The sequence below is a fragment of the Carassius auratus genome, chromosome 23 (genome assembly GCF_003368295.1).
Source record: "Carassius auratus strain Wakin chromosome 23, ASM336829v1, whole genome shotgun sequence".
NCBI classification, from domain to species: Eukaryota; Metazoa; Chordata; class Actinopteri; order Cypriniformes; family Cyprinidae; genus Carassius; species Carassius auratus.
The window spans coordinates 18,830,626-18,902,714 of NC_039265.1; the positions used below are offsets into that span (position 1 = coordinate 18,830,626).

Genomic DNA, 72,089 nt, shown 5'->3' on the forward strand with positions numbered 1-72,089 from the left:
GGATGTGCATACCCAGGAACTTGGTGCTGCTCACTCTCTCCACAGTCGCACCATTGATGGTCAGAGGAACGTGCTGGGTGTGCGCTCTCCTGAAGTCAACAACAATCTCCTTCATCCTCTCCACATTCAGAGAGAGATTGTTGTCACTGCACCAACCGGCCAGGCGGCTCACCTCGGTCCTGTAGTTTGTCTCCTCTTAGTTGCTAATGAGACCCACCACTGTCATGCCATCCACAAACTTAATAAAGAGGTTGGAGTTGTGTGACGGTGTGCAGTCATGGGTCAGCAGAGTGAGGTGGAGGGGGCTCAGCACACATCCTTGGGGGGCACCAGTGTTCAGTGTGATGGTGCTGGATGTGTTGCTGCCGACCCGTACTGCCTGAGGTCTTCCAGTCAGAAAGTCCAACAGCCAGTTGCACAGCGAAGTGTTGAGCCCCAGCTGGATCAGTTTGTAAATGAGCTGTTGAGGGATGATTGTGTTGAATGCTGAACTGAAGTCAATGAACAGCATTCTGACATATGCGTCCTTTTTGTCCAGATATGTGAGTGCTGAGTGGAGGCTAGTGGCGATGGCATCATCGGTCGACTGGTTTGACCGAAATGCAAACTGGAAGGGGTCCGGGGGGGGGGGGCAGACTTGATGTGGTGCATAACTAGCCGTTCAAAGCATGGGGGTAAGTGCAACAGGACGGTAGTCATTGAAGCAGGATGGAGATGGCTTCTTCAGATCTGGAATGATGGTGGTAGTTTTGAAACATGTGGGAACAACAGCCTGAGAGAAGTTGAAAATGTCTGTGAAAACATCAGTGAGTTCTGCTGCACAGTCTCTCAGTACACGCCCAGGGATGTTGTCAGGACCCGGAGCTTTGTGTGCATTGATCCTGTTGAAATATCTCTTCAAGCTGTCTGGGATCAGCGTCATCACCTGGTCACCAGGAGGAGGTGGAGTCTTCTGTGCAGTGGTGCTGTTTTGTTGCTCAAAGCGAGCAAAGAAGGTGTTCAGCTCGTTCAGCAGAGAGATGTTGTTCTCACAGGTCCGTGGTGGGGGCTTGTAGTCTGTAATGGTCTGTATCCTCTGCCGCAGGTTCCTAGTGTCTCTGCTGTCGCTGAATTGATGAGCTATCCTCCTGGAGTGCTGTCTCTTAGCCTCTCTGATGCCACAGGACAGGTTGGCCCTGGCTGTTCTCAGGCCCACCTCATCTCCAGCTCTGAAGGCAGCGCATCTTCAGGAGTCTGTAGACCTCCCCTGTCATCCATGGCTTCTGGTTGGCCCGGACAGTGATGGTTTTTGTGACCATTACATCATCAATACACTTGTTGATGTAGGCAGTGACAGACTCTGAGTACTCCTGGAGGTCAGTGGTGTTATTGCATATGGCAGCCTGCTTAAACATGTCCCAGTCAGTTGTGTTGAAGCAGTCATGAAGAACCTCTGATTATCCTTCCGGCCACACTAGTCTGTTTATGAACTGGTTTGGTGACTTGTCCATCGAGCGTACATTAGCCAGTATGATGTTGGGGATAGATGGCTTGTGTGGGTTAGCCATTAGCCTAGCCTGGATACCTCCGCGCTTACTGTACCCCTCTTCTGCTTCCTCTCACGCCGCTTGTGGCGCCTCCACTGTGGGCGAGATGCAGTAGTGTGGGGCGGTGATGGTGAAGGCCTCCGTAGCAGACCGTGATCCCGCAGCTGTTCCGTTAGCCCGAAGTTTAACTGTAAAAATGCAGTTATGCCGACATTGAGCAGAAACTTGTGACTGTATGTGCCCTTACAGAAAAGTACACGCGATGACCACATACATAAGATTATTAGTGCTGGATTTAGAGATGGTTTCTTAAGCAGTGGGCTTACCCGAGCCTGGTTAAATGCTGAGGGAAATGTTCCAGAGTGAAGAGAGGACTTGATAATGTGAGTAAGTGAAGGTATGACTGAAGAAGTAATCGCTTGAAGGAGGTGAGTGGGGATCGGATTAAGTGGACAAGTAGTAGGATGATTGGACAGGATAAGTTTGGAAACGTCCGTCTCTGAGAGTGGGGAGAAGGAGGAGAGAGTGTGCATTAGTCATTGTGAAGTTATCCTCAGTCTGCGGTGTGGAGAATTGGTCACTGATGGTTCTTGTCTTGTTTGTGAAGAAAACTGCAAAGTCGTCAGTTGTAAGAGTCGATGGAGGAGGAAGTGGAGGCGGATTGAGAAGAGAAAGTTTTGAATGGTGTCCGAGCGTCACAACAGTTGTTAATTTTGTTGTGGTAGTATGTTGTTTTAGCTGTGAAGACATTTGCAGAGAAGGAAGAGAGGAGAGATTGATACACACTGAGGTTGGTAGAGATTCTTGATTTATGCCATTTCCTCTCTGCAGCCCTGAGTTTAGAGCGATGTTCACAGAGAACCTCGGACAGCCAGGGGGCAGATGGGGTGGTGCGTGCTGGTCTAGACGACAGTGGGCAAAAGTTGTCCAAGCAAGATGTTAGAGTGCAGCAAAGAGTGTCCGTAGCCACTCACTTGAGATCAAATGAGGCGAGCAGAGTGTTGAAGTCAGCAGCCTGGGGTTTATCTAGGTGATGTTGAAGTCACCAAGCAGTACCAGAGGAGTACCATCCTCAGGAAAGTTTGATAGCAGCACATCCAACTCCTCCAAGAAGATAACCTAGGGGAACGATAAAGGACCAAAAATAGGATTTTAACAGGGTGGCTTACAGTAATTGAATGTGATTCAATTGAACCGTTATCTGTTGGTGATGGTTGAAGATCATTTCCATTCTTTTGATATAAGGAGACCAGTACCTCCACCCCTCCCAGTCATATGAGGAGTGTGGAAACAAGTGAAATTAGTGGAGAGGGCTGCAGGAGTGACAGTGTTTTCAGGTTGATCAAAGTCTCAGTTAGGGCCATGAGGTTGAGACCGGAATGAGTAGCAATAGAAGAAATGAAGTCTGCTTTGTAAACAGCAGTTCCAGAAAGCAACTGGAATAGAGAGCGTAGTAGTAGAGGTCAGAGGGACAGGCTGTAGATTTGTCGGATAGACCTTCCTTCGATGTTCATTGCGTGCTGTCTAAGTGTTAATAGTGATAGAAGAGATATGAAAGCATATAATGAGTACAAGTGACCTAAATAAGTATTTGAGAACAAGCTATACAAAAAGTAAAGAAAGCGGAGAAAATACTCAAGTGCCCCGTCGGTGTCCTTGCTCGGTGGAGTCGCGCAGGTAGAGGCGATGGTCTTTACACATTTGTCAGTCTTCACACAAGGAGGCTTCACATGAGGGCTGCCACGGTGAAAACTACCACTTTTATATTTGCCTGGTGATCTGTTATTGATGTCAGCTGGTCGCGCCTCACTATTTAGCAGAATGAAACTAGGCAGTCCCATGATAAGCAAATGCAAAACCAAGCGCCACTTCAGCATGTATTTACATAGAAGGAAAAATTTAATTGTGACCCATCCATCCATCCATCCATCATCTTCCCCTTGATGCCCAGACTTCCCTCTCCCTAGCCACTTCTTCCAGCTCTTCCGGGGGGACCCCGAGGCGTTCCCAGGCCAGCCGGGAGACATAGTCCCTCCAGCGTGTCCTAGGTCTTCCCCAGGGCCTCTGAGCTCCTCCTGAGTGACCGAGTTTCTCACCCTATCTCTAAGGGAGCGCCCAGCCACCCGACGGAGAAAGCTCATATCGGCCGCCTGTATCCGGGATCTTGTCCTTTCGGTCATGACCCACAGCTCATGACCATAGGTGAGAGTAGGATCGTAGATTGACCGGTAAATCGAGAGCTTTGCCTTACAGCTCAGCTCCTGCTTCACCACGACAGACCGGTACAGCGACCGCATTACTGCAGAAGATGCACCGATCCATCTGTCAATCTCACGTTCCATCCTTCCCTCACTCGTGAACAAGACCCCAAGATACCTGAACTCCTCCACTTGAGGCAGGAACTCTCCACCAACCTGAAGTGGGCAATCCACCCTTTTCCGACTGAGAACCATGTCCTCGGACTTGGAGGTGCTGATTCTCATCCCAGCCAATTCACACTCGGCTGCGAACCATCTCAGTGCACGCTGAAGGTCCTGGTCTAAGGAGGCCAACACGATAACATCATTCGCAAAAAGCAGCGACGAAATCGTGTGGTCCCCAAACCGGACACTCTACGGCCCTTGGCTGCGCCTAGAAATTCTGTCCATAAAAATTATGAACAGAACCGGTGACAAAGGGCACCCTGCCGGAGTCCAACATGCACCGGGAACAGGTCTGACTTACTGCCTGCAATGCGAACCAAGCTCTTGCTCCGGTCGTACAGGGACCGAACAGCCCTAAGTAAGGGGTCGCCGACCCCATACTCCCAGAGCACCCTCCACAGGATGTAGCGAGGAACATGGTCGAATGCCTTCTCCAAATCCACAAAACACATGTGGACTGGTTGGGCAAACTCCCATGAACCCTCCAGCACCCTGGAAAGGGTATAGAGCTGGTCCAGTGTTCCAGTGTTCCTTGCCAGAGTCTCTTTGAGGCCAACCGATAGGAATTGTGACCCATTCAATGTATTGATGTCTTTTGCTACAAATATACCTGTGATACGCAAGGCTTTAGAGGTCCCTCTGAAGCCAGTGTTTCGGTGTTTTGTCTGGGCTGGTTTTGTGAGTGTCATCCTCCATCTGTGTTTCTGGTGCTCATCATCTGTGTTTCTCTCCTCCAGATCAGTCCATTCACTCCATCTTCTGCTGCTGTTGCTGTGCTCTACAGACCAGGTATGAAGCACATATTTCCACCACAGAACTGGAGCCAGAGGTCAAAGGTCAAAACACCATTAGAATGAAACGATCGCTGGGAACAGCTGATGCTGTTCAGCTGACATTCATCCTGCTGTTTCTTCATTTGTGCTCCTCACGCTTTATTTTCCTGCCTTCCTGAAAAAAAATTATGTCAGGTCACATGATTAGTATGAATGATAATAACTGTCATAACTGCTGCATTACAAGCTGCTGGTGGTGACATCATCTAAAGCATCATCATTCTCAAAGACAAACAGTAGGGCAGCTCAACTGACGAGTCGTTATGTCTTTGTCTCTCAGAAGCAGCACTCGTGTGGATGTGAACACCAGCAGATTTTCGGGATCCATCTATTTGAAGTATTTGAATGAGCTCCTTTTACATTATACTCCTCTACGTCCGCTACGTTCTCAAAACTCAGGCAATTTGATAATACCTAGAATATCAAAATCAACTGCAGGCGGCAGATCCTTTTCCTATTTGGCGCCTAAACTCTGGAATAACCTACCTAACATTGTTCGGGAGGCAGACACACTCTTGCAGTTTAAATCTAGATTAAAGACCCATCTCTTTAACCTGGCATACACATAACATACTAATATGCTTTTAATATCCAAATCCGTTAAAGGATTTTTAGGCTGTATTAATTAGGTAAACCGGAAACGGAAACACTTCCCATAACACCCGATGTACTTTCTACATCATTAGAAGAATGGCATCTACGCTAATATTTGTCTGTTTCTCTCTTGTTCCGAGGTCACCGTGGCCACCAGATCCAGTCTGTGTCCAGATCAGAGGGTCACTGCAGTCGCCTGGATCCAGTACGTATCCAGACCAGATGGTGGATCAGCACCTAGAAAGGACCTCTACTGCCCTGAAAGACAGCGGAGACCAGGACAACTAGAGCCCAGATACAGATCCCCTGTAAAGACCTTGTCTCAGAGGAGCACCAGGACAAGACCACAGGAAACAGATGATTCTTCTGCACAATCTGACTTTGCTGCAGTCTGGAATTGAACTACTGGTTTCGTCTGGTCAGAGGAGAACTGGCCCCCCAACTGAGCCTGGTTTCTCCCAAGGTTTTTTTCTCCATTCTGTCACCGATGGAGTTTCGGTTCCTTGCCGCTGTCGCCTCTGGCTTGCTTAGTTGGGGTCACTTCATCTACAGTGATATCATTGTAAATGCACAGACACTATTTAAACTGAACAGAGATGACATAACTGGATTCAATGATGAACTGCCTTTAACTATCATTTTGCATTATTGAGACACTGTTTTCCAAATGAATGTTGTTCAGTGCTTTGGCGCAATGTATTTTGTTTAAAGCACTATATAAATAAAGGTGATTGATTGATTGATTGATCTATATGGTATACAATCATAATTTCTTTGTTCTGTGAATCACTTGTTCATTCTGTGCTCCTGCAATGGTCCTCTCCTCGTGTCCCAGACAGCTGTCTCAGAAGAAGCTTCCCCCGTCTCCTCCTGAGGATGATGATTAGTGGTGTAAAGAAAGTGGTGGCCATATATGACTTGACGGCCAGAGAGAGTTCAGACCTGACACTTCATCATGGAGAGACATACCTTATCATCCACAAACAACTCAAGCGTTGTTGGAGAGCCAAAGACAAACACGGGTGAGTGTGTGTTTGTTTGTTTGTGAGTGTGTGTGTGTTTGTGTGTGTGTTTCTTGAGTTCAGAGTTGCTGATCTCTGCTGATTCTCTCTCTCAGGAACAAGGGCTTCATTCCCAGTAACTATGTTACAGAAATTGGAACTATAGAGGCCAATGAGTGAGTATCAACCAATCAGAGTACTTCCACATCTCTTTAACCTGCCAGAGACACTCCAGATCTCTTTAAAAGGGTCATATGATGTGATTTCAATTTTTCCTTTCTCACAGCTAACCTGCTCAGGGGGAGGTTATGTTCTGGGTTAGAGATCTCAAACTGAAGGTGAACCAATCAGATGTGAGAGAAGTGACACATGTCTGACACAAAGTCACTCCAGTTTATCTTGGTGCAATACATGGTGCAATACAATGTGTAATGCAAAAAAATACTTCATTATAATCAGTAATTATGTCCCCACTGGATGCAACAAATGCCTTGTTTGCTGTTTTGTATTGCTTTTAATACTTTCATCACAACAGGGGACACAGCATTACAGTATGGTGAGGGGTGTAACATTTCCGTTACATGCTTGAGGCATTCAGTTAATCAAAACGCTCTGGATAGCTGACCAATCAGAGCACACTTCACTCTTCAAAACAAAGAGCTTTTTAAAAATCAACACATTTCAGAAAGGCAGGGCATAGAGGAGCAACAATAATGTATATTATGTAGAAAATGTTTTTTATTTTTATTTTCTTTTTACCTTAAATCACATAAATACATTTAATTACACCAAATATACAAAATAATGTTCTTTTTCATATGATCACTCCAGATCTCTTTAACCAATCAGAGTCACTCCAATCAGAATCACTTCAGATCTCTTTAACCATTCAATCAATCAATCAATCACCTTTATTTATATAGTGCTTTAAACAAAATACATTGCGCCAAAGCACTGAACAACATTCATTTGGAAAACAGTGTCTCAATAATGCAAAATGATAGTTAAAGGCAGTTCATCATTGAATTCAGTGATGTCATCTCTGTTCAGTTAAATAGTGTCTGTGCATTTCTTTGCAATCAAGTCAATGATATCGCTGTAGATGAAGTGACCCCAACTAAGCAAGCCAGAGGCGACAGCGGCAAGGAACCGAAACTCCATCGGTGACAGAATGGAGAAAAAAAACCTTGGGAGAAACCAGGCTCAGTTGGGGTCAGTTCTCCTCTGACCAGACGAAACCAGTAGTTCAATTCCAGACTGCAGCAAAGTCAGATTGTGCAGAAGAATCATCTGTTTCCTGTGGTCTTGTCCTGGTGGTCCTCTGAGACAAGGTCTTTACAGGGGATCTGGATCTGGGATCTAGTTGTCCTGGTCTCCGCTGTCTTTCAGGGCAGTAGAGGTCCTTTCTAGGTGCTGATCCACCATCTGGTCTGGATACGTACTGGATCCGGGTGACTGCAGTGACCCTCTGATCTGGACACAGACTGGATCTGGTGGCCACGCCATTCAGTGGTATTCCACATATCTTTAACCAATCAAACAATCAGAGTCACTCCAGGGCTGCGTTCAGCCCCGACAAAACGTTGCACAACGTTTTTTAAACAGAAATGGTGATTCGTTGAACACACTGTTCTGATGACACAAGAGTTGCAACTATGGCAGCTGAGAAGGCCATTCTTTGTGTTCTTTGTGAAGAATTTTCGTAGCCATCTATTTAGCCTCACATACTGACTTTATTTGTAGTTCATACGGTTTTAATACCCTACATTTTATTTCTAATTTTTAGGAAAAGCACTTAATTACCATTTTTTATTTCTATACCGAATGTCATACACTTGCAATGAAGCTAAAAATATAAAACTACATCATTATGTTGATATCCCATATTTTTACAATAAAACTTACAACAAACATGTCTTCTAAATCCTCAGTTGTTGCATATACTGAGCTGCAACGAACACATTTGTACATTATTTTCCTTAAAGCCATTATGCGAGATCACTTTAATACTGCATGCTTTATATACATGTTGCTGCTGATTGGACTGCAGTTCTGACACACCCACCAAACAAGAGAAAACACATCTCAAACCCTGTTGCACACCGTTTCCAGGAAACATGACGTTCAACCCGGAAACCGTAGCAAAACGTTGCACATCGTTTTGAACTTGAACATGCCCCAGATCTCTTAAAAAAACTGAATCACTCCAGTCATAGTCACTGCAGATGTTTTTAACCGATCAGTGTAACTTCTAATCTCTTTAGGTGTTTTCCTAAAGAATGTTGTTCAGTTGCTTTGACGCAATGCATTTTGTTTAAAGTGCTATATAAATAAAGGTGACTTGACTGGACTTTAAACAGTCAGAAGCACTCCAGTACAGTTGCTGTGGCTCAGTGGTAAAGCATTGTGTTAGCAGGGCAGGGCTAAAGGTTGTGGGTTAAATTCCCAGAGAACACACATACTGGTAAAATATATATATACAGGTCCTTCTGAAAAAATTAGCATATTGTGATAAAGTTCATTATTTTCCATAATGTAATGATTAAAATTAAACTTTTATATATTTTAGAATTATTGCAGTCCAACTAAAATATTTCAGGTCTTTTATTGTTTTAATACTGATGATTTTGGCATACAGCTCATGAAAACCCAAAATTCCTATTTTAAAAAATTAGCATATTTCATCCGACCAGTAAAAGAAAAGTGTTTTTAATACAAAAAAAGTCAACCTTCAAATAATTATGTTCAGTTATGCACTCAATACTTGGTCGGGAATCCTTTTGCAGAAATGACTGCTTCAGTGCGGCGTGGCATGGAGGCAATCAGTCTGTGGCACTGCTGAGGTGTTATGGAGGATGCTTCGATAGCGGCCTTAAGCTCATCCAGAGTGTTGGGTCTTGCAGCTCTCAACTTTCTCTTCACAATATCCCACAGATTCTCTATGGGGTTCAGGTCAGGAGAGCACAGTAAGACCATGGTCAGTAAACAATATACCAGTGGTTTTGGCACTGTGAGCAGGTGCCAGGTCGTGCTGAAAAACAAAATCTTCATCTCCATAAAGCTTTTTCAGCAGATGGAAGCATGAAGTGCTCCAAAATCTCCTGATAACTAGCTGCATTGACCCTGCCCTTGATAAAACACAGTGGACCAACACCAGCAGCTGACATGGCACCCCAGACCATCACTGACTGTGGGTACTTGACACTGGACTTCAGGCACTTTGGCATTTCCTTCTCCCCAGTCTTCCTCCACACTCTGGCACCTTGATTTCCGAATGACATGCAAAATTAGCTTTCATCCGAAAAAAGTACTTTGGCCCACTGAGCAACAGTCCAGTGCTGCTTCTCTGTAGCCCATTTCCTGCACACGCCTGTGCACGGTGGCTCTGGATGTTTCTACTCCAGACTCAGTCCACTGCTTCCGCAGGTTCCCCAAGGTCTGGAATCGCTCCTTCTCCACAATCTTCCTCAGGGTCCGGTCACCTCTTGCTAATATGATATCTTGCTGATATGCTAATTTTTTGAGATAGGAATTTGGGGTTTTCATGAGCTGTTTGCTAATTTCAGGCCTGTTTCCAATTGAGAAGGTACTTTACCGCCATGCAATACGAAATACCTCATAGTGCATACTCTGATACATCCAGTTGGAGAAGATCAAACATGTTTAGTGTATAATGCCCAGTTTTTCTCTGCCACCATTTACAAAGTAAATTCATGATGCCTTATGTCCATCTCTTTTGTCATCACAGTATTCAATTATTATGTGCTTATGTAACTAAATAGCCACATGCCCTTTACATTTGTGAGTTAGGAAATTCATAAACCTTACAAATGAAAAACCTTTAACATAAAAAAAAACATTGAACACAATAAATCCCTTTTGCAGTTTTCAGATCTGTATATTCAAGGTTCAAAGTTCATCAAATCAGACCAAACATAAAGGCAGAAAAGGAGAGCAAGCAGTTCATCAAAAATTGTTGACAATACACGCAATGCAGCCAAATAATAATAATAATAATAATAATAATAATAATTCATTACATTTATATAGCGCTTTTCTAGGCACTCAAAGCGCTTACATAGTCAGGGGGTATCTCCTCATCCACCACCAGTGTGCAGCATCCACCTGGATGATGCGACGGCAGCCATATTGTGCCAGAACGCCCACCACACACACACACACACACACACACCAGCTTACTGGTGGAGAGGAGACAGAGTGATGAAGCCAATCAGTAGATATGGGGATTGTTAGGAGGCCATGATGGTCAGAGGCCAATGGGTGAATCTGGCCAGGATGCCGAGGTCACACCTCTTCTCTTTTCGAAAGACATTCTGGGATTTTTAATGACCACAGAGAGTCAGGACCTCGGTTTAACGTCTCATCCGATGGACGGTGCTTGTTGACAGTATAGTGTCCCCATCACTACACTGGGGCGCTAGGACCCACACAGACCACAGGGTGAGCGCCCCCTGCTGGCCTCACTAGCACCTCTTCCAGCAGATACCTAGTTTTCTCAGGAGGTCTCCCATCCAGGTACTGACCAGGCTCAGCCCTGCTTAGCTTCAGTGGGCAATCGGTCTTGGGCTCCAGGGTGATATGGCTGCCGGCAATATATAATCCCCATATAATCATCAGCAAAAATGACTTCCAAAAGTCAAAGTGGCAACAAAAAGGATGATACTAATATTTTGTGTGATGACGGCGTTCACACGAATGATGAGAATGAATGATGATTAATACTCACTGTTAACATATAACGTATAATGAATTATATTTTTAATGCTGAATGCTTTTAATGTAATGCATTTAAATAATTGAATAGATGCTAATTTATTTATTGTTGTGATGACATCATCACTGTCTGTTCTTGTTTTCAGAGACCTCATGGACGACTGTCTTTTTCTGAGCTACTGCAGAACACCAGACAGATCTCTGAAGAGGAGACAGACACATGAGCACACACACACACACACACACACACACACACACACACAAGCTCAGAGAACGGGAGGACTGTTGAGGATGTCTGTTGATCTGCAGCATGAGATGATGTGTGTGTGTGTGTGTGTTTGCTGAACTGACATCTTACAGTCATTATTGAGATAATTATAATAATTTAATGTTTTATATATGTACAAATATACATTTTTACACTTTGTATGAATAAAGATGCTCACCATAGGAGGCGCTGTAACTATGTGTCTGCGCGTTTGTGTGAGTATGTGTGATTCTGTCATGTTTGTTTTAGGTGACTCTTTATTATACATATGGCTACATTTGGGTCAGTCTATACCAGGTACAAGAGCAAATGGAAATTAATAAATGATTTCAATACACTGTGTTTGCATCATATTATTGATGTTTCTTCCTGCGGTTTCCTTTCACAGGGTTTCTCGGTTCTGACCCATTGTGTAAGTGATGTTGGGTGATCTAAAGCATAATATCATACCAGCAGGTCTCATCATTTCATGTTTTTGATTCTCATGCTATTCCATTTTGTTTCAGAACACCTGGACCCTGAGCGGCTGATGACTCCACGACCCCTTGTGACCTCTGTGGCCCTGACCGAAGCACCTACAACGACATCAACAACCAGATGAAGAGAGAACTGAGAGCGAGCGAGTGTGTGTGTGTGTGTGTGTGTGTGTGTGTTTCAAGGCAAGGCAAGCTTATTTATATAGCACATTTCGTACACAATGGTAATTCAAAGTGCTTTACATAAAAGAAAGTAAAATAATCATTCAGAAAAATAATTAAAAAAATAAAACAAGCAATTTTAAAACTTTTAAAATGATTAAATAATTAAAATGAATTTAAAAACAGTTAGAAAATGATTTTACATAAAAAAACCCAGAAAATATAGTGCAATCAGTTCGGACATCGCACAGTGCTCATTCAATAAATGCACAGCTAAACAGATGCGTTTTGAGTCTAGATTTAAATGTGACTAGTGTTTTAGTGATTCCAACTGCGAGCAGCATAGTAACTAAAGGCGGACTCCCCTTGTTTTGGGTCTTTTTGGGAAGGCCGGTGAGGAGCCCATTACAATAGTCCACCCTGCTGGTGATAAAGGCATGAACAAGTTTCTCCAAGTCTTGACTGGAAACAAAACATCTAATTCTTGCAATGTTTTTTAAATGATAGTATGCTGATTTAGTTACTGCTTTGACATGACTACTGAAACTAAGGTCTGTCTCCAGAATCATACCAAGATCCCTGACTTGATTTTTAGTTGTTTGACCCCTAGAGTCAAGGTATGCATTCACCTTGAACACTTCATCTTTGTTTCCAAATGCAATGACTTCAGTGTTTTCCTTGTTTAACTGAAGAAAGACATTGGCAGAGGGAGTCAATGGGGCTGTAGTAATTTGGAGATAGGGCTAGGTAAATCTGGGTTTCATCAGCAAAGCTGTGATGGGCAATTTGGTTCTTTCTCATTATTTGACTTAGTGGAAGCATATACAGGCTAAACATGAGCGGTGCAAGAATTGAGCCTTGTGGGACTCCGCATGTCATGGACGTCCACTTAGACTTATGCTCTCCTAGACTCACATAATAGCCTCTCCCTTCTAAGTATGACCTGAACCATTTGAGTACCATCACAGAAAGCCCGACCCAGTTTTCCAGTCTCTCTAGTAGTATGTTATGATCGACAGTGTCAAACGCAGCACTGAGATCTAGCAATACCAGCACAGATATTTTGCCAGAGTCACAGTTTAAGCGAATATCATTTATTATCTTAATGAGTGCTGTCTCTGTGCTGTGATGTGGTCGGAAACCAGATTGAAAATTGTCCAGGTATCCATTTGAGTTTAAGTATTTGTTCAGCTGATTAAAAACTACAGTTTCTATAATTTTGCCTATAAAAGGAAGATTAGATATTGGTCTAAAATTGCTCAAAATGGTGTTATCAAGATCGCTCTTTTTCAGGAGGGGCTAAACAACTGCAGTTTTTAAAGAGTTTGGAAATGTCCCAGAAAGAAGTGAGGCATTCATCACTTCTAAGAGATCTGCTTCTAAGCAGTCAAGCACACTTTTGAAAAAAGATGTGGGAAGTGTGTCAAGACAACAGGTTGATGATTTTAGCTGCTGCACTATGTCTTCCAGAATTTTGCTATCAATTGTTTCAAAAATAGACATAGTATCTTTTTGATATTTGTCTGACCTCTGCATTACTTGAGGATGTGTTAATCGCCTTCCTGATATTGATGATGTTCTCAGAAAAGAAGGAAGCAAACTCATTGCATTTGCTGTCTGAGAGCATTTCACTTGGAATCTGACTTGGGGGGTTTCTAAGTCTCTCAACAGTGGCAAAAAGAGTACGAGTGTTATTTAACTTACTGAATATAAGGTTTGAGAAGAAATTCTGTCTAGCTGTGGCTAGTTTCACATTAAAAGCATGACGGCTGTCTTTATAGATGCTATAGTGAATTTCAAGTTTCGTCTTCCTGCTTTTCTGCATTGTGTTTTCATAGTCTGAACTGCTGTTGATCTTCTCCAAACTGATTTCTGCCTGTTTTCTTACTGACTAATATTGGAGCAAAATCATCAATAACATTCTTAACTTTTGAGTTGAAAGAATCAAGGAGAATATCAAGCACATGCACATGCTGAATCAGGTGAAAAGTGTTTAGAACCGTTATCATTTCTTTTGTAGTTTTGTTTTCTGCATTATCTATGTGAATATTAAAATCCCCTGCAATAGCAAAACAGTCAACTCTGTGGAAATCATTGATAACATTTCTGTGACCTCTTCAACAAAGGCTGGAGAGTATTTTGGAGGCCTGTAAATAATAATAAACAGAATGCGTGGAGCACCTTTCAGCACAATCCCTAGATATTCAAAACACAAGTACTGACCAAATGACACTTGCTTGCCTTGATAGACATCTTTAAATAGAGCAGCTACACCTCCACCTCTCCTAACAGTCCTGCAGACACTCAGGAAAGTAAATTTCACTGGAATTTCCATTTGGAGAAAAAGCATCTTTTTTTTTTAAGATTCAAGACTTTTATTCATCACATACACAATTATATAGCATATATAACCAGCAGTGAAATGTGAGTCAGGTCCGCTCCATGGACAGTGCAATTGTTAAAGAAAAAAACACAGATGAAAATATGCATATTACATATACATATACATACAATAAGCTATGTAAGAATGAAATAAAAGTAAACAATTAAAATATAAGTATAAAATATATAAAAAATGTATATTGTAGAATTAAATATAGAATGAAAAATTATGTGCATGAAAGTAAACTGTAGTCTTAAATATTAAGATACACAGGGATGTACAATGTGCAAATGTATGTAATGCAAATGAGTTTGGGAGCCTGATGGCCTGGGGGAAGAAACTCTTCCTGAGTCTCTTGGTTTTTGGCATCAGGCTACGGAAGCACTTACCAGATGGCAGCAAAGTGAAAAGATGGTTACTGGGGTGGATGGAGTCTTTGATGATTTTTGCAGCTCTGCTTCTGCAGCGTTTGAGGTAGATGTCCTGCAGAGAGGGGACAGCAGACCCTGAGATGGGCTCAGCTAAGCGCACAACTCTCTGCAGGGCTTTGCAGTCTTGACTGGAGCTGTTCCCATACCACACTGAGAGACACTGAGTCAATACACTTTCTATAGCCCCAGAATAGAAAGTTTTCAGGATTGCTGGTGAGACCTTGAATTCCCTCAGCTGTCGCAGAAGGTTCAGTCTTTGCCTGGCTTTATTAACCTGTGTTTGGATGTGAGTAGTCCAAGTCAGGTCCTCCGAGATGTTTACACCAAGGTACTTGAAGCTGCTCACCCTCTCCACAGGGGTCCCGCTGATCATAAGAGGAGTATAGGGCTGCAGCTGTCTCTTCCTGAAGTCCACAATCAGCTCTTTAGTTTTGCTCACATTCAGAGAGAGACAGTTGTCCTGGCACCATGATGCTAGTTTCTCTACCTCATCCAAGTGTGCGGTCTCATTATTGTTGTGAATGAGGCCCAGAACCACAGTATCATCGGCAAATTTGATAATGGATGTGGAGCTGTGCGAAGACACGCAGTCATGTGTGTAGAGAGAGAAGAGCAGGGGACTCAGGACACAGCCCTGTGGGGCTCCTACGTTCAGGGTGATGGAGCTGGAGGTGTACTGGCCTAGTTTCACCACTTGAGGTCTGCCAGTGAGGAAATCAAGAATCCAGTCGCAGAGTGAAGAATTCAGGCCAAGGTCCATGAGTGTGGAAGCTAGCTTTATGGGGACTATAGTATTAAAAGCTGAGCTATAGTCGATAAATAGCAGCATTTTCTAACAAACCTTAATAACATTATTCCTCAAGTCTGTGGGTGTTTTTTTTGTCATTTGGTAATTTGGGGGGGGGGGGGGGGGGGGGCTGTGCAGAACTACATCAATCTGCCAAGAATCTGAAGATGGCTTGATTTGAGAAAGGGGTCTGGATTTATTAGGACTGTAAAAAAAGCAGTGGGTGGATTTTTATTGGTTGTGTACACACACTGCCAGCACACATTTATGTTCAAATAACATGTAAAAATGCATTTTGAATCTGATGACCTTTTTAACATTATAAAAAACCTCAAGGACCATATTAAAATAAAAAAATAAAAATGCCAGAGAGTAGTGTAAGAGATTAGAAAGAAGAAAATCATTAATCTTCAGTACTATTTGAGTTATTATTCAGTGCTATTAGTGATTAGAATAAACAAAACTTGAACTGAACTGATCTGAATGATGTCTTCTGAGGCTGCTTTACAGCTGAACTGAACTTGTTTCATAATCGATTAACTTTACACAGTTATTGAACTGAATCTAAACTCAATCTTTACAGATGCTTTACAGCCCTCTCATGTTTGATGACATTAACATCATTGTTTACTGTATTCTACAGAAAGTGCTGTAGGCTACAAATAAAAGTGACCTGACTTGATTATGTGAGCACATTCAAGTCAAACTAAATCAATTAAATGGCCATAAGAGTTTAAAGACAGCTCTTTGTCAAAATAATTTCTCAAGGGAACAATCTGATATTGTGTGAAATGTTATTTATTTTCAGATATAATCACTTTGGGATGTCGCTTTTACACACAGCAACAAATCTCACAATATACCTGGAATTTTATTTAATGTCTTAATCACGTATTAATGGAAATTTAAACAGAATGCGCTCAGTCCATGGTTCGTGCGCGTGCGCGTGTTTGCCGTGCACGCGACCGGAAGTCGCAGTCTTCTGCGTCACAGGCGCGCGCTCACGTCACGTCTGCGTCCGTGTATGTATATTTGGACTCGGTGCCGCGGCTCGTGTTTTACCGGGTAAAGAGGAGCGGACCGATTGCCGCTTGCTGCAGTGGAGTGTGTGTTTCAGTTTTCCTGTCACAGACGGTGAGTTAGCCGCTAGCATCAAGCTAAAGCACGCGCCGGCGCTATTATGTGCTTCTGCGGCGCGCATGTAACGTAACGCACATCTACTTACTTTGACCTCACGCCAACTATCTGTCTTGTCTGTCCATTCGCTCTTATTCTGTGTGTTTCTTTGGAAGTCATTCTGCTGTAAATATCTACCTTGTATGTTATTTACTTCTGTCTGTCTATTTCTCATCCATCCAGATTCTGTATTCAGTGTTTATCATCCTATTACCTTTCCTCCTTTTAATATCTGTCTGTCTATTTTTCGGTGTTCATTCATATTCTGTGTTTTTCAGTGTTTAGAAATAAATATGTGAGATTGACTGCAGGGCTCTAGACTAACTTCTTTTCTTAGGTTCACCCACATTTTCGACAGCCTCATATTTAACTCTCCATATTTGCAAGATCACTTTTTTTTTTATTAGTCACTGACAATATTGACTTGTAGCCTAAATGATTAATTATCAATCTGGTCAACATGAAGTTTTTTTTATTTGAAGCACAATTCTACAAGAAAAGTAACTTACTGAAAAAGTGCAGGTGCTTAAAGTGCTTCACTGAGCTGGAAATTAAACTTAAAACATCTCAAGATAGATTAAGTTTTAAGGGCTTCTTCTCTCATGTGTCAATGTCTTGTGGACGTTCCTCCTCTGGGGTCACATGATCCTCAGATGACCATCTCCTGTAGTCTGGTCTTGATCTCTGGCCTTGTCTAAACCAGCTGGACTCTCTCGAGCAGCACAATCTTCCAGACTTGACCCTTTACTCTGATTCTGATCAGATCTTCACTGTGTGTGAATGAAGGATGCTCTAGTGTCTGGTCTGAACAGAGAAACACTCTCTAAACCGCTTATAGACGGTTTCAACGGCAACAACATAAACAAACGTTACTGCGCATCAGCGCTTTTGTGGACCTAACTTAACTTCCGGTAGACTTCCAAATAGAATCAATAAGAGCCAAGTCCCTCTAGAGTAGATATTCTTTGATAACAAACAAAATGTTTGCTGCGTGGATCAGGCGTATTCATTATTTGCCAACAGGAGATGTTTTAAAGCATAGACATAAAGTGCGAGAAATAGAGGTTTCCCCAGTAACAGCTGTAAACAAAGCAGAGCTGGTACGCTCACACGCTGCTATCAGGCATATAACATGCAAGTCTTCCTTCAGAAATACAGCGATATAAAAACACCTGTGCCTCGCTTTGATATTTAAGCATATAAATGTAAGGAATTATTATTATTTAACTAACGTAACGTTACTCAATGAAGCCTTTTTGAAAAAAGATCAGTTTTAAAATTGTGGCGAGTCTCCAAAAATAAATAAATGTATGGGAAACACATCCCGCAGCACAACCACCTGAGCCCAACTTCAGTCTCCTCACCACCGTAACTTTAACTGCGTTTGTAGACGGCACCGCAGCCAGACCGATATACACAACACAGACCGGAAGATAACTTGGGTCCAGGCGCGTGCGCCCGATGAAACCGTCTATACTACTGTCTCAGCTATTAAAATAGTTCAGTTTGGTATGTAATAGCAAAGTGATTGTTTAAAGTTGGGTTAGAAAAACGTTTGGAGCATGTTTTGTTTGTTAAACATAAGTTTTAGTTTAAGTAATGTCCAAGCTGTCAGCGGCAGACACTGAGCCTATGTTTGATCAATTTAGCTTTCTCAAATCATCACGACTAGCCTAAAATAAAATCCATAGATACAAAACAGTTGGAGCATATAACAATGTTCTAACGTTAGACCCAGATACATGTGCACTAGATCCAGTAGTTTGTGTAGAGATGCTTCAGGACGTGGAGATGACCGCGTGATCACGTGTTTTTCAGTCGGTACACCATCATTTTTGCTCATAAAGGTAAGAGTAATACATCATTCGTAACTGCAAAGGGTCTACTTGTATTTGTGTGCACTCACAATATCAACAGAATGTTGTGCTTTTATAAAATAAACGCACATGATAGGCTTTCTGCCATCTCGTCTTGAATAGGAGCTAGGGGTGTCCATGGTTAACCGGTTAACCGATTAACCGTTAAAAATTGTGTAACCGAGTGAAACATTTTGCTCGGTTAAGTGACGTCAATGGCGTGCATTGAATTTAGTTGTAATACATTTTTGCACTACCAGAGACTGCCAGAGCGCTCCCAGACATTTGTAATGTCCACAAGAAGAAGTCATTTTTCTAATATGAAGCGGGCTAATACGAGTGACGGGGCAAAATGCAAGTATTGCAATGCAGTGCTTAGATATACTTAAAGTAAAACCTCGTTGTTCTAATCTCAACAGCCAACACCCGGGCATCATTAGGCCGGTCAGGACACACTGGATGCGTGGCGAAAGCATCTCAGCTGCGTGGCGTGTCTGTTTTTAATTCGGCTCCCATGTTAACGGGTTAGAGCTTGCCGACTGCCTGCCTGAGACGCACGGCTCGACGCGTGCATGCTAGAAATAGAACCGACGCCTTGTTGGAAGCGTTTCCAGGCAAAGTATAATAGGAAAATATGTTTATATGTCATTTTGTACAAAAATACATATTAATTCATGACATTTTGATATTTGAAAGTCTATAGGTTGACAAATTCAGATATAAATGTAATTTAAATAAATAAATAAATAATTATCGATTTTCAAATATTGTACGTGTCAGTCATAGTCATAGCCTTAGCGAGGCGGCCGCGGAGTCTGCTTGTTACCTTTTGCCTTATACATTTTAGGCTTATTCTCAAATTCAGATTGTGTTAATGGGCGGCATTATTAGGCAGTTTTAATAGGACAATTTGACCGGAGAGATTAAATTTTGTCGGACATTCCTTTTTTTTTCGGCCAATGTCTGGAAATTACTATGGTTATTGTTACTATGGCACACTATGGTTAACCGATTATTAACCGCTAAGGGCCTCGGTTAACGGTTAATGAAAAACTTGAGAACGTGCAGCCCTAATAGGAGCGCTTCACAAAAATGAACCAAAGCTCAGCGAAAACATTCCTCACAGACATGATAAATACATCTATAGCAAGCTTTAAATGACTACTTAACGAAATACAAATTGAAAACAAAAACTCTTTCATTATAATAATAATAATACGTAAAGATTTCTCTCTAAAGGCACGTCTAATTAGGAGATGACGAGTCAGGATCATCCTTGCGACACAGAATCAGAAAACACTAGTTTATTTGTAAATAATTATAATATCTTCTTACTATTTCCCCCTGTCACATTTATGCTAATAACTTTGGCCGGTGCTTTGCAAGCTTAAGTGTATTGCGTGTACTTGAACGCAGAACTGTTGATCTGAACACCGTCAGTCGCTCGTGACAATCACAGCAGCACAGTCTCGTGTTGTTTACACCAGCGCGGGAATTTTGTTTCATCACTAAATAATGGATGTCTAAAATATAAAAGTAATGAGAATTCTAAAACAGTCAGCAGGCCCGGCCCGCGTCTGAACTATGACCTGAAAATTAACCCTAAGCCTGACTCGAGGGCTGTAAAAAAGGTTGTGGACCGTCGGACTGGAGCTGAAGTGCAGGGCTCTAGTGTCTGTTGTTGATCCACAGAGAGACTTTTGTTTTCCCCTGGAACGACTGGTCGCACCATTGAGAAATTAGATCTCAGCCTGGAGCCCTGGACTGAGCTGATGAAGGTTCTCACGGTCTGTTTCTGTGTCACGTGTGTGTGTCGTAGTGTGTGCCTCGTGTGTGTGTGTGTGTGAGAGATGGTGATGGAGAAGCCCAGTCCCCTGCTCGTAGGACGTGAGTTTGTGCGTCAGTACTACACGCTCCTGAATAAAGCTCCAGATTACCTGCACAGGTGAGTGTTGAGCGGTCCGAGCAGCAGGTGTCAGCGATGCACGCGGCTCACGCTGTATGTGTGTGTGTGTGTGTCCCGCAGGTTTTACGGCCGCAGCTCCTCGTATGTCCACGGCGGTCAGGACAGCACTGGGAAGCCGCAGGAGGCGGTGTACGGTCAGGCGGTGAGTCCTCTGACTAAACTTTTTTTTATTATTCTTATTTTTCTTACTCAAATTATTCTTATTGTATTTTTCTAGTGCTCAAATAAATAATTTATATTATGTCTAAGTTTCTGTCTAGTGTTTTATAATTGAAGAAAACTATGCAGTGGTATGTTTACTGACTAAATAGTTTGTAGAAGCCTTCAATACTATTGGGAAATATATTTTCTAATATTTGGGGGGTAGAGGGTGTAGACAAAGTCTCAGATAATATTTGCAGGAATCTCATTTTTAATGATATCTTATTCAGATTTGAAATAGAAACTCATGAGACATAAGGCTTTCAACCCACTACTTTTCTAGATTGCTCCAGGACTCATTTCATGCGTTTTTATATCAAATTAAAAAATATTTAAATGTGGTAAAAAAAAATTCAAGGCACTTCAGTGTCTATAACTTTTAATATTTTTGAGCATTATCAAATCTGGTTGATAAAAAGTGAAGCCCAAAGGGTCTTCTTTCTAAAGACACCAAAAATATGTTTGTAACACACTGAAGTAGGAAACTAGAGCACTTTCAGCTGTGAGTCCCATAATGGGGGGGGGGGGGTGCTGGGTAACAGGTTAAACCGAGCAGAAAGCTTTAAAGGAGACATACGATGATCATTTTCCAGTTGATATGTTTCCTCTTCAATTACACTTTGAAAAAATGATTTTCTTCCTTCGTATTTTGTTCTGTTTTCTAGTATAAATATCTGCAAATTCTGTAATTAACATGCATTTACTTGACAAGTAAAATTACCAAAGATAGATTGTCTTGGTTTCAGAAAAAAATATCCAAATTTAGTTCGTTTTTGCCAATGGTGTAATAAAAACCTTTGAATTAAGATTATTTATTTTTTTTCCCCATTGGCAGATTTTTTTTGATTGTTTTATAGAAAACGAGAAAAAATATCTTCAGTCCTTTTGCTTGTCAAGTAAAGACATCTTAATTCCAGAATTTGTAGGTCTCTATAATAGAAAATCATTTTTTGTATCTATAGAGACATCATGACAGAAGATATGAAACACAAGTGTCTGTCAATGGAGAAGGATTTCCCTTTAGATTAAGCTTGTTTGACTCCATTGGTAGATATTTGTTCTTTATTTGACTGAAGATTGTAGGAATGGGCGATAGGGAAAAAAATAGTTTTTATTTTATTTTTATGTATTTTGTAAGTTGTCTGATCATTACAGCCAAACTAATTTCCCTTTTATAAAGACAGAGCCTTTCAAGGTCCCAAATAAAAAGAATTGGCAGATATTTAGACCAAAGAGGGCAAAGATAAAAATCTTTCTTATTTTTTAACAAAGATAATAGAATGACAAAGATATACAAATAAATAAATAAAAGACTATATAAACTGATTCCTAAAGCAACGGTGTTAAACTTCTTCAGTCAAGAGCAGTGAGGGATTCTTCTCTTTGTGTTGTTGTTGTTTTATTAATGTTAAATAGTTCAGCCATTATCTCACTCAGAAGTGGTTTTAAACCTGAGTGAGTTTCTTTCTTCTTCTGAATATAAATGCTGTTTGGAGGAACAGTTTCTGCTCCACTGGGTCTTTTCTGCTACTAATCAAAGTCAATGTGGACCAGAAACTGTTTGGTTAGCCACATTCTTCAAATTATCTTCTGCGTTCAGCACAAGAAAGAAATTAATACAGGTTTGAGACAACATGGCAGTGAGTAAATAATGACAGAAATGACATTTTAGGGTGATCTATATTCTGACACGCAGACAGTCGGCTGCATGTGTAAGAGGCATACTGTCCCTTCCACCCTCTACAGACACCTTGGCAATTGAATCGCCATTGGCTAGTAATTTTTTTTAGTTTGCTCGCCAGACTGATTTGTATAATGTTGCAGTTTTTTTTTACATCAATAAAACCTCTCCGCATATGCTCCACAGAGGGAGTGTGAGAGCCTGCGTTACGTCTGTATGTCCAGTCTGCTCTGTTCTCACGCTCTGTTTGGGCATTCTGCTTTCTGATTGGTTCGGATGGCATACTGTGGGAGGTCAGTGCCATGGAAAATTGTTCTATAAAGCGATTTCGGTCAATCGCACAGCCCTACAATTTATTCAACCATTCTTCTCCCGAAATTACTGCTTGCTTGTAGCTTTACATCAGAATCAGAAAGTTGGAGCTGCTTTGTTAATGGGGTTTCAAGGGTAATGTTGTTCCACCAGCATCATCTGCTGTCAGAGAGTGGATGTGCTATCATCCGCGCTTGTTTACATGAGCGCACACAAATAATTTGCATTCTTTAAATTATTTATAATTATTTAATTCAAGTCACTTTTATTGTTCACAGTATTTTGAGGTGCCCCCGATAACAATATCATGCATGTTCATTATAGTGATATATTGCAGGCACACGTCTGGTCTGACATTGCATTATTATGTGGCTTATAGCTGAGATCATGTTCGTATAGACTAAACACATTGAACACAGCACCAGTGATTGACAGCAGTGTGTGTGTGTGTGTGTGTGCACAGGAGATCCATAAGAAGGTGATGTCGCTGCAGTTCAGTGAGTGCCACACTAAGATCAGGCACGTGGATGCCCATGCGACGCTGGGGGACGGGGTGGTGGTGCAGGTGATGGGCGAGCTGTCCAACAGCGGCCGGCCCATGAGGAGGTTCATGCAGACCTTTGTGCTCGCTCCAGAGGTGAGTGTGTGTGTGTGTGTGTTTGTGAAACGACTAGGGTTGGCTATGACAAGTCTTGGGTAGCCTAACGCAGTACACTTACTCGCAGTACAGCAAGGTGTTGTTGTTTTTTGTTTCGTTTTTTTAAATAAATCTAGGCATATGGTGATTAATGGTGAAATTGTGATGAAATGATGGGTTTGCTGGAATCACAAGCAGTTCTGTCTTGGCAAGGTTGAGTTGAAGGTGATGGTCCATCATCCAGGAAGAAATGTCAGTTAGACAAGCTGAGATGCAAATAGCTACCGTCGGATCATCAGCATAGCAGTGGTATGAAAAGCCATGTTTCTGAATGACAGAACCTAATGATGCCATGTAGACAGAGAAGAGAAGTGGTCCAAGAACCGAGCCCTGAGGCACCCCAGTAGTTAGATGTTGAGACTTGGACACCTCACCTCTCCAAGATACTTTGAAGGACCTAATTCTTTAACAGTTTAATGTTTGAAATTAATATTAATCTAGTTGTTTTTGCTGTAGTTTTAGAGGGTGAAATGAGTATTGAACATGTCAAAATGTTTCACAATGTTTCTCAAAAATTTCTAAAGGTGCTGTTGACTTGAAATTTTCACCAGATGTCAGAAAGAAAACCATATCAATAAGTTCAATAAGAAATTAAGTTCTGTGTAATTAAATGGAATGACACGGGGAAAGGAATTGAACAGATGAAGACAGGGAGTTGAAAAATTCATGGAAAGCAAAGACACCAGTAGAAATCTATCAGAAAAGCAATCCTGGCCCTCGTCAGTGGAAATTAATATCAGCTTCAGTCCTAACACTTACAGTACCAGTAAACATTTCTGTGTAATACGGACAGACGTCTGTCTAATAATCAGATAGAGCTATTAAAGGAATTAATATATACAAAGCATTATAACGATTGCTTTTATATTATTAGGAATAGAAAGGCAAACATTATAATACTTTCACGTTTGGTATCAGCATTTAGCAAATATGCATTTATAAAATTTAAACAAATCTTCAAATGACTAATGAACATTCAAATTATGCATTTGTCCACTGTCATATTCATGTTATTTTCTCTGTGTGCTGTTTGTTAAATGAGTTTTACCTTGAAAAAAATATTCCCAATACACACAAACTTCCCAGAATACTGAGTGCCCTGTTGGTTACAGTGTTTACTTTTTAATTATATTTTTATTAAATATTTATTTGTGAAAAAAATATTTTGCCATCTAAAGCATAAGTATGTTTATTTTACACATTTATTTTGCCCCCTTGCTTTCCAACAGTTTGGCATCAGCTGTCAAAACAACAATATCAGTCGACCACTAGTCATCACCAACAAAGGCTTCTGTACGAAGTATTTAATACTAGGGTTGCACCGAAAATGAAAAATCTTGGCCGAAGCCGAAGAAAATGAAACACTGGGCTGAATACTGAACACAGATTTTCAAACCCCACCCCCCAATGTAGACCTTATTTTGCCAGTTTTTTTCCAACATTAATTCAGTTACCAAAATTTGCCTTTTACTGTTTTGTCCTGCTTTAAAAAAAAAAAAAAAAAAAGTCAATTACAAATCAACAATTAAAAATACTTAACACTGAACACTTTTTTTTTTATTCTAGCAGACAATATACCAACAAAGCACGATTAGTAAACAAGTTAAAAAAATATTTTTGGGCTATTTTTGAGACTTGAATCAGGTGTGTATTGTTACAGTTGGGGGTTCGATGCCTTGCTCAAGGCCACCTTCAATATCACGACTGAGGAGCCCTTGAGCAAGGCATCGAACCCCCAACTGCTCCCCGGGCGCCGCAGCATAAATGATGAACACTGCTCCGGGTGTGTGCTCACAGTGTGTGTGTGTGTGTGTGTTCACTGCTCTGTGTGTGTGCATTTCGGATGGGTTAAATGCAGAGCACAAATTCTGAGTATGGGTCACCACACTTAGCTGAATGTCACTTCACTCACTCACTTACTGCACACATAAAGGCAGCCTTGCTGAGCAGAAGTGACTTCTTTTAAAACATTAGAATATATTACAGATCCCAATGTGAACACTGTGTGAATGTTATAATACATTTATTAACAGATCTGTTTTAGGGTAATTATTATCATTATTATTGTCTTTTAAAAAAATACAGAACGACAGTAAAATTATAATACTATCATTTATTAATGTCAATGGAGATGCTGCTTTTTCTCAGCTTTTATTTTGGCAGAAACACGAAAGAAGCAGTGGTTCCTTTTTTTGACAACAGCATGCGGATTTATAAATTATTCTCGTTACCAATTGGATGTTGAAAAGATGTTTGTCGCATGTATAACACTTTCACATTCCTTTAAAAATATTAACAAAAATGTTGCTGAGTAACTGACGAGTAACAAGTTCAGCGCAGATTTTCCTCGAGCTTTGGACTTGGATCCCTTCGCCGCAAGCTTTCATGCAACACGTGCATGCCTTAGAAAATATAACTTTCTGGAGTTTGTTCACTTATTGTTTGATGTCATTTTGTGATTTCAATCATCATACAATAACCTAAGCCCCATCATCAGCACCCTCTTCTTCTCGTCGGAGACGTGATGCAGCCCTAAACAGTCTCTCGCTGTCCGAGCTTCGTGCTTGGAATGATTTCTGCATCTTTCTCTGATAGTTTTAAATATTTTCACACCGCTGACATGTTTGCTGCATTAGTGCGATCACGTTAGTCATTGTTCGGTACATATTATTTGGCCTTTTCACTTATTCCGGTGATGTTGCTAAATATTCGGTGCATCCTATTAAATGTAGTTCAGTTCTTTTCCCTGTGTCATTCCAGTTGATTACACAGAGCTTAATTTCTGAACTTATTTGTTTTTGTTCTCTTTGTATATATGGAGTACTTGGGGTGTTACTGACATCTGGTGAAAATTTAAGTCAACAGCACCTTTACAGATATTTTTACTGAGAAACATGATGTTCAATACTTATTTTACCTGCTGTATGCCAAGACCATAGGCAAAAGCTCCTCTTGTAGTGTTCTGTGGGCTGCTGCTTTCTGCTCATGTTATTCAGCTGCAACAGAACGCTTTGTAAAAAGACAGAATACATGTGTAAATGTTACAAATCTTTTTAAAAACTAGGAATTGATAATGATCGGAATCGATAAGCAGAATCAGAATTGAGCAAACTCAGATGACACCCAACCCTAGTGACGACAGATGTGCTGTTATTCCTGATGACACCGTGTGTGTGTGTGTGTGTGTGTGTGTGTGTGTGTGTGTGTGTGTGTGTGTTCACCAGGGCTCTGCTCTCAATAAGTTCTATGTGCACAATGACATCTTCTGCTATGAAGAGGAGGTGTTTGGAGACTCGGAGGCTGAGCTGGGAGGTGACTCTGCTTTATTTTTCTGTGATATGAAATCTTATCTAATTTTTTCTTACAAACAAAAATGGCGTGAGCACACTTACATTCTCATTTTAAATGATTTAAACATCAGAGTATTATTTAAATTAGAGTATTTGTTTGTAACTTTAGGATATGGTTTGAATTGTTAACATATTAACTAACATGAACTTACCATGAGCAATACTTTTGTTACTATATTTATTAATCTTTTTATCTTAGTTTATAAAAACACAGCTGTTCATTGTTTGGTAATGTTACTTCACAGTGCATTAACTATGTTAACAAATACTGTACAACTTTTGATTTCAACAATGAAGGCTATAGCCTAAATGATGAAATTAACAATGTTGTAGAAGTGCAGTTTAGTAATAGTAAATGTTAACTAATGAAGTTAAGTAGTTTAATAAATAGAACATTATGGTAGTGATACAGATTTCTACACCAATTCAGACGTGTCGTGAGTTCAGTGTTGGACAGGTCAGTTGTTTAAACCATTCATTAAATTCAATCGTTTCAAAGGAATCATTAGTTTGTGAATCAGACGTGTATGGCTTGCGTTGTGTAATTATCTCTACAGTTAAGGATATCGCATAAGATTTGACAACACAGAAAACATGTCATCACAGAATTATAAAACATTTTTCGACACCATTGTGTCAATTAATTTTGATTAATATGCGCGAGGGAGAGAGCAAGACAGCGCTTGTGTTGTTTGAAGACGGTGAAGGTGAGTGTGCACGCGGCTAGGGCTCTCTCTCTCTCTCTATCTCTCTCTCGCGCTCTCTCTCTCTCTCTCTCTCTCTTGCTCTCTCTCTCTATCTCTATCTCTCTCTATCTCTCTCTCTCTTTCTATCTCCCTCTTGCTCTCGCTCTATCTCTATCTCTCTCTATCTCTCTCTCTCTCTCTCTTGCTCTCTCTCTTGCTCTCTCTCTATCTCTCTCTCTCTCTTGCTCTCTCTCTTGCTCTCTCTCTTGCTCTCTCTCTATCTCTCTCTCTCTCTCTCTCTCTCTCTCTCTCTCTCTCTCTGCTCGTTCTTATATGCGCTCTGTTAAACTGACAGGACTTAAACTGTGCAATTAATCTGCTAATCATATTCGTCAAGGGCCGGGGAGCAGCTGCCCGTACAGTTAATGAATAGGGGATCAACTACGATATCGATGCTTAAACGGCACATCGTGCAGCCCTAGTCCAGACCAGCGGATCAATCTGGCTTGCATGGCATTGCATCTTTACACATCATGTTATGAGCTCTTACTTTTGTGGACGCTGTGATACAGAAAACTGATTATTAAACCTCTAAATGCTCTGATTGAAGAAAATAAATGTGAGCGCTGCACATTTCAGTGTTCAACAGTCTGCAGAAGTGCCTGTCACTAATGTAAGTATGTGCTGTGTGTCTGTGATCAGAGTCTGAGGAAGAGGAGGATGAGGAAGAGCAGGTGGAGACTCCTGCTTCCCCTGACCCAGCTCTGGACCGGCCCAGCAGCAGCATCTACTACGAGCCGCCGGCACCCATCAGGTAGCAGCTTGAGATCAGCGTGTGAATCACATGCTTTACTGGCTGTGATCAGCTGCTCAGGTTTGTATTCTCAGCAACGGATTCGAGGAGCAGCAGGAGGAGGAGGCGGTGCCTGAGGCGGAGCCAGAGCCCCAGCCTGAGACCAATCAGGAAACGGAGGCGGAGCTTAACCCAGAAGCAGAGCTGCAATCAGCTGAGGCAGAGCTAGAGGAGGAGGAGGAGGAGAAACTGTCGGAGGAGGAGAGAGGCTCCACCCCCGACCTCGCTCTGACTCCACCCCCTCAGACCCCAGAACCACCCAAGGTGTGTGTGTGTGTGTCTCTCTCTCTCTCTCTCTCTCTCTCTCTCTCTCTCTCTGTGTGTGTGTGTGCTGACTGATCTCTAGTGTGTATGGTGGTCTGCAGGCCTTCTCCTGGGCTCTGGTGACCAGTAAGCATCTTCCTCCGGCCGGCTCTGGAGTCTCTCCTCTCATGGTGAAAGCGTCCTGTGTTCAGGTACAGCATAGACAGTGGCATTAGAATATGAGTGTTTTCTGTCCATTAGAGGTGCTCAATTAATCTTTAAAAGATTGCTATCTTGATTTAAACACACACATGATCCCATTTCTAAATGACAGCGATTCACAGGCGTCAGAAGTCATCAGATCTGCCGCCGACACAGAGAGCAGTAGCATGTTCAGTCTTTTCAGCTACACCAATGCAAATACATGTAACTTTATTAGAGTCTTGATATTTGAGCTTTAAAATCCTGCAGAAACCCTGTGGTCAGTAGTTGTTCTGCTTCGGGTCACAAGATTTCTGTAGGTTTTAACGACTGCGTGCTCCGTGTGCTGTTTTATGAACACTGGACCTCTGGAGGATTCTGGTCCGAGAAACATGCACTTCTAGTCGATTCAGATCTATTCCTGCAGCACTTCATACAATACAGACTGATTCAAAGCATCCTAAAGGGGCGGCGACACTAGACTGCGAAAATATGAGCGGGTGCAGGTTATGACATTCTCTCCTCAGTTCTCACAGCATGAATAATATGTGCTTGTACAGTGTCTTTTACCACAGTGTTGAAAGCGTCTTCTATTGTTGTCTCTCTCGCTCTCTCTCTCTCTCTCTCTCTCTCTCTCTATATATATATACAACACTGACCAGAATGAAGGAGTGAAACTCTACGGTTTAAAAAACGGTTTACAGTTGACAAACTTCATTTCTAGATCAGGACAGCACATCTTCTTTAACACTGTTACATCTGTACACCGCCGTTCATTGATGTAAAAGCATATTCCACCGCTGCGCGATTTCCCAGTTGATTCTGATTCGCGATCCGCTCTGAACAGCTGAAAGCCCGGCAGATGGAGCGCGCTGTCCGGTATGGTGTCATTCAGCCAGGTTTCCGTGAAACACAGAGCAGCAGAGTGAGAGAAATCCTTAATTGTCCGAGAGAGCAGAAGGAGTTTGTCTGTTTTGTTGGGTAGAGAGCGGAGATTTGCCAGATGGATGCTAGGCAACGGCGTTCGAAATCCGCGCTTCCTGAGTCTGACGAGCGCTCCCGCTCGCTTCCCCCGTCTGCGCGTCCTGAAGCGCTTGATCAGCCCCGCCGCTCCTCCAATAACAACGTTCAGTAAAACATCTGAATAATTTAAATCCGGTAAAAGATCTTGTGGTGTGTTCTGCCGAATGTTCAGCAGTTCATCCCTGGTGAAACTGATCGTGTTTGTTAAACAAAAAACAGGAAAAAGGAACAAAAACAGCACAAACACTGGAGAGCCAAGCACTGAAGCAGCCATTCAATTCAATTCATGTTTATTTGTATAGCGCTTTTTACAAAACAAATCGTTACAAAGCAACTTTACAGAAAATTATGTTTCTACAATATTTGGTAGTAGCTAGTAGTAGCCATCTGCGGCGCCATCAAGTGTATCAATCACTTGATGTGATAACATTAAAGTCTAAAAATCTAGATCAAAATATAAAATGTAGATACAAATATACAATAAGGGAATATTAAAAAAAGACATAAAAAATTAAAAATAGTTAAAGCAGCGCAAGGCAAAAGGCAGATAGAGTGCAAATCATAGTTCAGTGGTGCTTGAGGCAGAAGAGGGGAGGGGGGGGGGGCAAGTTCGGGAGTTAGTTCAGCTTCCTGACAGCCTGGTGGATGAAACTATCCTTCAGTCTGCTGGTCCTGGCCTGGAGACTCCACAGTCTCCTCCCTGATGGTAACAGGCTGAAGAAGCTGTGTGATGGGTGGGTGGGATCACCTGTGATGCAGAGGGCTTTGCGGGTGAGACGGGTTCCATCGATGTCCTGGAGGGAGGGGAAAGAGACACCAATGATCTCCTCAGCTGCTCTCACTTTGCGTTGCAGAGTGTTTCGGCAGGACGCGTTGCAGGCCCCATACCACACAGTGATGCAGCTCATCAGGATGCTCTCGATGGTGCCTTTGTAGAAGGTGTGCATGATGGGGGGTGGGGCTCTGGCTCTCCTCAGTTTGCGGAGGAAGTTAAGATGCTGTTGTGATTTCTTGGCCAGTGCTGCTGTGTTTTCAGTCCAGGAGAGGTCCTCTGTGATGTGCACACCCAGGAACTTGGTGCTGCTCACTCTCTCCACAGTCGCACCGTTGATGGTCAGAGGAACGTGCTGAGTGTGTGCTCTCCTGAAGTCTCCACATTCAGAGAGAAATTGTTGTCACTGCACCACTTGGCCAGGCGGCTCACCTCACTCCTGTAGTTTGTCTCATCCTTGTTGCTTATGAGACCCACCACAGTCGTGTCATCCGCAAACTTAATGAAGAGGTTGGAGCTGTGTGACGGTGTGCAGTCGTGGGTCAGCAGAGTGAGGTGGAGGGGGCTCAGCACACATCCTTGGGGGGCACCAGTGTTCAGTGTGATGGTGCTGGATGTGTTGCTGCCGACCCGTACTGCCTGAGGTCTTCCAGTCAGAAAGTCCAACAGCCAGTTGCACAGCGAAGTGTTGAGCCCCAGCTGGATCAGTTTGTAAATGAGCTGTTGAGGGATGATCGTGTTGAATGCTGAACTGAAGTCAATGAACAGCATTCTGACATATGCGTCCTTTTTGTCCAGATATGTGAGTGCTGAGTGGAGGGTAGTGGCGATGGCATCTGCTGCACAGTCTTTCAATACACGCCCAGGGATGTTGTCAGGACCCGGAGCTTTGTGTGCATTGATCCTGTTGAAATATCTCCTCACGCTGTCTGGGATCAGCGTCATCACCTGGTCGCCGGGAGGAGGTGGAGTCTTCTGTGCAGTGGTGCTGTTTTGTTGCTCAAAGCGAGCAAAGAAGGTGTTCAGCTCGTTCAGCAGAGAGATGTTGTTCTCACAGGTCCGTGGTGGGGGCTTGTAGTCTGTAATGGTCTGTATCCTCTGCCGCAGGTTCCTAGTGTCTCTGCTGTCGCTGAATTGATGAGCTATCCTCCTGGAGTGCTGTCTCTTAGCCTCTCTGATGCCACAGGACAGGTTGGCCCTGGCTGTTCTCAGGCCCACCTCATCTCCAGCTCTGAAGGCAGCGCATCTTCAGGAGTCTGTAGACCTCCCCCGTCATCCATGGCTTCTGGTTGGCCCGGACAGTGATGGTTTTTGTGACCATTACATCATCAATACACTTGTTGATGTAGGCAGTGACAGTCTCTGAGTACTCCTGGAGGTCAGTGCTGTTATTGCATGTGGCAGCCTGCTTAAACATGTCCCAGTCAGTTGTGTTGAAGCAGTCCTGAAGAACCTCTGATGATCCTTCTGGCCACACTTTAATCTGTTTTTGAACTGGTGTGGCGACTTTAATGAGCGTTCTGTATGCAGGCATTAGCATAACAGTGATGTGGTCTGAAGCTCCGAGGTTGGGGAGGGGGGGGGCTTTGTAAGCTCCTCTCTGTGTGGTGTAGACAAAGTCCAAGATGTTATTACCTCGTGTTGGAAAGTTAATGTGTTTGGTGTATTTTTGGAAACACACTCTTTAGGTCAGCATGGTTGAAATCCCCAGCCATGATGAGAAAAGCATCGGGGTGTGCTGTCTGCTGCTCACTGATGTGCTGGTACAGTTCATTTAGTGCGTCGTTCCTGTTGCTGGTGATGTTGAATGGGGGAATGTACACTGAAATGAGCAGTATAGCAGTATATTCCCTCGGAAGATAGAATGGCCGGCACTTATAAACTCCACCAGGGTTGAGCAGTGTTTGCGGATCACAACAGTATCGCGGCACCACGCGTCATTGATGTAAACACAAAGCCCGCCGTCGCGGGTTTTTCCTCCCGCGATAAGAGCTCTGTCCGCTCGATAGCACGTCAGCTGATCGAGCTGAATAGCGCCGTCTGGAACGCTGTTGCTTAGCCATGTTTCCATGACCACAAAAACACAACAGTCTCTTACAGTCCTCTGAGTTGAGCGTAGTAATCGAATGTAGTCCAGTTTATTGTCCAACGAGCGTACGTTCGCCAGTACGATGGTGGGGATAGATGGCTTGTGTGGGTTAGCCGTTAGCCTAGCCTGGATACCTCCGTGCTTCCCCCTCGTCTGCTTCCTCTCACGCCGCTTGTGGCGCCTCCGCTGTGGGCGAGATGCAGTAGTGGGGGTCGTTGATGGTGAAGGCCCCCGTAGCAGACCTAGATCCCGTAGCTATTCCGCGTGCTCTGAGTTTAACTGTAAAAATGCGGTTCTGCCAACATCGAGCAGAAACTTGCGACTGTATGCGCGCTTACAGACAGGTAGACGCGATGACGACGTACAAAAACTCTGTGACTCACAAGACATAAAACACGAAAACACCGTTCTGTTGGGACAGAGAGAAGCCGCTGTGTGTGGACGCGCCGCCATCTTGCATTCACCTCTTGCGTTATCAGAACACATTTTTCCTATTTGATACTGTGAAGCTGCTTTGACACAATCTGTATTGTATAAAGTGCTAGAAATAGAGCTGACTTGACTTAAAAGCTGTAAAGCAGTTCTACAGGAGACCGAAACGCTGTGATGCTAACTCTGTCTGTCTGTCTGTCTGTCAGCCGCGGGTGGAGCACAAACAGGACACAAAGTCGTCATTACCCAGAGATCAGCAGCGCGACAGACCAGGCTTCCCTCCACGAGCACCACGGACAGGTGACACACACACACACACTCACTTACTCTCTCTCTCACACACACACACACTGCTTCAGATTTGTCCGCTTGCTGACAGTCTTGCATATCTTTCTGCCGTTGTGATCATTTTGGAATTTCCCCCAAAATTGTGGCTTAATTTTCCTGCATTTGGTAATGCTATAGGAGTTGGTTTAATATGTTTGAATTGTGGAAATGTGGAGCTCTAATGCTATGAGTCAGAGTGCAGTAAGAAATGCTCTTTCTGTGAGCACAGTGAACACAGTCTTTTCTCTGTGTGTCTTCTCTCCAGAGCCATTCACCTTTATTATTATTTTTTATATAGCACTTTAAACAAAATACATTGTGTCAAGGCAACTGAACAACATTGATTATGAAAACAGTATGTCAATAATGCAAAATGATAGTTAAAGGCAGTTCATCATTGAATTCAGTGATGTCATCTCTGTTCAGTTAAATAGTGTCTGTGCATTTATTTGCAATCAAGTCAACGATATCGCTGTAGATGAAGTGACCCCAACTAAGCAAGCCAGAGGCGACAGCGGCAAGGAACCGAAACTCCATCGGTGACAGAATGGAGAAAAAAACCTTGGGAGAAACCAGGCTCAGTTGGGGGTCAGTTCTCCTCTGACCAGACGAAACCAGTAGTTCAATTCCAGACTGCAGCAAAGTCAGATTGTGCAGAAGAATCATCTGTTTCCTGTGGTCTTGTCCTGGTGCTCCTCTGAGACAAGGTCTTTACAGGGGATCTGTATTTGGGGCTAGTGAGTGTCCTTTTTTTAGGTCAGAGCAACTGCCCCTCAAAGTTCCTGTGCACGTCCCTGCTCCCAAGGGTAACATATAAAGCGGTCATATAAGTACGATTTAAACCATATGATTCCTCTCCTATAGTAGAGAATGAGTGGAACTGTTCCTCAGGGGGTCTATAGTGCACTGTCTGATGCGAAACTGTAGCTGACGGCTGAATGGTTGCAATTTTATCTCTAATAGTATCGATTTTAGAAGTAAAGTAGTTCATAAAGTCATTACTGCTGTGGTGTTGGGAAATGTCAATACTTGTTGAGGCTTAATTTTTCGTTAATTTAGCCACTGTATTGAATAAATACCTGGGGTTATGTTTGTTTTCTTCTAAAAGAGAAGAAAAGTAATCAGATCTAGCAGTTTTTAATGCTTTTCTGTAGGATATGCTACTTTCCCGCCAAGCAATACGAAATACCTCTAGTTTTGTTTTCCTCCAGCTGCGCTCCATTTTTCGGGCTGCTCTCTTTAGGGTGCGAGTATGCTCATTATACCATGGTGTCAAACTGTTTTCCTTAACCTTCCTAAAGCGTAAAGGAGCAACTGTATTTAAAGTGCTAGAAAAGAGAGAGTCCATAGTTTCTGTTACATCATCAAGTTGTTCTGAGGTTTTGGATATGCTAAGGAATTCGGATACATCAGGAAGATAACTTAAAAAGCAGTCTTTTGTGGTAGAAGTGATGGTTCTTCGATACTTGTAACAAGAAGTAGAATTTACAATTTTGGCTATATGAAGTTTGCACAGAACTAAATAATGATCTGAGATATCATCACTTGGCTGAATAATTTCAACACTATCAACATCAATTCCATGTGACAGTATTAAATCTAGAGTATGATTTCGACAATGAGTAGGTCCTGAAACGTGTTGTCTAACACCAATAGAGTTCAGAATGTCTATAAATGCTGATCCCAATGCATCTTTTTCATTATCGACATGGATATTAAAATCACCAACTATTAAGACTTTATCTGCAGCCAGAACTAACTCGGATGTAAAATCACCAAACTCTTTAATAAAGTCTGTATGGTGCCCTGGTGGCCTGTATACAGTAGCCAGTACAAACATAACAGGGGATTTATCATTAACATTGGTTTCTCTGGATAATGTTATATGAAGCACCATTACTTCAAACGAGTTATACTTGAAGCCTGCCCTCTGAGAAATCCTGAAAACGTTATTATAAATTGAAGCAACACCTCCCCCTTTGCCTTTTAGACGCGGCTCGTGTTTATAACAATAATCTTGGGGGGTGGACTCATTTAAAATAATGTAATCATCAGGTTTTAGCCAAGTTTCTGTCAAACAGAGCACATCTATATTATGATCAGTTATCATATTATTTACAAAAAGTGTTTTCGTAGAAAGGGATCTGATATTCAATAAGCCAATCTTTATCATTTGTTTATCCATATTGCGTTTGTTTTTTATTTGTTGAACCTCAATTAAATTGTTAACCTTAACTTGGTTTGGACGTTTTTTGTATTTTCTAGTTCGGGGAACAGACACAGTCTCTATAGTGTGATATCTAGGTGAAAGAGTCTCTATGTGCTGAGAATTAACTGACCTCTGTGACGGGAGGCAGCTAGCAGACGGTCGGTTTAGCCAGTCTGTCTGCTTCCTGACCTGGGCCCCAGTTAGTCAAGTATAAACACTAAGACTATTTGCCATATTTCTAGACAGAAGAGCGGCACCAGCCCAGGAGGGATGAAGACCATCTCTTTTAAACAGGTCAGGTCTGCCCCAAAAGCTTGTCCAATTGTCTATGAAACCTATGTTATTCTGTGGGCACCACTTAGACATCCAGCCATTGAGTGATGACAATCTGCTTTGCATCTCATCACCACGGTAAGCAGGGAGGGGACCAGAGAATATTACAGTGTCTGACATCGTGCTTGCAAGTTCACACACCTCTTTAAAGTTATTTTTAGTGATCTCCGACTGGCGAAGTCGAACATCATTAGCGCCGGCATGAATAACAATCTTACTGTATTTACGTTTAGCATTAGCCAGCACTTTTAAATTTGCCAAGATGTCAGGCGCTCTGGCTCCTGGTAAACATTTGACTATGGTGGCTGGTGTCTCTATATTCACGTTCCGTACAATAGAATCACCAATAACTAGAGCACTTTCATCAGGTTTCTCAGTGGGTGCATCACTGAGTGGGGAGAACCTGTTTAATGTTTTGATCGGAACAGAAGAGCGGTGTTTTGACCCACAACTACGCTGCCTCACCGTCACCCAGTTGCCCTGCTGCAGGGGCTCTGCTGGAACCGGACAATGTACAGGAGTCCCTGAGCTAGACGCATCCAAAGCCGTATCTAGAGCCCTAACATTCTTACTGTCCTCAATTAAAGTTTGGATGCGTGTCTCTAATTCTGAAATCTTCTCTGTCAGCCTAACTGTTTCCCTGCATTTATCACATGTGAATCCCTCATCTGCGACAGAGATAGATAAACTGTACATGTGGCAAGAGGTGCAAATAACGATAGCAGACGAAGCCATTACTCACCGTGCTTGATGAAATATTCTTACTGCGGTTGTTTGTTGAACTTGTGAAAAACACTTTAAAAAACAGAGAGTGGTAGTAAGATAAAGATTCTAGAGAAAAAAAAAATTAAAACAGCTACGATTTGCTACAGAAGGCCAACAGGAAGTAGAGAAAACACTGTCCAACAGCGACACCCGCAGGAGTGTCAGAGATCACTCAGTCTGGATTTTGTTAGTGTCTAAAAAATTTGGGATCTTTTTCACAGCTCAGGCAGTGGCGGTGTTTCACGAATCCAGAGGTTTTGGTGCGGCTCGGGGGTGTTGAGAAATAAAACAATCCCATGGCACGCTGAAGTGCTTCTAAACATGTACATGGCTAAAGTCTGGAAACACTGTATTCAGCACAAACTGAGCTACAATAATATATAAATAACATGCATGTACACGATTGAGGATATTTTTTTGAGAAAACAATGTGTTTTATTGAAAAACTAAAATTGTGAGGTCACTGAAATAATGTCATAACACATAGTGCTGTAATTTCCCTACTGTAGTGGAAAGCAAAAATAATACACCTATGAAATATTCATTTTCATTTATTATACAGCGCAATTGTTTTACAATATATGGCTACTACTGTCGTTGTTGTTAGACATTTTTTCCCAATTAACTTGTCGTTTTTTATATTTAATTTTTTTTAATTAATATTGCAATAATATCACATCGTGGACCTCATACCGTGATATTATCGTATTGTGAGAGATTTATATGGTTACATTCCTACTAAACAGATTAGGGTTAGGGTAACTCTCTGATAATTTAGTTCAACAAACTCAATCATTAAATGAGTGTGTGACACTCATATACGTGTGTGCGTGCGTGTGTGTGTGTGTGTTCAGGCCGCGGTGACGGTGATGCCGGTGATACAGAGGGCCGCCGATTCATTCGTTATCCAGACAGTCATCAGCTCTTCGTTGGAAATCTTCCTCATGACATCGATGAGGGCGAGTTGAAAGACTTCTTCATGAGTAAGACCTTTAACCTTTGACCTTTGACCCTGGCGAGTGTTTGCCTGCCACTTCATGCCGCTCTGTTTCCGTCAGCATTTGGGAACGTGGTGGAGATGAGGATCAACACCAAAGCCGTCGGAGGGAGGCTGCCCAACTTTGGTTTCGTGGTTTTCAATGATTCTGAGCCGGTGCAAAGGATTCTGGGAGCCAAGGTTTGTGTGACAGTCTGATTCTGCCAAATTTCCTGAAGAGTGCTGCATTACCAGGGATGCTCATGTGCCATCTAAATAAAACATGGGCTGGGTGAATAAGTTCAGACTGCTGTTAATGCACAGTCACTGATTTCCATTAACTGACTGTAATACTATAAAAGAAGCATGAATCTAGGCTATATCCACTGTGTGTGGTCACAAAACTGACTTCATTCACTGACATGCTGATTCACTGATCTAATTACATGATGTTCCAATTAATACATATGAAATTATTTATAATAAAATTGGACCTAACACGCTACTATGTGGCATCAAGTTTTAATGAGTGAGTCGTTGAATCATCCATTCAACCAATTCATTCAAAACGACCCAGTCATTCAGTTATGAAGTGATTCTTTATGAACGAGTCGCTGAATCATTGACCCAAACGATTCGCTCTAAACCATGGGAGCTTTGCGGAGACTGTAACTGGAGCTATTTGCATTTGTGATATTGAGCAAAAACAGTCAATATCGACTATTGAGTCTGAAATGTGACATTATTATTTCTTCTTGATTAAACTTTTGTATAAAATCAATATCTCATGAGCAATGTTGCTAATATTGGTAAGAAATGGCCCTCTTGCTGGTGTGATATTGCTAAACCGTATCATTTAAGGGGAAAATAAAAGGGTAGGATTATGTAATATGATTGTTTGATCTTGGAAGAAATATTGTAGTATTTTGCTACAGCACACATTCAATCCACTGCAGTTCTGGTGCTGCTGTATCAAAATACATTCACATTTAGTCATTTAGCAGACGCTTTTATCCAAAGTGACATAAATGAGGACAATGAAAGCAGTCAAAATCAACAAGAGCAATGATATATAAGTGCTACAAGTCTCAGTTGGCTTAACAGTACACCTTGCGAGTTGTTTTGTAAATTATATAATGCATAAAAGAAAATGGAATGGTAAAAAGAATAGAGCAAGCTCGGGTTAAAGGTGTGTGTGTGTGTGTTAGAAATACTGCACATTCACATCAGTGTTAACTCAGCAGTAGAGTAACTCTCACGGGAGACTGCACTTATCAATCTCAAAGGAATATTATTTGCATCTGCTTCAAAGTCTGTCCAGTGAAACGGTTCATCGGTCTGCTGCTCTGACCAGGGCTTTATCTGACCACACCTGTCTACTGGACGGGGTTATCTTCTACTCTGATACTGTCAAAACATGCTGCTGCTTGACATTAAAGGGATAGTTCGACCAAAAATGAAATGAATGACAATTTTCAGTTTTGGGTGAGCTAACCTTTTAATGGGCCAATGAGTGAACAGGAAGTCAGTGTTTCCTCTTTCCTGTCTCCTGCAGCCCATCATGTTCAGTGGAGAGTTGCGTCTGAATGTAGAGGAGAAGAAGACCAGAGCGAGTCGCGAGTGGGAGACCAGAGGAGCGGTGGAGGGCCGGCGTGGGCCCCGGGGACCCCTGGGAAACAGCACTGGCCGAGTGTCCTCCAGGGGAGGAACGAGCCGCTTCACAGGCCCTCGCCGCTGACCCTCCTCTGATCCTGCTGTCCTCTCACGACCTGCTGTCGAAGACTCTCAGACTCACCTGCGCTGAGATCATCCTGCTTTTCTTTCTCTTACACCTCACCATTGCAAAGAAGAACGGGACAGTGTGATCTGTTTCCTGTAGAACAGAAGCTGAATGTCACAAAGGGTTTCCTCACAGAACTGGATGAGCGGCAGCGCTTCATCCATCAGTGATCAGTGCACACTTATTTATTTTCCTAGTAAATAAAACATTGGTGGTGCCTTAACTCGATTCTCACCCGTGTGTGTGTGTGTGTGTGTGCGTGTGCGCACGCGTGTGTGTGTGTGTGTGTGTGTGTGTGCGCTGTCAGCAGTATGGCAAGCCAAAGTAGTAACAAACGGCTGCTCGGGCGTCTGTTTGCACATTGACACGTCAAAACCGTGCGTCAGTGACGCGTGATTTACCATAAAAATGCGCGTTCTTAGCATGCGCTTTGGAGTCACCAAAAACACACGGTTTTGATGTGTGTTTATCATAATAGAAAGGGGCGTCCAAGACCTGCGTTCTGAGTCAGACAAAACCACATTCTGAACACATAAACAGATCAAACCTGGAGGTGCAAACGTCTTTTGAAGTATCCAAACAGGCGAAAGAAACGTGCGCTCTCCTAGTGTTTCAGAATGACTCGTCGAAAGAGTGTTCACTTCATAGCGCAGAAGTCTGTAATGCTTCTCCGGTATATATGGGCTATTACGTTAAGGCATTGCTACAGCATACATATTCTTTTTTTCCACTCGGTCATAATGAGGGATGTCATGTCGTTTAAATGACACATTTTAATTTAATGTGGTTAAGCTTCATCAATCAATCAATCACCTTTATTTATATAGTGCTTTAAACAAAATACATTGCGCCAAAGCACTGAACAACATTCATTTGGAAAACAGTGTCTCAATAATGCAGAATGATAGTTAAAGGCAGTTCATCATTGAATTCAGTGATGTCATCTCTGTTCAGTTAAATAGTGTCTGTGCATTTATTTGCAATCAAGTCAGTGATATCACTGTAGATGAAGTGACCCCAACTAAGCAAGCCAGAGGCGACAGCGGCAAGGAACCGAAACTCCATCGGTGACAGAATGGAGAAAAAACCTTGTGAGAAACCAGGCTCAGTTGGGGTCAGTTCTCCTCTGACCAGACGAAACCAGTAGTTCAATTCCAGACTGCAGCAAAGTCAGATTGTGCAGAAGAATCATCTGTTTCCTGTGGTCTTGTCCTGGTGCTCCTCTGAGACAAGGTCTTTACAGGGGATCTGTATCTGGGCTCTAGTTGTCCTGGTCTCCGCTGTCTTTCAGGGATGTAGAGGTCCTTTCTAGGTGCTGATCCACCATCTGGTCTGGATACGTACTGGATCCGGGTGACTGCAGTGACCCTCTGATCTGGACACAGACTGGATCTCGTGGCTACGGTGACCTCGGAACAAGAGAGAAACAGACAAATATTAGCGTAGATGCCATTCTTCTAATGATGTAGCAAGTACATCGGGTGTTATGTGAAGTGTTTCCGGTTCCGGTTTACCTAATTAATGCAGCCTAAAAATCCTTTAACAGATTTGGATATTAAAAGCATATTAGTATGTTATGTGTATGCCAGGTTAAAGAGATGGGTCTTTAATCTAGATTTAAACTGCAAGAGTGTGTCTGCCTTGTCAGCATTTTCGACCTCAAGACAATCATCAAGTTGGGAGCCTGTACTATAATGTGAATTACAAGATTAAATGTGATCTTTATAAAATACCTTTGAATGAACTCCAGCGTCTAAGATCCAGCGGTAGGATACTCAAGGTTGAATATGTAACAGCTGCTGAAGACGAAGCAGCTACTCCATGTAAAAATAGGGAGAATGAAGAAATGTCGAAACTAGATCAAAGTAACATTACCTTGAATGATCAAGCAGGGGGTTCCGGGGAGTTCTGCAGTATTGACGTCCACAGCAGTGGCACATGGCTGTAATATAGTTAACACACAATAGAATGGATTTAGGATAAAGGATAAATATTGTTCATTGGTCAGAGGTCAGAGGTAGTAAATCATGCAAGGTAAATGTTAATAATGTAATCACTCATTTTGCATTTTAAATATTTGAATAAAAAAATCTTACAGCAACTTGAAGCATCAAACTCTCTTTCGGCTCTTACATTACAACATTAGGAGCAGCAGGATGCAGGCAGCCTTTTCAGAGTCTGGATCATAGCAGGCCAGAACATCACGGATTCCTGTTTGATCTCAGACATCGCTGCAGCAGGCACTTTAAGGTATTTCCGCAGGATGACGCATGTCTTTTCCATCATTGGTTCTGCTCTCTCTGCCCCACTCATTCCTTCCTCTGTGTACACAGACATACAAATGTATTGTTAGTACCCAAGTCACAATTTGGTCTTGTAGCCTCCCAACACACACAGTGTTCAAATCTTGACAAATTACTAAATTCTAAACAAATTTACCCAAAAAAGACAGTAGATGGCATGCCTGAGTAGATGTTCAGCAGATCGCTCTTTATATTCTCCAATGCTGCCTCGGTCTCCCCCTCTGGCAAATCTGCAAAAGTTATCTCTTGCTGCGTGATATCACTGCGCCCATGGTAAGTAAGCAATGTTCCTTGATTATTACACCAGAATGAGAGTATAGTTCCATGCCAAATTAGCTTAGTACATTTCATTTTCCGTTACTTTTATTGCACGTCCTAACTTGAGAAGAGACAACTTTTAAATAGGAAAAATTCTTGAAACTTAGTCACTATGAGGGCGAGATGCTAATGGTCTAATCCGATCCAATGATCTATGCTAGGCTGGAGCTATACATGGTATCGCCAAACTCAGGGAATGACTGGATCAGCGGGAGAAAGGTAAAAATCTATTGTTTTACTCAAGGGGAGGTGGAAAATTTGCTTATTTCCCTAAATGGTGGAATATCCCTTTAAGGTCAATGTATTTAGTGTACCACAACCATGCATGCCAGAGAGCCACTATGCACAATATCAGTGCCCTGGCTCAGATAAATCCTAAATGGAACAAGGCCATAATCGCAGGTAATTACACCTGTTTACACTACACGATTAACATCGCAACATGATTTCTGTGAAAAGGATCCATGTCAAAGGGTCAATAAACTAGTCAAGAGAAAAGTATGTTTTGTCCTGTTTCAGGGTTATTCATGGTCATATACAATGCTTTCGAACAAATATTGACAGACTTTACATGTATATTGCCACATACATATTGCCACATACCCGTATTGGTCAACAGGACCTCTTGCCTCTGGCCGCTCCTGCCATTCCCGTGCACGGTCTTCTTTCTCTGCGGCGTTGAGCAAGAGCTTTATTCCTATTTTTGTACTCCACTCTCGTTTTTACTTGTTGCAGAAGAGAGTGACATCCGTCTCCAGCAGTATCACCGTGCTTGCCAATGTCGCCAAAATATTTTTCATGGCTCCTGAAAATGTGGGTGGGATAATTAGAAAACATGTCACCATTGTGGCACTTATGACAGAAGCGTACAGCTAATGTAAGGATTACTTAAAGGAAAGAACCAAGAAATGGAAAGAAAAAGGAGAAATTACACAAAGGCAACCAACAATAAGAATTTCAGTTTCAATGCAGATTCTGATCATTTATGTAAATTGCATTTACAACTTTTACAATTATTATTCATTCATATCAGGACAAGCGGGAACCCTAGTGTTAAAACCCTCCTGTTGTCGAACACAACGTGAGAATAACTTACTCCAGTTAGCTCAGTCATGTTGTAAAAATAATAATATTAGTTATTAAAGTTAAACTGCTAACGGCTAACCCTGCTAATCTATGATAACCTTGACTAATTACAGAAATGTGCACGTATAGTAATGTTTGTCCCATCATTGGTTTTATAAACTAGTATAAAATAGTGACATGAAAAATTATAGCGAAACTCTCGTCATTACTAACATTAAGTTACTACTATTAGCTAATGCTGTGAGAGAACTTTCAACAATTTCCGAGCACTTGCTAACAAAATGTGAACTGTGTCATGCAATAAACGTTTATTTGAAAGTATATATTATAATTATTTTAAAATAACATGGGTGTAAGTGCTGGAAACATGCATGCTGCTCACCTTCTCCATTCAGCCCGGAATAGAAGAGGGACACGACGACAGCGCTTTCAATTCAAAACAGATCGGTTATGTCATGTGACTTCCCAGGACATATTTCAATACAATATTTCACTGTAATAATACTGTTTACTGCTGTGAAATACTTACGTTTTTTCACTGTGTTGCTGTGATATTACAGACCTTGTTGTGATATAACAGTAGATAAGATTGCAAGATTTTACTGTAAAATTAAAAAAGTTAAAGTTAAATGCTGTAAAATCCAAGGATACTGTAGTTTTTACAGGTATTCATTGAGATATTACAGGGACACTTAATTACAACAAGTTACTGTAAAATAATACTGTTAATTATTGTGAAATGCTGGTAATTTTTAACAGTGCAGGTTTGTACTGTAGCATTTTCTGTTTTTTACCGTTAGGGTTAGTCTTTTTTTTTTTTTTTTTTACAGTGAGTGTACAGTATCTGGAAAAATTAGTTTAATTTGTTTCTCTATTGTATTTGTCTTATTGTGCTTCCTTAAATACACACACACAATTAATGATTATTTTAATTTGAAAACTACATTTAAAATAGCTAACAAAAACTTTGGTAACTACAGTTTTGCTAAAACTGTTGACCAAAAGTAGTGACTAAAAGTTGACAAAAATGCAATGAGTTTTCGTCGACTAAAACTATGATAGACTCAAATGACTAAAATGTGACTAGCATTTCCGCCTCAAGACTAAGACTAAATCAAAAATGCTTTCCAAAATTAACACTGCTTTGCATTAATTTCTGCAGTGATTCTCACCACACTGTGCACTGTGTTTGGTTCTGGTGTTTTTGTTTGAATGTGTTTTCAGCTTTTAATAAACTACGGAAATCTGCAACCTCACCCAATTTCCTTGTTGTTTTTAAGTATCTGCACTGGAAAAATTATTTTCGTCCTTAGTATTTTTGCATGTTTTCTAGTATATATATTTACAAGATATATTTAAGATTTTCTTAAAACTAAAAAAAAAAAAAAAACAAACAAAATTTGGACAATCTTTTCAGAAAAAAGACAAATATTAAGGAAGGCAATCTTTTTTGCAGTGCAGTAGATGAAGCACTATGTGGTGATATTCACACAAACATGAGTCACTGTAAGTACAGTACACAGTTAGAGAATCTGTGATTGTTCTTCAAGACTGCTCGTAACCTTCAGTCAGATCCATGAGAAGGATTGGTTTGTCCTGACTCACTCACGGTTGGTTGAACAGTGGCTGTGTTTGTGTGACTGAACTGTGGCCTGATTAATTCGATATACAATTTTTTTTGACATTTATGTCATGAATTAACCTTTGTGGTCGTTTTAATTAGGCTGCTGATTTATGATTATTGTTTTGCTTTGTTTTTGTAATTCTGTGTTTTATATCTTAAATGTATGTGACACTTTGTACGGTCCTCTTAGCCAGGACTCCCAGGAAGAACAGGACCTTGCTGGAAAAATAAAGGAAAAAATAAAAAATCGAAAATTCTTTTTAGACTGAATTGGCTGTGAATTTTCATTACTTTTCTATTTTCAGAGGTCTGGAGAATAATGTTACGTTTCATATATTATAACAATGATATCTGTAGAATAGGAAAATTATTTTCCTCCTGATTATTTTCATGTATTCCTTGTATTCTGTTTTAAGCGAGGGAAAAAGGACAACATGTGCTGTGCATTTGTGCTCTGTTCTCCCCATTTAATTAACAATATAATCCAGGAATTACCTGGAATGCAAAGACTCAGCTGTACGAATCGAGATCTGGAGGTCATTCCAGCAGCTGGGCACAGTCCAGGAAAAGGTCAGTGAGAGTGATTGTGAACTTCTTTGGGATGGCACCACAAGGAGTCGTTCACTTGCAGAGCGCAAACTTCTGGAGGGAACATAAGATTGAACTAGTGAGTTTAGGAAATTAATTGTTATGAGGTATAGACATATATTAGCAGACTATAATAATATTGAACACCTCAGTAATATTGCTGAGAATAGAAGGATGATCTTTAGGAGTTATCCATGGTGTGTTAATAGAATTAATGCTTTTAGACTTTTACATTTCCTTTTCATGATCAGTGGTTGAAAAGTGAGTAAATAATTTCACCTCATTGTACCCAGTTTTTGAAAATGCTTATTGCGAATCTTTTGCCGATTGTTTACAGTGGAAGTTATACCTATAACTAGTGTAAAGCATCATGGGGTGCTAGGAAAAAGGTTGATGATTGTTCTTGTACAAACAGTGTCCTAGAAGGCAGTATATGTCTATCAAAACAATTAACTTGTGTTACTAAATGTAAAATTACTGAACATGAAATCTGTTATTGTCTTGACCAATTTTGGCTGAATGAGGCATTTAGTGACTAAGCAATAGTCAGGTTTTCTTATTTTTACAGTGTCTGCTCTCTATGCTACATGCAATATTTCAGTGTTCACAAAATCTGGGCTCTGCAGGACAAAGTGAAGATGCGTGTTAATCATTCAGACACAAAAATCAGTGCTGCTCTTCGATATAAATCCACGCAGAATCAAAAGGAGAATGCTGTTGCTGTTGTTTTTCCCAATATAATTTCCTGTTTAGATAAAGAAACAATCTTGTATGAATATGAATTTTAGTTTCTAGCCCATTAGCATTGGTTGCCGCTAACCTTGCATACATTGCTAATACTCAATTCAAGAGTCAAGAGGCATTTATTTATCATTTGCACAGTGAACATTGGGGAAAACTGGGCATTGAAATGCTTGTGATGAGTCTCAGACATACAGTGACAATAACAGGACCTAAACAGATATAGACGTACGTCTAGAGCATTTGAGATTTTTGAGTGACTTCAGTGACCATAGGCAGAACAGACACAGACAGAGCATTATATACAAATAAGTGGCAGTAACAGATACAATAAAGGTAGACAGTGTTAAGACTTATAAGTAGTCCTGAGGTACTAATATAAGATTATTGGGGTAGAGCGGTGTCTAAAATGTCATTGTAGAGTCTCACAGAACTACATGAAGGAATATAAAAAAATGACAGGGCAAGTACAATAAGAGTAAACATAAGAGCAGCATGTATTCCTGTTTTTTAGATGGAGGACAGCTGATTGTTAAGTAGTCTTATGGCTTGAAGATAGAAGCTGTTCTTCAGTCTGGTTGTCCGTGATCGGATGGTTCGGAAACGTCTGCCAGATGGTAGTGTGGCAAACAGGTGATGTGCAGGATGAGTGCGGTCCTTGATGATGCTGCGAGCCTTTCTCAAGCAGCGAGTCTGATAGATGTCCTGTAAGGCTGGGAGTTTATGTCCAATGATGAGCTCTGCTGTTCTCACCACTCGCTGAAGAGCTTTGCAGTCCAAAGAAGAGCAGTTGCCGTACAATACAGTGATGCAGGCATTTGACAGAATTTGACATGATGTTAGAGGAGATGCATGCCAGGACATGATCTTCCAAGATGTCCTTCCCTCCAGTGCTGGGACACCATAGACCCTGGGTGCACCCGCAGCGGAGGACGAGAGCCAGGCCTGGGCGATTCAGTTTTATTTGTATAGCACATTTACAACAGCCCCCAGGCTGACCAAAGTGCTTTACAGAAAATTAAAACCACCCATTAAAAAATTTAACATATCACATTAGTCAATAGATTAAGGAAAATAAAAAGCTTTTTGCAAGGACTTAAAAATAGACAAGTAAGGGGCCAGTCTAATCTCTATAGGCAGGGTATTCCAGAGTCGTGGCCCTGCCTCACAAATACAGCTCCGCTCTACGCTTCAGTCTAACGCGAGGGACCACCAACAAAGCCTGTTCAAGTCAAGTCACCTTTATTTATATAGCGCTTTAAACAAAAAGGATTGCGTCAAAGCAACTGAACAACATTCATTAGGAAAACCGTGTGTCAATAATGAAAAATGATAGTTAAAGGCAGTTCATCATTGAATTCGGTGATGTCATAATCTCAGTTCAGTTTAATATTCTAGGTATTATCAAATTGTCTGAGTTTTGAGAACGCAGCAATAAGAGCTTATTCAAATACTGAGGTGCTAAACCATTCAGGGCTTTATAAGTAATAAGCGATATTTTAAAATCTATACGATGTTTGATAGGGAGCCAGTGCAGTGTGGACAGGACCGGGCTAATATGGTCATACTTCCTGGTTCTAGTAAGAACTCTTGCTGCTGCATTTTGGACTAGCTGTAGTTTGTTTACTAAGCGTGCAGAACAACCACCCAATAAAGCATTACAATAGTCTAACCTTGAAGTCATAAATGCATGGATTAACATTTCTGCATTTGACATTGAGAGCATAGGCTGTGATTTTAGATATATTTTTGAGATGGAAAAATTAAGTTTTACAAATGCTAGAAACGTGGCTTTCTAAGGAAAGATTGCGATCAAGTAGCACACCTAGGTTCCTAACTGATGACGAAGAATTGACAGAGCAACCATCAAGTCTTAGACAGTGTTCTAGGTTATTACAAGCAGAGTTTTTAGGTCCTATAATCAACACCTCCGAATTTTCCGAATTTATCAGTAAGAAATTACTCGTCATCTAGTTCTTTATATCGACTATGTATTCCATTAGTTTTTCAAATTGGTGTGTTTCACCGGGCCACGAAGAAATATAGAGCTGAGTATCATCAGCATAACAGTGAAAGCTAACACCATGTTTCCTGATGATATCTCCTATGGTGACTATGATATATGACTATGGTGGCTGGTGTCTCTATATTCACGTTCCGTACAATAGAATCACCAATAACTAGAGCACTTTCATCAGGTTTCTCAGTGGGTGCATCACTGAGTGGGGAGAACCTGTTTAATGTTTTGATCGGAACAGAAGAGCGGTGTTTTGACCCACGACTACGCTGCCTCACCGTCACCCAGTTGCCCTGCTGCAGGGGCTCTGCTGGAACCGGACAATGTACAGGAATCCCTGAGCTAGACGCATCCAAAGCCGTATCTAGAGCCCTAACATTCTTACTGTCCTCAATTAAAGTTTGGAAGCGTGTCTCTGAAATCTTCTCTGTCAGCCTAACTATTTCCCTGCATTTATTGAATAGATGGTGGGAATATCTTCCTAACACAGAGAGTGGTAGTAAAATAGAGATTCTACAGAAAAGCGGAGCTACTGTACAAACACAAACCACTGTGCAGCACGCTGGCAGGAACTGGAAGTGGCACTGGGGTCCACTGACAGATCCAAATCAAGATTTCAAGAATGGGAAAAACATCCAATTGAGACCCTGCATGCAGATCTCTGTAAAAATATATTACATGTGCACCGACACACAACAAATAACGCATTTATTCATAAATGGATCCATGTTATCTGTCTTGTTAGTGCCTGTAGTTAAAAATAAGACTGGTAAATTAATGAGTATAGATAACTATAGACCTATTTCAATTGCAAGTGTACTATCCAAGGTACTAGAGGGGAACATTATGGATAGGCTTGCAGAATACATAGAATAAACAGATAATCAGTTTGGCTTTAAGAACAAGCATGGAACTGATCGGTGTATTTATGCACTTAAAGAAATTGTCCATAGGTATAGATCACGCAATAGCACAGTTTTTATGTGTTTCCTGGATGCATCAAAGGCTTTTGATCGTATCAATCATGGTAAACTGTTTGGTAAACTACATGACCGTGGTGTCCCCTCTTACCTAATCAGGATACTGCAGTTCTGGTACTCTCACCAAACTATGCAAGTGAGGTGGGAGATGAGTTTGTCAGCACCCTTCTATGTCTCCAGTGGAGTGCGGCAGGGCGGAACTCTGTCTCCGCTGCTATTCAATCTGTAGATGGATAATTTATCTAGGGAGCTAAAGGGATGTAGAACTGGCTGCCTGCTGGGGGATAGTCTCACTAATCATATGCTTTATGCTGATGATTTGGTGGCACTGTCTCCCTCCAGTGCTGGCCTGCAGCAACTTCTTAGAATATGCTCTCAATATGGTCAAATGTTTGATATAAAATTTAACACAATGAAGAGTGTCCTTCTTTCTCTTTGGCAGGTCAACCTGAGGTTGTAAAGAAAATTAAATATTTGGGACATGTGATAAGAGATGACCTCAGTGATGATGATGATGTGCAGCGTCAGTGTGGAAAACTATGGGCAGGCAAATATGCTGGCACTTAAATTCCACATGTGTACACCTGATGTTAAAATCTCACTCTTCAAAACCTACTGCACTCCGTTGTATACTGCCCACCTGTGGTGTAATTTTAGTCTGTCGAAAATGAAAAAACTTGAAGTGGCTTATAATGATGCACTGAAAATTGTGCTTAAAATTCCTAGGTGGTGTAGTGCCAGTGAAATGTTTGTGTCTAATAATGTGCCCACTTTTAATGCTGCTTTAAGAAATCTTATGTATAGATTCATGTGCAGACTAACAGGATCTAAGAATATGATTATTGCGTCCATAGCTGATCTTTCTAAGAGTGATACAAGGTATACATCTTGCTTTTGGAAACATTGGACCCAAAGCCTGTATATGTTTTAATGATGCCTCGTCTGCATCATCCTTATGTTTTTGTATTGTTTTATATGTATGTATATACCGTATGTTGTTGTCTCTATAGACCTATGTGTCTTGAATAAAAGTTGAGTGATTGATATAAAAAAAGAGCAATTAAGTTCTGGAAAAATCTGAAACTCAGTGACACCCAATTATATCATTATAGAGCCCTGCAACACCAAGAGATGAGCAAAGAAAGCAGCTGATCCAGAGCTTCAGTCCTTATGCTTCAGTAACATCTACTGATGCTCTGAATCACATCAGAATCAATCAGATTCCTGCGCAAATCAAACAGAATTACATCACTCAATGGCAAACCCTTACTCCTAAAACATTGCTGTCTCATATTTTAGAGCAGTCGATGCAATTAATGAAATAAATCAATTACATTTCTCTGTTTGTGTGAAAATATTCATGTAACTCTCTTTGTGGTCTTTTACATTTTCAAACGTAAATAGAATTTAACTGCACATTTTCTCACTAACTGCTACTAATTAGTTACATTTATTTTGTAATTAAATTATTTAATTGTTACATGTAACTAGTTAAACCCCAACACTGATCATGATGTATTTATGTCTGGACATTGTGGCATTTTTAATGTCTTTTTGTCTTTATTCTGTATCTCTCCCTCGATGGACCTCAGGAGGCCGCCACAGACTCGGTGAGAACACCTTTCTCTCTCTCTCAGTGTGTGTGTGTGTGTGTGTGAGAGTGTGCTTACTGGTCTATTCAGACACATTACACACACAGCAGGCAGAAACAAGCTGTTATTTTGAAGATTATCCACGTCAGCTCTCTCTGTGTTTGGTTTCAGCTCTTATATGTGACAGTAAACATTCATCACTCAAATCACAAAAACACTCAACTGTGTGGTTAATTTCAGGAAAGGTACTTGTGTGACTATTTAAACTGAACTGAGATCGATGATGATGCCTTTAACTGAAAACTACGTGTTTATTGTTGTCCTTTTGCATAATTACACCCTATTTTCCAATTTGCTACTATAAATCTGCTTTGACACAATCGGTATTGTTAAAGGCTTAACTTGACTTGGCTTGATATTTAAGCATTGTATGAGTTCAGCTTCACATTCCATTTACGTGACCTGTCAGTATGTGCTTAGGAAAATTCACTCTGTCATTAAGATGTAATTGATGCAAAATCCCCTAAACTGTCTGTGTCTAATGTGTGAGCAGTGACAGAATGTCTCTCTCCTCGTCAGACAGACGTGTGCATGTGTGCGTCTGCTCTTTATATACAGCTAAGAATACGCATACGCTCACATCTACAGTACTCTGATATTCTGAGAGATCAGACCAAGTCATGTTGTTCTTCCACGGATCTGAGCAAGCGCCGAGGCTTTTCCTGGCGATGTGTGTATGGGGATTCTTCCTTCAGCCAGCAGAACAGGTGTGTGTGTGTTTAAGAGATTGGGCTGGGGGGCAGAAGGGATTGTAGAGCTTATCATCTGTGTCCCTGCAGCACAGAAGCAGTCATCGGTAGCACAGGTATATCTGTAGCAATAGACAACAATACACTGTATGGGTCAAAATCATACATTTTGCAATATACAATATTAAGTAAAGATCATGTTCCATGAGGATTTTTTTCTAAATTTCCTACCATAGATATATAAAAACGTAATTTTTTATTAGTAATATGCATTGCTAACAGTGTGTCAATAATGCAAAATGATAGTTAAGGCAGTTCATCATTGAATTCAGTGATGTCATCTCTGTTCAGTTAAATAGTGTCTGTGTATTTATTTGCAATCAAGTCAATGATATCGCTGTAGATGAAGTGACCCCAACTAAGCAAGGCAGAACTTCATTTGAACAACTTTAAAGATGATTTTTCTCAATATTTATTTATTTATTTTTTTTATTTTTTTTTTACTTCCTCAGATTCCAGATTTTTAAATAGTTGTATCGCAGACAAATATTGTCCTCCTAAAAGAGAAACATCAATAGAAAGATTATTTAATGGGAAGGTTTTGGATGATATATATAAAATAAAAAAAGTTAAATTTTTGCGTTCCAGGGTCACATTTCTTCAAGAGTGTTGAACTGAACTGCTACAGAAATGCATGTACTGTTGTATGTGTGTATTTGTGTTCAGTTCCCGGTTGGAGAGGGTTTCAATCTGCTGCTGTATCCGTTATCTGTGATGGGGCCGTATGGATCTCACACCGTTCTGATACCAGCGACCGGGACAGAGCAGAACACACAGCGCAGCCAAACTCCACAGGCAAACAGCAGCAAGGTGAGTGTGTCCTACATATTATAGAAATGAAAAGTGTTTGTTAGTGTAGCTGTCATTTTAACCCTTTCTCTGCACAGATCAGCGCTCATAGTGAGTCCAAGCCATTACATGCAAACAGTGGGTTTCTCCAGCCAGACCCTGCCCCTGACTCCGCCCCTAGTCCCACCCATCTCCCGTCTGAATCTTTGCCTTTGCAGGGGCAGGTACAGATCAGCTCTCAGTTCACACACACTTCCTCAGCCTGCTCTGTCCTGACGGCTTTCTTGATTTCTTTTAGTTTCAGATGTCACATTTTGTCCCCTCAAATGTCCCTCTGCAGGTCAGTCAGCGACCATACTCCGTTGTTCCATTGTCTTCATTCATTAAACATTTCTCATTCTGTAACTCTAAAGTCAAACCTCACAGTTTATTCCTTCACATGCCTTTGTGGAGGATCACTTTGGGTGTTTATTATTTATTATTATTATTTATTCATTTATTTATTTATTTTAATTTTTTTAAAGGTCTATTCATTTTTTCAGCAGACTGTTGTCTTAAGTGTGTTCGCACAGTTTCACATTGGATAAAAATCTGTTTATAAATTGACATTGACAATTACAGAATTGATAATTAAGACACTGATTAATTTGTATTTCAGTCAGACTCGGGCAGTTCAGAGGAAGAAGCCGCTGCTCAGGTAAACACACACACACACACACACACACACACACACACACAAACAAAGATTCATTGAACTGCTGTTTTTTCCCTCTCATTGAAAGTGAACTGTGACTGGACAGTGCAGTCTTTTGTTTTGTTTTTTGCCATGACATAAAGCTATCATTGAGTTTTTATCATTTTGGGTGCATCACGTTAAAGCTGCAGTAGGTAACTTTTGTAAAAATATATTTTTTACATATTTATTAAACCTGTTATTATGTCCTGACAGTAGAATATGAGACAGATAATCTGTGTAAAAATCAAGCTCCTCTGGCTCCTCCCAGTATCCTATTGCCATTTGCAGAAACTCCATAGCTCCCGGTAAAAAACAACCAATCAGAGCTGCGGTCCGTAACTTTGTTTGTGTTCATATTTATATAATTTATATAATAAGCGAGTACACCATGAATCCATTTTCCAAACCGTGTTTTTAGCTTGTCCTGAATCACTAGGGTGCACCTATAATAAGTGTTTATATTCGGACTATTTTAGATTGCTTCGGGGATACCGCGGCGGAGTAACCCAGTACCTTTGTGATTCTTCATAGACATAAACAGAGAGAAGTAGTTCCGGCTACGATGTTCTTCCGCAAGACGCAAGCAGTTCTTATTATTAACCGCTAGAGCGTCAAAAGTTACTGACTGCAGCTTTAATCATGTAATTTTCATGTTTGTGTGATCTATTCCTTGTTTATGGGTTGTCCCATGATGAGATGTGTGTTATTACATCACCTCTCATTTTTTCAGGTGATCTATATGGTTCCCATCAGCGTGGGTTCACCCAGCATGGGTGTGATGGAGGGCACGGGGCCCAATCCTGGCCCTGGACCCCTGCAGTTCATGGGCAGCACCACTCCTGCTGCGGCGCAGCTGGACGCTCGGGGACAGCGGGCACAGACAGAGACGCTCGCTCCAGGAGTCCTCTGACCACAGGACAACACTCGCTGATTCACTGATGCCGTCTGTACTGATTTCTAAAATAACTTTGGTTGTAATTACGGTATTTTCCGGACTATAAGTCACACTTTTTTTTCATAGTTTGGCTGGTTCTGCGACTTATATTCAGGTGCGACTTATTTATCAAAATTAATTTGACATGAACCAAGAGAAATTAACCGAGATAAAACATTACCATCTCCAGCCGCAAGAGGGCGCTCTATACTGCTCATTGCCTCCTGTAGACGGTAATGTTTTCTGTTGGTTCTCGGTTATACTCAGGTGTGACTCATAGTCCGAAAAATGCGGTAAAGCTTCAATTTCAGCCATAAAACAGCTCTACAGACAATACAGTGTCATTATTCAGTGCTAATTATTCAGCAAGTTCAGCTGTTCATAGCTAATTCCATACAATGAATATAAATTTTCTTTTAGGCTCCAGATCATGTAATTCAATTCTCTTTACTGTCACTGTAGTTCAGTAGTATTCCCAACAATCACTGCAGTTTTAAATCCAACTCTTCTATTATAGTTTATAATTTGGAGGAACACAATAACACTGAGGTTTTAATTTAAGGCAACAGAGGTGGTGAAATCAGTCTGATTACACACTAGGCACTAACAGATAAACTAGACAATTGTTGTATTGTGCTTATGCTTTTTCTGTTATTTGTCTTGGAATAACACTGGATTGAGATCGAACTGCTGATTGTTATTTTCAGGATGTGAGTTACTGTGAGAACTTGGCATTTTCTCTTGATATGTGTTCCCCCAGCATCATTTGTTTATTTATATTAAAGTCTGGTGCTGTCTTCTTTTTGTGTGTTTCCCAAGTCATTCAATGTTTATTTACTGATTACGGTTTGTTCCTGTAGTAAATAACCTGTTCTATTATTTAAAGAATTGTGGGTAAAAATAATGAACTTGATGAGAAATGAGCAGATTTTGTCCTCTGTGACAGAAAGTTCTTTTAGATTCAAACTGTAGAGGTTCGTATCGTATAACAATACAGCAAAGTTCTTTTTTAAAATGCAAATTTCATAACTATTAGATAATAACAATAGTTATTAGAGAACTATTTTCACATTCACAGGTAAAATAATGTGATGAAGCTGTGAGAGGAAGACTGTAATGAGGTGCCTGTATCTGTTCCTCTGGTAGAGTCTTTAAGGCGGATGAAGTGTTGAGTTAACCTGAACGCTGCAGGATTAATGGGTTTATGGTGATTAGTGGAGAAAGCTGACTGGGCACATTATCAGACAGATAATCTCTCAACCTGCTGCACTCAAGGTGAACATTGCAAAATAACACATACTAACACACTAAACACATATGATGAGAGCTAGATCAAGACAAACGGAGAACACTGATGTTTCACTGTAAATTTGTGTGTGGCAGAGCGAATGCAAACTCTTACTCTGATTTACAGACTGTAGACTGAGAGCTCAAACCAGGGCTGCATGAACCATCCCTCAGTCCACTGGTTGATACTGACTTCATGAGGAAGTCTTGTTTTTCTGTCTCAGATTCTCAGTGGATTTGCTCAGGCCCCAGTGTCTGTATGTGTGTGTGTGTAAGAGAGAGAGAATGAGTGACCTGATGACTGTCATCTGTGTAATCCCACAACCTGCTGTGCCAGTCTGAAATCATCTTGTGGACCGCGATCATTGGGAATACTCAACAAATTATCAGCGTTCCAGGTTTATCCCAAACATACTCTCATGCTTTTGTGTGTGAGAGAATGAGCTCATGCTTTCACTCGCACACCTGTGATGCTGATGATGATGTCAGTGTGGCGCTAATGTGTGTGAAGGCAGCAGAAGGTAAGTACTGATGGATCACTTACTTGATTTGTTATTATTTAATTTTATTTAGATAGATTTACAATTATTCTCTGTCATTTTGGTTGAAAATAAAAGGGTTAGAAAATAAAAGATGAGGCTGCAGAGACTGTGCTGCTTGTGTTCATGACATACAGAGTTGTATACTGTTAAAATTTTGACTGTTAAAAACAATAATCTGGTACTGCATGTTGTCTTTTTTACAATTGGGAGATTGTTCATTTTAGTAAATGTATTTAGTTGGCATTTTCCATTTCAATTTGTCCAGTTAAAATAAGTTTATTATAACTGATTTCTGATCCTGAAGCATTTGGAAGAGAATCTCAATCTCAGTTGCTGTGAACTACATCTGCACATTTTCTAAAATGTGAAATGTGGATTTTTATGCAGTACTGTGTGACAGACAGGTGGCTTGACCAATCAGCCAGGATGTCTGCTCAAGTGAGGCCTCTGGTCCCGCCCACATTTCTCCTGGAAGGGCTGGAGCAGGTTGCGATAACCACAGAGGACATTATGTGAGCAATACATTATGGGTGATGGATAGATGGATTATTATCTCAGATAGAAATCAGTGGTTGGTTAATGATCAATAAGTTATAGTTTTTTTTCTTTTTCCTGAAGAGAAGAGAAGCACCCAAAAGCTGGAACTTACTTCAATGCCAACAACAGCAATAACAATGAAGAGTGAGTTCATATACACACACTGCTACACTACACACACACTTACGCTTCAGGTGCTTTGACTGCTTTTACCTTTGTGTCCTATATTCACAGAGAGGAAAAGAAGAAGAAGAAGAAGAAAGAAAGAAAGGAGAAGAAAGAGTAAGATAAAATGATTTTTCAAACATTTGCTTCTTTCATTCATTCATTGATGGTTACTCTACATATTTGGGTTTTTCCAGAAAAAAAGAGAAGAAGGAAAAAAAGAAAAAAGAAGCAGAAGAGAAAGAGAAAGAGAAAGAGAAAGAGAAAGAGAAGAAAGAGCCGTAGGTTCATCTATGTTTAGACTCTCAGACCTCATCATCTTTTTCTGTATGTTTTTGATATTGTATATTTGTTAAGGTGAAGCATGTCATTTTTATGCCGTTAGAGAAATGTGATCTGTTCTTTGGGAGATGGGGTGCATGTTGGAACTGTTACTGTTCTGCATTTAGTCTCTATTACTCTATACTTTTGTGTTCCAGACCAAAGGAGATTGAGGTTGTGGATCCAGCGGGAAACATGTACTACAACTGGCTCTTTGTGATCACCTGTCCTGTGATGTACAACTGGGTTCTCATCATAGCGAGGTGCCTGTCACGTCACAAAAAAACACTCTGCTCTCTGATAGTATAATCTGTGGATCTAAGCTCGACTCTCTCTCTGTCTCTCAGAGCTTGCTTCGAGGAGCTGCAGTCGGACTATCTGATGTACTGGTTCATCCTGGATTTCTTATCAGATCTGGTGTATCTACTGGACATGGTGTTCAGGACCAGGACAGGTGAGTTCCAGCTCCATCAGCAGAACCGTCAGAGAATGTTGAAATCGTTTCCACTGATATGAGTGCACAGACACTATTTGAACTAAACTGAGCTGGATGATGACATCACTGGGCTCATGAATCAATGATGAAATACAAAATTCTGGCATGAAACTCTAGATGGTGCAGTCTGATAGGTCTAACTTAATCTTACATAATGATATCATTACCACATGGCACAGCTGATGTATCAATAGCCAATGAGCTCGCTGCTCAAAATTCAAATACTTGGCAGTGCTTGCTGTAGCAGTAACAGTGAACTTTAGAAACCCTCCCCCTTCCCTAGTTCCACATGTATATATCTGCTACAAAGTGATTCATATATGATACATGGGGGTTATTTCATGTATGTTTTATATGCAGCAGCAGTATTTCGTACATGTACGCAACACCATGTTGTAGATATATTGGCAGCAGCAGCAGCAAAGCAGATCTATATTCCGCCAAAACAAAATACATTAACATTGTCATGTGCATATTACAATGCAAATTCCTTTAATTACTTTAACTGAAAATTGAGTGTTTACTGTTTTGTAATAATACACACTAGTTTAATTATTTAATACTGTAAAGCTGCTTTTTAACCCAATTTTATGAATTAAAGTGACTTGATTTGTAGCCTTGTTGTGTTTGTGCTCGGTTGCAGGATATCTGGAGCAGGGGCTGCTGGTGAAAGACGAGAAGAAACTTCGCGATCGCTACACGCAGAGCATCCAGTTCAAGCTGGACCTGGCCTCTATGGTTCCGACTGATATCTTCTACTTTTACTTTGGTCTGAACTATCCCGAGATTCGCATGAACAAGCTACTAAGGGTCAACCGCTTGTTTGAGTTTTTCCAGCGCACAGAAACACGGACTAACTTTCCCAACCTGTTTCGAATCTCAAATCTCGTCATGTACATTGTGATCATCATCCACTGGAATGCCTGCATGTATTACTCCTTCTCCAAGGCCATTGGCTTTGGGACGGATAAGTTTGTGTATCCGGACATCTCGGACCCTGAGTTTGGCAGGTTAGAGAGAAAGTATGCATACAGCATGTACTGGTCCACACTCACGCTCACCACCATCGGTGAAACGCCGCCCCCTGTCAAAAACTCAGAGTACTTCTTTGTGGTGACGGACTTCTTGGTTGGCGTGTTGATTTTTGCCACCATTGTCGGTAACGTCGGCTCCATGATCACCAACGCAAATGCGGCACGAGCAGATTTCCAGGCTCGCATCGATGCCATCAAACAGTACATGAGCTTCCGAAAGGTCACCAAAGACTTGGAGAAACGGGTAATAAAGTGGTTTGATTTCTTGTGGACCAACAAGAAAGCGGTGGATGAGAGGGAAGTGCTGAAGTACCTTCCGGACAAACTGCGTGCGGAGATTGCTATAAATGTCCACCTGGACACTCTGAAAAAAGTGCGCATCTTTGCAGACTGCGAGGCCGGGCTCCTGGTGGAGCTGGTGCTGAAGCTTCAGCCACAGGTCTACAGCCCCGGAGACTACATCTGCAAGAAGGGTGACATCGGTCGCGAGATGTACATCATTAAAGAAGGAAAGCTGGCTGTGGTGGCTGATGATGGAGTCACGCAATTCGTGGTGCTGAGTGATGGCAGTTACTTCGGAGAGATCAGCATCCTCAACATCAAGGGCAGTAGAGCAGGCAACCGAAGAACAGCCAACATCCGCAGCATCGGCTATTCAGACCTCTTCTGCCTGTCCAAAGATGACCTGATGGAGGCGCTAACTGAATATCCAGATGCCAAGGCCATGCTGGAGGAGAAGGGACGACAAATCCTTATGAAGGTATGCGGTTCAGTAAACGGCCTTGAAACGGTAATGCATGAAACCCTATGTAGAGTCAACTGGAAACACACGGCATGACAGTCAATAAGAGTGGGAATATAAATTCCTTGTATAAATTCCTTGTATAACCAAGAAAAAAAAATGCATTACATTTTTCTTTTCTTTGTACTGTATATTTCTGTTTATGTTTTCAGTAGCTACTGAGACAGTTATTAAGAAAAATACATCATGCACAACAGAGGCCAGAGATGCTGAAGACGAGCACAAAGAGGATAAAATACAGCTGCAGGCAGAAAACAAGCTCACTGTTCATGATAGATGAAACATATGAAGAAAATATAAATATTGAATTGGGGTGTGGGGTTACATTAATGTATCACTGAAGGGAACAGTCTAGAAAAAAGGTTGGCATTTTCTTTTCTTATCTCTTTATAAAGCTTAGCTCTGCTTTGTTTACAGCAGTACCCAAGGAAACACTACAGGTCCTTCTAAAAAAATTAGCATATTGTGATAAAAGTTTATTATTTTCCATAATGTTATGATAAAAATGAAACTTTCATATATTTTAGATTCATTGCACACCAACTGAAATATTTCAGGTCTTTTATTGTTTTAATACTGATGATTTTGGCATATAGCTCATGAAAACCCAAAATTCCTATCTCAATGATGACATGTGTGTGCACTGTGCCAAGGCATCAGTCATTTAAATTTTTGACAACAGACATAATTTCAGCAAAGCAGCATTATTAAGTAAATAAAATGAAAATAAAGTACATAAAAATATTTTGACCTTACAGCTCCAAACTCTGTTCTAGAGGGCCAGTATCCTTTATATTTTAGCTCCCAGGGTCGGACTGGTGGTAAAACCAGTACTCATTACCAGGACCCCAAAGGAAGAGAGAGCCCTTGAAAAGTATGATTCTGAAATATATTTTATTTTACCTGGATATGTTCATGGGGCATAGGGGCCCATCAGGACTGCCCGTGCCAGGGACGTGCACAGGAATTTTGAGGGGCAGTTGCTCTGATCTAAAAAAGGGCACTCACCCCCCCTCACCCTATATCACAGGCTATATGAAGGACTGTAATACTATAATATATTATTAATACTATAATAATATATTATTAAAACTATAATATTATATATTAATACTATTAAAACTATAATACTATATATAATATATTATTAATACTATAATACTATCAAAGTTTTAAAATGACATTGTGAAACCAGCAAAAGAAGCGTTGGGTGAGATGCGGAAGAAATAGTCCGGACCCACTTTATATTAAGTGGCCTTAACTACTATGTACTTACATTTTAATTAATCATTTAGTACAATGTACTTATTGTGTACATACATGTTTTTACATTGTACTTATATTTAAAAAAAAAACTACATGTAATTACATCTGTATTTAATTTCTGTAATTACATTTATAATTACACTGTTGACCCATACTTTACACCTTATCCCACCCTTACCCATACCTCCAACCCTCTCCCTAACCTTACCCCTGTCCCACCTCAATAGCAGCAAAAGTGTTTTACAATACAATATGAACACAATAAGTACATTGTACTTATTTTTTATGTAAGTACATAGTAGTTAAGGCCACTTAATATAAAGTGGGACCAATAGTCCTACCCACAATAGCGATTAAGTACAAAAACCGAACGAATCCCTTTAAATATATCATCTGATCGATGTCTTGAGGTGTGGTAACCATGGTATATGAGGAATAATTGACTCCGCTTCGAGTAATGACCGAATCACCACCTCAAGTGTGCATTATTTTTCTAATAATTCAACGGCCCGTCGTCAATTATTCCTTACTTGAATCACAGCTTAAATAGTGTTTTGACATCGACAACCCAAGTGCATTTTACCTCAAACTTGCGTCTAGTTAACTTTCTAAAGTAGCAATCGCTTCTCGGGTCGACATAAACACACTGACAAAATTATATTCAGAATTAAAAATATTTTTATACCACTTTTTAATGTGTGATTGTGTAATGGTTTTCACGAGATACCAACCTTTCGCAAACTTGCTTCCAACACTCGTTCTCATGGAGACGCGGTGTGCACGGAGGGGAGGGCTGTGCGCGCGCGAGTAACGTTATGTGAGAGAGACTCGCGAGTGAGAGATGCAGGGAAATGACAGTGGAAATTAAATGCAGCTGAACGCTTGCTCTATGAAAGACATTGACAAAGACGAAAACTAAGGACATTTAATCTATAATTTTATTTCATTTTAGTTAGTTTTGCCAAACACACATTACAGTTTTGGTTAGTTATCGCTTTTTGTAATGCCTCGTTTTTATTTTTATTTCAGTTAACACAATTTTTCCCAACTAGTTTTCGTTTTTTTGTTCGATTTCGTTTACGATTATAACCTTACTATTACTTTTCCGACAACGTTGAGTCGTCTCACCCGACAACCGTGACAATCGGACAATCTCCTTCTAAGGCCGCTCATGCAGGCTCAGCTCAGGTGCCGGTCGCGTGCAGCGCTGCAGCCACGTAAAGAGAGTTTGCCCTTCCCCTACCGACTTTCACTTTCGGAAGGGTGCCCGAATATGGAAGTGAATGAGGCTTTGCGATTTTTTTTATTTATTTATTTTTTTTTATCTAGGCCTACGTGAAATTCTGCATCCATTGTACGATTTTTTTAATTTATTTTTTTTCCACCTCGGAAGGGCAACGTGAGTCGAGAAGGGCATATGGGCAGTTGCCCGGGCAACCTGAGCAACCCCCCTGTGCACGTCCCTGGCCCATGCATAGGGTGGTTGCTCAGGTTGCCCGGGCAAATCATCTTGTGGATCTTGTGGATCTTGTGTAATGCCCCTGTTAGCTCCAACCCTAATTATACACAGTTGAACCATCTAATCAAATGATTTGCGATCCCGCTCCGAACTCCTGAACTGACTCAAATGATTCATGAACCCGCTCCGAACTCTCTAATTGATTCAAATGATCCACGAAGCGGCTCTGAACTCCCGAACTTATTCAAATGTTTGCGAACCCGCTCTGAACTCCTGAACTGACTCAAATGATCCGCGATCCCTAAACTGACTCAAATGATTAGCGAACCCGCTACGAACTCTCGAATTGATTCAAATGATTTGCGATCCCTGAGCTGACTCAAATGATTCGCGATCCCGCTCCAAACTCCCGAACTGACTCAAATGATTCGCAATCCCGCTCCGAATACCCGAACAGACTCAAATGATTTGCGAACCCGCTCCGAACTCTCGAATTGATTCTTATGATCTGCGAAGCCGCTCCGAACTCCCGAACTGATTCAAATGATTTGCGATCCCCAAACTGACTGAAATGATTGGCGATCCCGTTCCGAACTCTCAAACTGACTCAAATGATCCGTGAACATGCTCCGAACTCCCGAACTGACTCAAATGATTCGCGATCCCGCTCTGAACTCCCAAACTAGTTCAAATGATTCACACTCCATACTATGAACTCCCAAAATGACTCAAATGATTTGCAAACCCACTTTGAACTCCCAAACTGACTCAAATGAATCATGCTCTGAACTCCCGAACTGACTCAAATGATTCACAATCTGAAGTTCCCATCCAAATCATATAGTATGTTGTAAACAAATAAAATATCAATATTTTCATTCCGAACTGCTTTCCACGTCAAAACATCCACGAACATAACCAGGGGCCTGTTCTTCGTACGTCGCTTATTACATCCGAGATCAAATGACACATCCAAGATGATATCATCATGCTAATCCTGATCTGGCTAATTGGGTTCTTTGAACACACCTGTTGTGTATGATTAGTATCGCTGGATTGAGTTATCTGAGATAATTGCGCGTTCATGTGTTGTCTTAAAAGGGGATATGTATCGATACTCGAAACCATGATCAGCAGTGCAGCGATTGGCTGGTAGCAAGACGGCAATGAAATGACGTCATATAAAAGTCCAGAAATTTTTTCGAGTTTTTCGTCAGGTGTCGTTTTAAATTATAAGGAAACAGCCAAGCAAACAAAACTACATAAATGTTATAATAGATACATGAAACAGATAATAGATACATGTTTTTATTTTATTAGAATTTTTTTCATGATTCCCAATTATTTAGATTCGCAATTTATAATAGTTGTGCAGTCTTTACATTTTTATTTCAATGTAGATATTATCTATTCATTTCATTTTATATTTGGACAGATTTGTTACGTGAGAGCATTAATGAAATTTTCTTAAGGGTCAATATCATGTTATCTGCATCTCCTGCGCTCCATCAAGCCACTCTTATAATAGCAGTCATCACTCAAAATAATGCACGACTCTATTATCTGTATGGCATGTGTGTAAGAATCTAATACAATTATGAAGTAATACTTTTATGACAAATAAATATTTCAGTGAGTAAAACTGGCTGTCTATAGTAGGCTGTTATGGACTACACAACATTTTAATATTATTATAAAAAATTTTTTTAATGATTATTAATTTAAATTATTGTCCCTAGATCAGTACGATACTCTTGTAAAAATGTAGCGGTGGTAGCAGACATATGTTGAGTATCAGTTCTGGTTGAAAAGAAGCGATCTAATCCTGTTTAAATGAAATAAGCCTGCTCCCGACCAGGTTTAAGCTTACGGACCTGTTGCTATGACAGCAGCTCCGGGATGAGCTTCGAAGAACCAAACGATCCAAGATCACGCCAAATCGTCAACATTCAAATCCAGCTAACTGAGTTAGCGATGTACGAAGAACGGGCCCCAGGTGAGCAGATCACTCTCTCACTATTTGTTTGCTCTAGTCTTAATCGACTCATCATCATCATCCACCAATCAGAACACACAAGAACTCTTTGACCACAGCTGCTGTGCTTCAAAAGCTCTTGCAGCAGCTCAACCCTGGTTTTCTCTGAGGTGGTCGGATCACATCAGATTGTGGTTAATCTTGCAGATCATGACTTATATCTACTCTTCCTCTCCCTGCAGTTTGGTAATATAAAGATTCCTCATTTGAACTCCCACCTTTTCTGTTGGTTTTATTGTTCTGGGTCTGAATTTGGGCTCCTGGGATCTCAAAAAAGAAATATTTTCAATCTCCAAGGTGAACGTTATGACAACACACTCATCGGGTTCATTGGGGTAATATATAGAACCATTGGGTTCTTTACTCAACTCCAAAAGACCTTTTGTGCTAAAAAGGTTCTATAATGACAAGAAAGAACCCTTTTGGCACAAAGGTTCTTTAGGCTATTATTCATTCATATATTACATTATTTTTCAACATTTTGTATTTGTAATTAAATCATTGTTTTTAGTAACTTAATATCACATTTTAATCATGCTTGATTAACTACATAAAATGATATAAATATATAAATTTTCTAACCCCATATCTTGAATTTTGTGATCATTCAAATGTATTTGAATACACCAAATAATGCAGTAAAACAAAGCACTCAAAATGCACACACACACGTGTATGACTTCATTATGTAACTTTACATTAGCCTAGATGCGTGCACTTTTTAGGCACGATTTGTTTCGTTTTTGAATATACTTGATTGACACATTCGCTGTTGAAACATTCCTCTTAGTCCAGTGTCTGCGCTGTTTTTCTCCAGAAGTTATTAGCGATTAAAGATGTCTTTGTACACATAAAAAAAAGTTGCTGGTATCTCGTTTTTGCAGTCTCTGCTATTTTGTTGATGAAAGTGAAACTGACGTGACATTCAGCCAAGTATGGTGACCCATACTCAGAATTTGTGCTCTGCATTTAACCCATCCAAAGTGCACACACACAGAGCATTGAACACACACACACAGAGCAGTGGGCAGCCATTTATGCTGCGGTGCCCAGGGAGCCTTGCTCAAGGGCACCTAAGTCATGGAATTGAAGGTGGAGAGAGAACTGAGCATGCACTCCCCCCACCCACAATTCCTGCCGGCCCGAGACTCGAACTCACAACCCTTCAATTGGGAGTCTGACTCTCTAACCATTAGGCCACGACTTCCAGGAAATTATATGCAAATTATATAATGTTGTTGCTCCAACTCTGTAGTGCTTGGCCCAGTGTTGGCACCTTGTGGAGTAACTGATTAGTACAAAACCAATTCAGTGTACATGTGCAATGTACAAAGACACGGTCACAAAATGAAATTTTCAAGTTTCAGTTTAGCATAAAAACTGAATTATACTTTAGGCTTTAGATGACTGGATTACAGGAAAATCATTTGCATATAATTTTGAGAAAACCGGATCATTAGACAAATTTCTAACAATTTTCCTTATTAATGGAGTTAGTTTTCAACTGCAGCTGTGCATTGCAATGCTACTTATGTGTGCACTAAAGACAGCTATGTTCTGCAAGCAGTGCCTCAAAAGAGTATATTAACCTTTACAAATAGTATAAGATCAAAGAGCAGTCATGGGCTTCATCGCACTGGATGTGTGTTGTGACAAACCTGGGCTTCTGCTCGATGTTGCAGCGCTGTCAGTGTCAGCCAAATATTGTCCTCCTAACAAACCATACATCACTGGAAAAATTGTTTATTCAGCTGTATGTACACATCTCAGTTTAAAAACAGAAAACAAAAAACAAAAAACAAAAAAAATATTATGATTGGTTTTGTGGTCCAGGGTCACATAAACTCTAAACGGAAGCAATACAAGTGTGTATTAAATCTTTTAATGGTTTATAATATTTATCCATAGGACAATCTTCTGGATTTAGAGCTGGCCAAGCAGGGACCCGATCCCAAAGACATGGAGGAAAAGGTGGTAAAGATCGGCAGCGTGTTGGATGACCTTCAGACGTGCTTCGCCCGGCTTTTAGCCGAACATGATGCAACACAAGGGAAACTGAAGAAGCGCATGACTAAATTAGAAAAGAAGATAACAGACTCCAGCAGAGCAGTGCTTTCTGAGATGCTGGACCCAGATCTGGAGACTGCAGAGAAGAAAGAAGAGAAGGAATAGGATGAAAGGTGCAGACAAACCTGATTAAACAAATTAGTTTTAGAAATTTGAACAGACACCTTGTATATTTTCTAGTCTGCCTTTGGTTTGGACTGGATTTGTGGAGATGGATAAAACCGTAGATTCACATGAGCTTTCTCCTGCCCAACATCAGATTTATCCTTTCCAGCAGTGTGTGAATGAAGAAATCTAGTAAATCTTTGTTTGGTTCTTCCGTTTACCTGTGACTGGTAGCACGCAAATGTAAAATACTGTACAGATGATTGGTGTTAACAGCATTTATCTGTGGTTAATACAGATTATATCATATGTCATTTATTCTGTCATGTCTATCATGAGAAATATAAAAATAAAATTAATCCCCTTTGTTAGTAAAAGTCTGTATGATCTAGTTTCACTCTAACCTCTTGTAATCAACATTTATATTTGGAGGATAACACTAATAATGATGCTGCTCTAGCAATATCAGTTAAAAGTTTAATCAGAGAACTAAATGGGGTGTAAAAAACATTCAGATACATCTTCAATAAAGAATATCTGACCAGACCCTTTAATATGGCATTTGTGTTTTGACTCTCTTATTCTATATACACTACCAGTAAGATTTTTAATATCTTTAAAAGTATTCTCTTCTGCTCACCTAACCTGCATTTATTTAAACCAAAGTAGAGCAAAAACAGAAAAACTTTGAAATAATTTTACTATTTAAAATATATTCTATTTGAATATATTTTAAAATGTAATTTATTCCTGTGATTTCAAAGCTGAATTTTTAGCATCATTTGTTATGTTTATGTTGAAAACAGCAGTAGACTTTTTTCTGATTTTTGTTTAGTTCATGAACAGGAACAACATTTATCTGAAATTTTAATATTTTGTAACGAATGTCTTTATTATCACTTTTGATAAACTAAAGCATTCTAGCTAAATGAAAGTAATGATTTCTTCAATCAAGTATCATCTTCTCTGCAATGCTGCATTTATTTCATAAAAAATAAAGAATAGGAAACCTACCATTTGAAAATATACTTATATTTTAATATAATTTAAAATTTATTTTTCTTGTAATGCTAAAGCTACCATACTTCAGCTTTCAAAGTTTTATATTAGAATGATTTCTGGATAAAATACTAGAAAAGGTGTTATCCTCACAATTATATTCCTTCTTAGAGAAAAATGGTATATGTGAGGATTTCCAGTCAGGATTTAGACCGTATCATAGTACTGAGACTGCTCTCCCTAAGCCCCTTTCACACTGCCATTCCGGCAAATACACGGGTAAAGTGTTCTGTGAATTGTTCCTGGGTTGCTAGATTTTGCACTTTCACACTGCCAGTGATTACCTGGGATATGTGCGTGCTTTCACACACAACCCGTAAAGATCCCGTAACGACACGTAACATCAGGGTGTGACGTGTAATGTACGAGTCGAAAACGTTAGGCATGTTATACTTTCACTGAAGCAAGCGAGTGATCTCGGCGTCAGCACGGAAAGCGAGGAACTAACTGATCTCTGCTTCATTACAGTTTGCACATATTTTTTTCATCGCGAACGTTGATCTTCCTTCAAAACAGCCGGTAAAACAGTCACGCGTTAACACGAGTCATCACTTCGACGCGCCTTTAATTCAATTCAATTCAAGTTTATTTGTATAGCGGTTTTTACAATACAAATCGTTACAAAGCAACTTTACAGAAAATTATGTTTCTACAATATTTAGTAGTCGCTAGTAGTTTGTGCACGTTTGACAGGATTTTAGAAAAAATAAAAAATAGTAATAATAATAGAAGACGTAGTCAGCTAGACGATGAACTATCAATATTAGTAATTAATAGTTATTATATGATGCAGTCAAACATTTAGCAATAATTGTTAGTTCTGTTTGTTGATTCAGGGTTAGCATCATCTGGGGTCCTCTGAGGGTCAGCATCATCTCTTCTCAAGTGTTCTGGATCCAGACTGGAGCTTGTGTAAATCCTAGTTACACAAAACATAGAAACAAAATAGAGACATCATTAGCATAGCTGCTGAACCAACAGAGTAAAATTAGTTTAACCCAAGCTAATGAATAAAAATGCACATTTGATCAGATGCAACTACACTCACAATTTAAAAGATACATTATTCGTATGCTTGGCGAAAGAGATGTGTTTTTAATCTAGATTTAAACAGAGAGAGTGTGTCTGAACCCCCGAACATTATCAGGAAGGCTATTCCAGAGTTTGGGAGCCAAATGTGAGAAAGCTCTACCTCCTTTAGTGGACTTTGCTATCCTAGGAACTACCAAAAGTCCAGTGTTTTGTGACCTTAGGGTGCGTGATGGGTCGTAGCGTGGTAGAAGGCTAGTTAGGTACGCAGGAGCTAAACCATTTAGGGCCTTATAGGTAAGTAATGATAATTTGTAACTGATATGAACTTAATAGGTAGCCAGTGCAGAGACTGTAAAATTGGGGTAATATTTATATTATATTATAATATAATATTTTCTTGACCTCGTAAGGACTCTAGTTGCTGCATTTTGGACTACCTGTAGCTTGTTTATTGACGAAGCAGGACAACCACCTAGAAGTGCATTACAATAGTCCAGTCTAGAGGTCATAAATGCATGAACTAGCTTTTCTGCATCAAAAACAGATAACATGTTTTGTAGCTTGGCAATGTTTCTAAGATGGAAGAATGCAATTTTTGTAACATTGGAAATATGATTTTCAAAAGACAAGTTGCTGTCTAATATACCACCCAGATTTCTGACTGTAGAGGAAGTAACAATAAATCCGTCTAGTTGCAGATTGTAATCTACAAGATTCTGTGTAGTGTTTTTTGGTCCAATAATTAATATCTCTGTCTTATCCGAATTTAATTGGAGAAAATTATTTGTCATCCAATCTTTTACATTTTTAACACACTCTGTTAGCTTAGATAATTGGGAAGTTTCATCTGGTCTCGTTGAGATATATAGCTGAGTATCATCAGCATAACAGTGGAAGCTAATTCCATATTTTCTAATAATATTACCAAGGGGCAACATGTATATTGAAAATAGAAGGGGACCTAGGATGGTCCATATTTTACTGATGAAAAATGAGATGACACCCCATTTAAGTAAACAAAATGGTAGCGATCGGACAGGTAGGATCTAAACCATCTTAGAGCTTGCCCTTGAATACATGTATAGTTTTGTAATCGATCTATGAGTATGTCATGATCTATGGTGTCGAACGCAGCACTAAGATCAAGTAAGACTAGAAATGAGATGCAGCCTTGATCTGACGCAAGGAGCAGGTCATTTGTAATTTTAACAAGTGCAGTTTCTGTGCTATGGTGGGGCCTAAAACCTGACTGAAATTCTTCATACAGATCAGTTTTATGCAGGAAGGTGCTCAATTGAGCAGACACTACTTTTTCAAAAATGTTAGATATAAATGGAAGATTTGAAATAGGCCTATAATTTGCCAGTACACTAGGATCTAGTTTTGGTTTCTTAATAAGAGGTTTCTTAATCTGGATTTTGTTCACACAGTGCTCGTCCTGGGTTGAACCCGGCAATGTTACTAGGTCCCCGACCCGGGTTCAATGCTGGAATCCATCCAGGGACGTGGTTGATTTCACACAGAAGGCAACCCGGCAATGTTCTGGCAGGGTCCAACATGCAGTGTGAAAGAGGCTTTAGAGTTACAAATAATCTGCTCTTATCATCTGACCGTGGGTGTATCTCTCTATTAGTTTTATTGGATCTTAGTGCTGCGTTTGACACAATTGACCACAACATTCTTTTGCATAGACTTGAACACTTTGTTTGCATTAATGGAAGTGCATTAGCATGGTTTAAATCGTACTTATCAGGAAACATGGTGTTAGCTTTCACTGTTATGCTGATGATACTCAGCTCAATATTTATTTGCGGCCTGGTGAAACACACCAATTTGAAAAACTAATGGAATGCAAAGTCGATATAAAAAACTGGATGACGAGTAATTTCTGTTAATTATGACAAGGATTGTGAAGCAAGATACCCTGAAAATACATCAGGTCAAAGAAAAAGGGATGAACTTGCTATATTTTTGGTGGAGGATGATTAAAGTTTCTGTTAAACTCATTCTTATTGTGTACACCTAAGTTTTCAGAAGTTTTTGTTTCATAACAGAATGGAAGTAAAATAATGAATAAATAGCCACAAAGGTGAGGTGATCAATATTGCATTTATTTCTCTCAGCATACACAGTATACTGTACATCATGTAATTAAACAAACAAAATAGAACCTAACCATCAGCAGAATGTAGCAAAAGGAGAAAACATAAATGGCTATTTCTTCGTCAAAGCAGAAACAAAATCTTTTAAGATGTTGTTACGTTCACTTGCCACTTCCACTGCTTATTTTTGCCGGCTAATGAATGACTTCTGACATCTGCCTCCTTTGCTCAGGTGCTTCAGACTTGCGCCTGTTGAAAAGTTTCAACTTGGTGGGCTTAAAATAGTAATGATGAAGGCAGCAAATACATTTTTTGGTTCTCACATGGACACATCTTCTCTAAATTTGAGTCATGTACCAACAAAACTTCTTTAAACATCCACTTAAACCAGCTTCTAATTACCTGAGCCACACAATAGACATCATTAAAATAAGCTGTTAGCAACCGTACCAAGTTATGGAGTAAAAGTACATTAACAAAAGTACAAGAACATTGGAGCTACTATGTATCCAACATGGATGCTAATGTGAGAGTGATTTAATTAAAACCTACAATTAACATCCAATAATGTTTACATAATACTATTTTTAGTAAATAATCAATAAGATTTTCTTTGAATCTGGTGTGCTAATTCAGGTTAATGTGTCACAAAAAAAATTAACATGGAAAGGATAATCACCAGCAAAAGATGACATGACCAGGACCGGCTCCACATTGGGATCATCAGCCAGGAGGTCCTCCATTGATGAGAAAAAGACTCTACTGCTGGCACCACTCCCAGTCTTCTTCTTACTGTCCACTATTGTTTTGTATCTATTAAGAGAACCCAGACATAGCAAATGTCCTCAAGTGGCCATACTCCCTAAATAATGCAAATGCCAGTATCAAAACAAACCTGTGTTTTAACTGCCTGAACTTATTGTCACATGCCTCTGCTCCAAAGTAATATCCTTTTGCCTGCATTTGTGCAGCTACCTTTTTCCACACAGACAAATTAAGTGGTACAGGAGCCATCTTCTGTGGTGCAGGAGCCATAATCTGTGGTGCAGGAGCCATCTTCTGTGCTGCAGTGGTGCAGTGGGAATGTGTAGGCCCAGTGGAATTTGACTAGACCCATTTGATGCACTAGCCTGTCCCAAAGGGATTGCTGAAGCTGAAACGGAAGCACACATCTTACCTAATTCAGACTAAAACACATCTATTTAGCCTCACATACTGATTTTATTTGTAGTTCATACGGTTTTAATACCCTGTATTTTCTTTCTCATTTTTAAGGAAAAGCACTTAATTACTATTGTTTATTTCTATACCATATGTTATACACTTGCAATGAAGCTAAAAATATAAACAACTACATCATTATGTTGATATCCTATATTTTTACAATAAAACTTACAACAAACATGTCTTCTAATATCCTCAGTTGTTGCGTATACCAAGCTGCAACGAACACATTCGTACATTATTTTCCTTAAAGCCATTATGCGAGATCACTTTAATACCGCGTGCTTTATATACATGTTGCTGCTGATTGGACTGCAGTTCTGACACACCCACCAAACAAGAGAAAACACATCTCAAACCCTGTTGCACACCGGTGCACGCCGTTTCCATGAAACATGACGTTCAACCTGGAAACCGTAGCAAAACGTTGCGCACCGTTTTGAACTTGAACATGCCCCAGGCTTGGTGGTCAAATCTAGGGCAAGATTTGAGG

General features: G+C 40.6%; 3 protein-coding genes across 5 annotated transcripts; all 3 read left to right on the forward strand.

Moving 5' to 3' along the window:
- Positions 1–16,595: 16,595 nt before the first annotated feature.
- Positions 16,596–39,774, forward strand: LOC113041671 (ras GTPase-activating protein-binding protein 2-like). 2 transcript variants are annotated; one of them, XM_026200326.1, is made up of 12 exons: positions 16,596–16,752; positions 20,470–20,595; positions 20,677–20,758; positions 23,274–23,447; positions 26,732–26,819; positions 28,246–28,357; positions 28,432–28,660; positions 28,762–28,851; positions 33,363–33,456; positions 37,645–37,773; positions 37,849–37,967; positions 39,322–39,774. In XM_026200326.1, the coding sequence occupies exons 2-12, from the start codon at positions 20,501–20,503 to the stop codon at positions 39,502–39,504; spliced, it is 1,395 nt and encodes a 464-aa protein (XP_026056111.1). In that variant the 5' UTR covers positions 16,596–16,752; positions 20,470–20,500; the 3' UTR covers positions 39,505–39,774. The 2 variants fall into 2 exon arrangements, with proteins under 2 accessions (XP_026056111.1, XP_026056112.1); XM_026200327.1 differs by lacking the exon at positions 20,470–20,595.
- An 11,603-nt stretch (positions 39,775–51,377) lies between these two features.
- Positions 51,378–54,178, forward strand: LOC113041691 (uncharacterized). 2 transcript variants are annotated; one of them, XM_026200359.1, is made up of 6 exons: positions 51,378–51,562; positions 52,271–52,414; positions 52,492–52,617; positions 52,692–52,733; positions 53,052–53,090; positions 53,860–54,178. In XM_026200359.1, the coding sequence occupies exons 1-6, from the start codon at positions 51,476–51,478 to the stop codon at positions 54,037–54,039; spliced, it is 618 nt and encodes a 205-aa protein (XP_026056144.1). In that variant the 5' UTR covers positions 51,378–51,475; the 3' UTR covers positions 54,040–54,178. The 2 variants fall into 2 exon arrangements, with proteins under 2 accessions (XP_026056144.1, XP_026056145.1); XM_026200360.1 differs by lacking the exons at positions 53,052–53,090; positions 53,860–54,178 and adding an exon at positions 52,918–53,019 and having other exon boundaries at positions 52,492–52,733.
- Positions 54,179–55,355: 1,177 nt separating this feature from the next.
- On the forward strand, positions 55,356–66,738 carry LOC113041696 (cyclic nucleotide-gated channel rod photoreceptor subunit alpha-like). The gene is made up of 9 exons (XM_026200365.1): positions 55,356–55,871; positions 56,293–56,404; positions 56,511–56,573; positions 56,664–56,711; positions 56,792–56,875; positions 57,074–57,178; positions 57,263–57,369; positions 58,055–59,205; positions 65,916–66,738. Exons 1-9 carry the CDS (start codon positions 55,790–55,792, stop codon positions 66,177–66,179), a joined length of 2,016 nt encoding a protein of 671 aa, XP_026056150.1. The 5' UTR covers positions 55,356–55,789; the 3' UTR covers positions 66,180–66,738.
- Positions 66,739–72,089: the final 5,351 nt, after the last annotated feature.

What these genes read in the sequence shown, in the direction of transcription:
- LOC113041691 (XM_026200359.1), top strand. Translation starts at nt 51,476, where the DNA reads ATGTTGTTCTTCCACGGATCTGAGCAAGCGCCGAGGCTTTTCCTGGCG. An exon ending in TCCTTCAGCCAGCAGAACAG is followed by an intron (nt 51,563 to 52,270) that starts GTGTGTGTGTGT and finishes ATTTGTGTTCAG; the next exon opens with TTCCCGGTTGGAGAGGGTTT. An exon ending in AGGAAGAAGCCGCTGCTCAG is followed by an intron (nt 53,091 to 53,859) that starts GTAAACACACAC and finishes TCATTTTTTCAG; the next exon opens with GTGATCTATATGGTTCCCAT.
- LOC113041696 (XM_026200365.1), top strand. Translation starts at nt 55,790, where the DNA reads ATGAGCTCATGCTTTCACTCGCACACCTGTGATGCTGATGATGATGTC. An exon ending in GTGTGTGAAGGCAGCAGAAG is followed by an intron (nt 55,872 to 56,292) that starts GTAAGTACTGAT and finishes ACTGTGTGACAG; the next exon opens with ACAGGTGGCTTGACCAATCA. An exon ending in GACGACAAATCCTTATGAAG is followed by an intron (nt 59,206 to 65,915) that starts GTATGCGGTTCA and finishes ATTTATCCATAG; the next exon opens with GACAATCTTCTGGATTTAGA.
- LOC113041671 (XM_026200326.1), top strand. Translation starts at nt 20,501, where the DNA reads ATGGTGATGGAGAAGCCCAGTCCCCTGCTCGTAGGACGTGAGTTTGTG. An exon ending in CTCGGAGGCTGAGCTGGGAG is followed by an intron (nt 26,820 to 28,245) that starts GTGACTCTGCTT and finishes GTCTGTGATCAG; the next exon opens with AGTCTGAGGAAGAGGAGGAT. An exon ending in TGAAAGCGTCCTGTGTTCAG is followed by an intron (nt 28,852 to 33,362) that starts GTACAGCATAGA and finishes TCTGTCTGTCAG; the next exon opens with CCGCGGGTGGAGCACAAACA.